This window comes from Salvelinus alpinus, chromosome 27 (assembly GCF_045679555.1).
Source record: "Salvelinus alpinus chromosome 27, SLU_Salpinus.1, whole genome shotgun sequence".
Classification (NCBI taxonomy): Eukaryota; Metazoa; Chordata; class Actinopteri; order Salmoniformes; family Salmonidae; genus Salvelinus; species Salvelinus alpinus.
Window position 1 is genome coordinate 2,142,262 of NC_092112.1, and position 72,089 is coordinate 2,214,350.

Below are 72,089 nucleotides of genomic sequence, written 5' to 3' on the forward strand. Positions count from 1 at the left end.
CTATCAGTTTAGAGCCATAAGGGAGACTGGACATCTACGACCCCACTACCACTATCAGATTAGAGCCATAAAGGAGACTAGACATCTACCACCCCACTACCACTATCAGATTAGAGCCATAAGGGAGACTAGACAACTACCACCCCACTACCACTATCAGATTAGAGTCATAAAGGAGACTAGACATCTACCACCCCACTATCAGATTAGAGCCATAACGGAGACTAGACATCTACCACCACACTATCAGATTAGAGTCATAAGGGAGACTAGACATCTACCACCCACTACCACTACCAGATTAGAGCCATAAGGGAGACTAGACATCTACCACCCCACTATCAGATTAGAGCCATAAGGGAGACTAGACATCTACCACCCCACTACCACTACCAGATTAGAGCATAAGGGAGACTAGACATCTACCACCCCACTATCAGATTAGATCCATAAGGGAGACTAGACATCTACCACCCCACTACCACTACCAGATTAGAGCCATAAGGGAGACTAGACATCTACCACCCCGATATCAGATTAGAGCCATAAAGGAGACTAGACATCTACCACCCCACTACCACTATCAGATTAGAGCCATAAGGGAGACTAGACATCTACCACCCCACTACCACTATCAGATTAGAGCCATAAGGGAGACTAGACATCTACCACCCCACTACCACTACCAGATTAGAGCCATAAGGGAGACTAGACATCTACCACCCCACTACCACTACCAGATTAGAGCCATACGGTTGACAAAACATCTACCACCCCACCCCACTACCACTATCAGATTAGAGCAATAAGGGAGACTAGACATCTACCACCCCACTACCACTATCAGTTTAGAGCCATAAGGGAGACTAGACATCTACCACCCCACTACCACTACCAGATTAGAGCATAAGGGAGACTAGACATCTACCACCCCACTATCAGATTAGATCCATAAGGGAGACTAGACATCTACCACCCCACCCCACTACCACTATCAGATTAGAGCCATAAGGGAGACTAGACATCTACCACCCCACTACCACTATCAGTTTAGAGCCATAAGGGAGACTAGACATCTACCACCCCACTACCACTATCAGATTAGAGCCATAAGGGAGACTAGACACCTACCACCCCACTACCACTATCAGATTAGAGCCATAAGGGAGACTAGACATCTACCACCCCAACACCACTATCAGATTAGAGCCATAAGGGAGACTAGACATCTACCACCCCACTACAACTATCAGATTAGAGCCATAAGGGAGTCTAGACATCTACCACCCCAATATCAGATTAGAGCCATAAAGGAGACTAGACATCTTCCACCCCACTACCACTATCAGATTAGAGCCATAAGGGAGACTAGACATATACCACTACCGCTGTCAGATTAGAGTCATAAGGTAGACTAAACATCTCCCACCCCACTACCACTATCAGATTAGAGTCATAAAGGAGACTAGACATCTACCACCCCACTATCAGATTAGAGCCATAAGGGAGACTAGACATCTACCACCCCACTATCACTATCAGATTAGAGCCATAAGGGAGACTAGACATCTACCACCCCACTACCACTATCAGATTAGAGCCATAAGGGAGACTAGACATCTACCACCCCAATACCACTATCAGATTAGAGCCATAAGGGAGACTAGACATCTACCACCCCACTACCACTATCAAATTAGAGCCATAAAGGAGACTAGACATCTACCACCCCACTACCACTATCAGATTAGAGCCATACGGTTGACAAAACATCTACCACCCCACCCCACTACCACTATCAGATTAGAGCAATAAGGGAGATTAGACATCTACCACCCCACTACCACTATCAGTTTAGAGCCATAAGGGAGACTAGACATCTACCACCCCACTACCACTACCAGATTAGAGCATAAGGGAGACTAGACATCTACCACCCCACTATCAGATTAGAGCCATAAGGGAGACTAGACATCTACCACCCCACTACCACTATCAGATTAGAGCCATACGGTTGACAAAACATCTACCACCCCACCCCACTACCACTATCAGATTAGAGCAATAAGGGAGACTAGACATCTACCACCCCACTACCACTATCAGTTTAGAGCCATAAGGGAGACTAGACATCTACGACCCCACTACCACTATCAGATTAGAGCCATAAAGGAGACTAGACATCTACCACCCCACTACCACTATCAGATTAGAGCCATAAGGGAGACTAGACAACTACCACCCCACTACCACTATCAGATTAGAGCCATAAAGGAGACTAGACATCTACCACCCCACTATCAGATTAGAGCCATAACGGAGACTAGACATCTACCACCCCACTATCAGATTAGAGTCATAAAGGAGACTAGACATCTACCACCCCACTATAAGATTAGAGCCATAAGGGAGACTAGACATCTACCACCCACTACCACTACCAGATTAGAGCCATAAGGGAGACTAGACATCTACCACCCCACTATCAGATTAGAGCCATAAGGGAGACTAGACATCTACCACCCCACTACCACTACCAGATTAGAGCATAAGGGAGACTAGACATCTACCACCCCACTATCAGATTAGATCCATAAGGGAGACTAGACATCTACCACCCCACTACCACTACCAGATTAGAGCCATAAGGGAGACTAGACATCTACCACCCCAATATCAGATTAGAGCCATAAAGGAGACTAGACATCTACCACCCCACTACCACTATCAGATTAGAGCCATAAGGGAGACTAGACATCTACCACCCCACTATCAGATTAGAGCCATAAAGGAGACTAGACATCTACCACCCCACTACCACTATCAGTTTAGAGCCATAAGGGAGACTAGACATCTACCACCCCACTACCACTATCAGATTAGAGCCATAAGGGAGTCTAGACATCTACCACCCCAATATCAGATTAGAGCCATAAAGGAGACTAGACACCTACCACCCCACTACCACTACCAGATTAGAGCCATAAGGGAGACTAGACATCTACCACCCCAACACCACTATCAGATTAGAGCCATAAGGGAGACTAGACATCTACCACCCCACTACAACTATCAGATTAGAGCCATAAGGGAGTCTAGACATCTACCACCCCAATATCAGATTAGAGCCATAAGAAGAGGCAGCAGCGCCTCTTCAACCTCAGGAGGCTGAAGAAATTCGGCTTGTCACCAAAAGCACTCACAAACTTCTACAGATGCACAATCGAGAGCATCCTGTCGGGCTGTATCACCGCCTGGTACGGCAACTGCTCCGCCCACAACCGTAAGGCTCTCCAGAGGGTAGTGAGGTCTGCAGAACGCATCACCGGGGGCAAACTACCTGCCCTCCAGGACACCTACACCACCCGATGTCACAGGAAGGCCATAAAGATCATCAAGGACAACAACCACCCAAGCCACTGCCTGTTCACCCCGCTATCATCCAGAAGGCGAGGTCAGTACAGGTGCATCAAAGCAGGGACCGAGAGACTGAAAAACAGCTTCTATCTCAAGGCCATCAGACTGTTAAACAGCCACCACTAACATTTAGTGGCCGCTGCCAACATACTGACTCAACTCCAGCCACTTTAAAAATGGGAATTGATGGAAATTATGTAAAAATGTACCACTAGCCACTTTAAACAATGCCACTTAATATAATGTTTACATACCCTACATTACCCATCTCATATGTATATACTGTACTCTATATCATCTACTGCATCTTGCCATCTTTATGTAATACATGTACCACTAGCCACTTTAAACTATGCCACTTTATGTTTACATACCCTACAGTACTCATCTCATATGTATATACCGTACTCTATACCATCTACTGCATCTTGCCATGCCATTCTGTACCACCACTCATTCATATATCTTTATGTACATATTCTTTATCCCTTTACACTTGTGTGTGTGTATAAGGTAGTAGTTGTGGAATTGTTAGGTTAGATTACTTGTTGGTTATTACTGCATTGTCGGAACTAGAAGCACAAGCATTTCGCTACACTCGCATTAACATCTGCTAACCATGTGTATGTGACTAATACAATTTGATTTGATTTTGATTTGAGATTAGAGCCATAAGGGAGACTAGACATCTACCACCCCACTACAACTATCAGAATAGAGCCATAAGGGAGACTAGACATCTACCACCCCACTATCAGATTAGAGTCATAAGGGAGACTAGACATATAGCACCCTACTACCACTATCAGATTAGAGCCATAAGGGAGACAAGACATCTACCACCCCACTACCGCTGTCAGATTAGAGCCATAAGGGAGACTAGATATCTACCACCCCACTACCACTATCAGATTAGAGCCATAAGGGAGACTAGACATCTACCACCCCACTACCACTACCAGATTAGAGCCATAAGGGAGACTAGACATCTACCACCCCAATACCACTATCAGATTAGAGCCATAAGGGAGACTAGACATCTACCACCCCACTACAACTATCAGATTAGAGCCATAAGGGAGTCTAGACATCTACCACCCCAATATCAGATTAGAGCCATAAAGGAGACTAGACATCTACCACCCCACTACCACTATCAGATTAGAGCCACAAGGGAGACTAGACATATACCACTATCAGATTAGAGTCATAAGGTAGACTAAACATCTCCCACCCCACTACCACTATCAGATTAGAGTCATAAAGGAGACTAGACATCTACCACCCCACTATCACTATCAGATTAGAGCCATAAGGGAGACTAGACATCTACCACCCCACTACCACTATCAGATTAGAGCCATAAGGGAGACTAGACATCTACCACCCCAATACCACTATCAGATTAGAGCCATAAGGGAGACTAGACATCTACCACCCCACTACCACTATCAGATTAGAGCCATAAAGGAGACTAGACATCTACCACCCCACTACCACTACCAGATTAGAGGCATAAGGGAGACTAGACATCTACCACCCCACTATCAGATTAGAGCCATAAGGGAGAATAGACATCTATCACCCCACTACCACTACCAGATTAGAGCATAAGGATGACTAGACATCTACCACCCCACTATCAGATTAGAGCCATAAGGGAGACTAGACATATACCACCCCACTACCACTATCAGATTAGAGCCATACGGTTGACAAAACATCCACCACCCCACCCCACTACCACTATCAGATTAGAGCAATAAGGGAGACTAGACATCTACCACCCCACTACCACTATCAGATTAGAGCCATAAGGGAGACTAGACATCTACGACCCCACTACCACTATCAGATTAGAGCCATAAGGGAGACTAGACATCTACCACCCCACTACCACTATCAGATTAGAGTCATAAGGTAGACTAGACATCTACCACCACACTATCAGATTAGATCCATAAGGGAGACTAGACATCTACCACCCCACTACCACTACCAGATTAGAGCCATAAGGGAGACTAGACATCTACCACCCCAATACCACTATCAGATTAGAGCCATTAGGGAGACTAGACATCTACCAACCCACTACCACTATCAGATTAGAGCCATAAGGGAGTCTAGACATCTACCACCCCAATATCAGATTAGAGCCATAAAGGAGACTAGACATCTACCACCCCACTACCACTATCAGATTAGAGCCATAAGGGAGACTAGACATCTACCACCCCACTACCACAAACAGATTAGAGTCATAAAGGAGACTAGACATCTACCACCCCACTATCAGATTAGAGCCATAAGGGAGACTAGACATCTACCACCCCACTATCAGATTAGAGTCATAAAGGAGACTAGACATCTACCACCCCACTATCAGATTAGAGTCATAAAGTAGACTAGACATCTACCACCCCACTATCAGATTAGAGTCATAAAGGACACTAGACATCTACCACCCCACTATCAGATTAGAGTCATAAGGTAGACTAAACATCTCCCACCCCACTACCACTACCAGATTAGAGCATAAGGGAGACTAGACATCTACCACCCCACTACCACTATCAGATTAGAGCCATACGGTTGACAAAACATCTACCACCCCACCCCACTACCACTATCAGATTAGAGCAATAAGGGAGACTAGACATCTACCACCCCACTACCACTATCAGATTAGAGCCATAAGGGAGACTAGACATCTACGACCCCACTACCACTATCAGATTAGAGCCATAAAGGAGACTAGACATCTACCACCCCACTACCACTATCAGATTAGAGCCATAAGGGAGACTAGACATCTACCACCCCACTACCACTATCAGATTAGAGTCATAAGGTAGACTAGACATCTACCACCACACTATCAGATTAGATCCATAAGGGAGACTAGACATCTACCACCCCACTACCACTACCAGATTAGAGCCATAAGGGAGACTAGACATCTACCACCCCAATACCACTATCAAATTAGAGCCGTTAGGGAGACTAGACATCTACCAACCCACTACCACTATCAGATTAGAGCCATAAGGGAGTCTAGACATCTACCACCCCAATATCAGATTAGAGCCATAAAGGAGACTAGACATCTACCACCCCACTACCACTATCAGATTAGAGCCATAAGGGAGACTAGACATCTACCACCCCACTACCACAAACAGATTAGAGTCATAAAGGAGACTAGACATCTACCACCCCACTATCAGATTAGAGCCATAAGGGAGACTAGACATCTACCACTCCACTATCAGATTAGAGTCATAAAGGAGACTAGACATCTACCACCCCACTATCAGATTAGAGTCATAAAGTAGACTAGACATCTACCACCCCACTATCAGATTAGAGTCATAAAGGAGACTAGACATCTACCACCCCACTATCAGATTAGAGTCATAAGGTAGACTAAACATCTCCCACCCCACTACCACTATCAGATTAGAGTCATAAAGGAGACTAGACATCTACCACCCCACTATCAGATTAGAGCCATAAGGGAGACTAGACATCTACCACCCCACTATCACTATCAGATTAGAGCCATAAGGGAGACTAGACATCTACCACCCCACTACCACTATCAGATTAGAGCCATAAGGGAGACTAGACATCTACCACCCCACTACCACTACCAGATTAGAGCCATAAGGGAGACTAGACATCTACCACCCCAATACCACTATCAGATTAGAGCCATAAGGGAGACTAGACATCTACCACCCCACTACCACTATCAGATTAGAGCCATAAGGGAGACTAGACATCTACCACTATCAGATTAGAGTCATAAGGTAGACTAAACATCTCCCACCCCACTACCACTATCAGATTAGAGCCATAAGGGAGACTAGACATCTACCACCCCACTATCACTATCAGATTAGAGCCATAAGGGAGACTAGACATCTACCACCCCACTATCACTATCAGATTAGAGCCATAAGGGAGACTAGACATCTACCACCCCACTACCACTATCAGATTAGAGCCATAAGGGAGACTAGACATCTACCACCCCAATACCACTATCAGATTAGAGCCATAAGGGAGACTAGACATCTACCACCCCACTACCACTATCAGATTAGAGCCATAAGGGAGACTAGACATCTACCACCCCACTATCAGATTAGAGCCATAAGGGAGACTAGACATCTACCACCCCACTTCCACTACCAGATTAGAGCATAAGGGAGACTAGACATCTACCACCCCACTATCAGATTAGAGCCATAAGGGAGACTAGACATCTACCACCCCACTACCACTACCAGATTAGAGCATAAGGGAGACTAGACATCTACCACCCCACTATCAGATTAGATCCATAAGGGAGACTAGACATCTACCACCCCACTACCACTATCAGATTAGAGCCATACGGTTGACAAAACATCTACCACCCCACCCCACTACCACTATCAGATTAGAGCAATAAGGGAGACTAGACATCTACCACCCCAATACCACTATCAGATTAGAGCCATAAGGGAGACTAGACATCTACGACCCCACTACCACTATCAGATTAGAGCCATAAAGGAGACTAGACATCTACCACCCCACTACCACTATCATATTAGAGCCATAAGGGAGACTAGACATCTACCACCCCACTACCACTATCAGATTAGAGCCATAAGGGAGACTAGACATCTACCACCACACTATCAGATTAGAGCCATAAGGGAGACTAGACATCTACCACCCCACTACCACTACCAGATTAGAGCCATAAGGGAGCCTAGACATCTACCACCCCAATACCACTATCAGATTAGAGCCATAAGGGAGACTAGACATCTACCAACCCACTACCACTATCAGATTAGAGCCATAAGGGAGTCTAGACATCTACCACCCCAATATCAGATTAGAGCCATAAAGGAGACTAGACATCTACCACCCCACTACCACTATCAGATTAGAGCCATAAGGGAGACTAGACATCTACCACCCCACTACAACAAACAGATTAGAGTCATAAAGAAGACTAGACATCTACCACCCCACTATCAGATTAGAGCCATAAGGGAGACTAGACATCTACCACCCCACATATCAGATTAGAGTCATAAAGGAGACTAGACATCTACCACCCCACTATCAGATTAGAGCCATAAGGGAGACTAGACATCTCCCACCCCACTACCACTATCAGATTAGAGCCATAAGGGAGTCTAGACATCTACCACCCCAATATCAGATTAGACCCATAAAGGAGACTAGACATCTACCACCCCACTACCACTATCAGATTAGAGCCATAAGGGAGACTAGACATCTACCACTATCAGATTAGAGTCATAAGGTAGACTAAACATCTCCCACCCCACTACCACTATCAGATTAGAGTCATAAAGGAGACTAGACATCTACCACCCCACTATCAGATTAGAGCCATAAGGGAGACTAGACATCTACCACCCCACTATCACTATCAGATTAGAGCCATAAGGGAGACTAGACATCTACCACCCCACTATCACTATCAGATTAGAGCCATAAGGGAGACTAGACATCTACCACCCCACTACCACTATCAGATTAGAGCCATAAGGGAGACTAGACATCTACCACCCCAATACCACTATCAGATTAGAGCCATAAGGGAGACTAGACATCTACCACCCCACTACCACTATCAGATTAGAGCCATAAGGGAGACTAGACATCTACCACCCCACTATCAGATTAGAGCCATAAGGGAGACTAGACATCTACCACCCCACTTCCACTACCAGATTAGAGCATAAGGGAGACTAGACATCTACCACCCCACTATCAGATTAGAGCCATAAGGGAGACTAGACATCTACCACCCCACTACCACTACCAGATTAGAGCATAAGGGAGACTAGACATCTACCACCCCACTATCAGATTAGATCCATAAGGGAGACTAGACATCTACCACCCCACTACCACTATCAGATTAGAGCCATACGGTTGACAAAACATCTACCACCCCACCCCACTACCACTATCAGATTAGAGCAATAAGGGAGACTAGACATCTACCACCCCAATACCACTATCAGATTAGAGCCATAAGGGAGACTAGACATCTACGACCCCACTACCACTATCAGATTAGAGCCATAAAGGAGACTAGACATCTACCACCCCACTACCACTATCAGATTAGAGCCATAAGGGAGACTAGACATCTACCACCCCACTACCACTATCAGATTAGAGTCATAAGGTAGACTAGACATCTACCACCACACTATCAGATTAGATCCATAAGGGAGACTAGACATCTACCACCCCACTACCACTACCAGATTAGAGCCATAAGGGAGCCTAGACATCTACCACCCCAATACCACTATCAGATTAGAGCCATAAGGGAGACTAGACATCTACCAACCCACTACCACTATCAGATTAGTGCCATAAGGGAGTCTAGACATCTACCACCCCAATATCAGATTAGAGCCATAAAGGAGACTAGACATCTACCACCCCACTACCACTATCAGATTAGAGCCATAAGGGAGACTAGACATCTACCACCCCACTACAACAAACAGATTAGAGTCATAAAGAAGACTAGACATCTACCACCCCACTATCAGATTAGAGCCATAAGGGAGACTAGACATCTACCACCCCACATATCAGATTAGAGTCATAAAGGAGACTAGACATCTACCACCCCACTATCAGATTAGAGTCATAAGGTAGACTAAACATCTCCCACCCCACTACCACTATCAGATTAGAGTCATAAAGGAGACTAGACATCTACCACCCCACTATCAGATTAGAGCCATAAGGGAGACTAGACATCTACCACCCCACTATCACTATCAGATTAGAGCCATAAGGGAGACTAGACATCTACCACCCAACTACCACTATCAGATTAGAGCCATAAGGGAGACTAGACATCTACCACCCCACTACCACTACCAGATTAGAGCCATAAGGGAGACTAGACATCTACCACCCCAATACCACTATCAGATTAGAGCCATAAGGGAGACTAGACATCTACCACCCCACTACCACTATCAGATTAGAGCCATAAGGGAGACTAGACATCTCCCACCCCACTACCACTATCAGATTAGAGTCATAAAGGAGACTAGACATCTACCACCCCACTATCAGATTAGAGCCATAAGGGAGACTAGACATCTACCACCCCACTATCACTATCAGATTAGAGCCATAAGGGAGACTAGACATCTACCACCCCACTTTCAGATTAGAGCCATAAAGGAGACTAGACATCTACCACCCCACTATCAGATTAGAGCCATAAGGGAGCCTAGACATCTACCACCCACTACCACTACCAGATTAGAGCCATAAGGGAGACTAGACATCTACCACCCCACTATCAGATTAGATCCATAAGGGAGACTAGACATCTACCACCCCACTACCACTATCAGATTAGAGCCATACGGTTGACAAAACATCTACCACCCCACCCTACTACCACTATCAGATTAGAGCAATAAGGGAGACTAGACATCTACCACCCCACCCCACTATCAGATTAGAGTCATAAGGGAGACTAAACATCTCCCACCCCACTACCACTATCAGATTAGAGTCATAAAGGAGACTAGACATCTACCACCCCACTATCAGATTAGAGCCATAAGGGAGACTAGACATCTACCACCCCATTACCACTATCAGATTAGAGCAATAAGGGAGACTAGACATCTACCACCCCACTACCACTATCAGATTAGAGCCATAAGGGAGACTAGACATCTACGACCCCACTACCACTATCAGATTAGAGCCATAAAGGAGACTAGACATCTACCACCCCACTACCACTAACAGATTAGAGCCATAAGGGAGACTAGACATCTACCACCCCACTACCACTATCAGATTAGAGTCAAAAGGTAGACTAGACATCTACCACCACACTATCAGATTAGATCCATAAGGGAGACTAGACATCTACCACCCCACTACCACTACCAGATTAGAGCCATAAGGGAGACTAGACATCTACCACCCCAATACCACTATCAGATTAGAGCCATAAGGGAGTCTAGACATCTACCACCCCAATATCAGATTAGAGCCATAAAGGAGACTAGACATCTACCACCCCACTACCACTATCAGATTAGAGCCATAAGGGAGACTAGACATCTACCACCCCACTACCACTATCAGATTAGAGCCATAAGGGAGTCTAGACATCTACCACCCCACTATCAGATTAGAGCCATAAGGGAGACTAGACATCTACCACCCCACTATCAGATTAGAGTCATAAAGGAGACTAGACATCTACCACCCCACTATCAGATTAGAGCCATAAGGGAGACTAGACATCTACCACCCACTACCACTACCAGATTAGAGCCATAAGGGAGACTAGACATCTACCACCCCACTATCAGATTAGAGCCATAAGGGAGACTAGACATCTACCACCCCACTACCACTACCAGATTAGAGCATAAGGGAGACTAGACATCTACCACCCCACTATCAGATTAGATCCATAAGGGAGACTAGACATCTACCACCCCACTACCACTACCAGATTAGAGCCATAAGGGAGACTAGACATCTACCACCCCAATACCACTATCAGATTAGAGCCATAAGGGAGACTAGACATCTACCACCCCACTACCACTATCAGATTAGAGCCATAAGGGAGTCTAGACATCTACCACCCCAATATCAGATTAGAGCCATAAAGGAGACTAGACATCTTCCACCCCACTACCACTATCAGATTAGAGCCATAAGGGAGACTAGACATCTACCACTATCAGATTAGAGTCATAAGGTAGACTAAACATCTCCCACCCCACTACCACTATCAGATTAGAGTCATAAAGGAGACTAGACATCTACCACCCCACTATCAGATTAGAGCCATAAGGGAGACTAGACATCTACCACTATCAGATTAGAGTCATAAGGTAGACTAAACATCTCCCACCCCACTACCACTATCAGATTAGAGTCATAAAGGAGACTAGACATCTACCACCCCACTATCAGATTAGAGCCATAAGGGAGACTAGACATCTACCACCCCACTATCACTATCAGATTAGAGCCATAAGGGAGACTAGACATCTACCACCCCACTACCACTATCAGATTAGAGCCATAAGGGAGACTAGACATCTACCACCACACTACCACTACCAGATTAGAGCCATAAGGGAGACTAGACATCTACCACCCCAATACCACTATCAGATTAGAGCCATAAGGGAGACTAGACATCTACCACCCCACTACCATTATCAGATTAGAGCCATAAGGGAGTCTAGACATCTACCACCCCAATATATGATTAGAGCCATAAAGGAGACTAGACATCTACCACCCCACTACCACTATCAGATTAGAGCCATAAGGGAGACTAGACATCTACCACCCCACTACCACAAACAGATTAGAGTCATAAAGGAGACTAGACATCTACCACCCCACTATCAGATTAGAGTCATAAAGGAGACTAGACATCTACCACCCCACTATCAGATTAGAGCCATAAGGGAGACTAGACATCTACCACCCACTACCACTACCAGATTAGAGCCATAAGGGAGACTAGACATCTACCACCCCACTACCACTATCAGATTAGAGTCATAAGGTAGACTAGACATCTACCACCACACTATCAGATTAGATCCATAAGGGAGACTAGACATCTACCACCCCACTACCACTACCAGATTAGAGCCATAAGGGAGACTAGACATCTACCACCCCAATACCACTATCAGATTAGAGCCATAAGGGAGTCTAGACATCTACCACCCCAATATCAGATTAGAGCCATAAAGGAGACTAGACATCTACCACCCCACTACCACTATCAGATTAGAGCCATAAGGGAGACTAGACATCTACCACCCCACTACCACAAACAGATTAGAGTCATAAAGGAGACTAGACATCTACCACCCCACTATCAGATTAGAGCCATAAGGGAGACTAGACATCTACCACCCCACTATCAGATTAGAGTCATAAAGGAGACTAGACATCTACCACCCCACTACCAGATTAGAGCCATAAGGGAGACAAGACATCTACCACCCACTACCACTACCAGATTAGAGCCATAAGGGAGACTAGACATCTACCACCCCACTATCAGATTAGAGCCATAAGGGAGACTAGACATCTACAACCCCACTACCACTACCAGATTAGAGCCATAAGGGAGACTAGACATCTACCACCCACTATCAGATTAGATCCATAAGGGAGACTAGACATCTACCACCCCACTACCACTACCAGATTAGAGCCATAAGGGAGACTAGACATCTACCACCCCAATACCACTATCAGATTAGAGCCATAAGGGAGACTAGACATCTACCACCCCACTACCACTATCAGATTAGAGCCATAAGGGAGTCTAGACATCTACCACCCCAATATCAGATTAGAGCCATAAAGGAGACTAGACATCTTCCACCCCACTACCACTATCAGATTAGAGCCATAAGGGGGACTAGACATCTACCACTATCAGATTAGAGTCATAAGGTAGACTAAACATCTCCCACCCCACTACCACTATCAGATTAGAGTCATAAAGGAGACTAGACATCTACCACCCCACTATCAGATTAGAGCCATAAGGGAGACTAGACATCTACCACCCCACTACCACTATCAGATTAGAGCCATAAGGGAGACTAGACATCTACCACCCAACTACCACTACCAGATTAGAGCCATAAGGGAGACTAGACATCTACCACCCCAATACCACTATCAGATTAGAGCCATAAGGGAGACTAGACATCTACCACCCCACTACCACTATCGGATTAGAGCCATAAGGGAGTCTAGACATCTACCACCCCAATATCAGATTAGAGCCATAAAGGAGACTAGACATCTACCACCCCACTACCACTATCAGATTAGAGCCATAAGGGAGACTAGACATCTACCACCCCACTACCACAAACAGATTAGAGTCATAAAGGAGACTAGACATCTACCACCCCACTATCAGATTAGAGCCATAAGGGAGACTAGACATCTACCACCCCACTATCAGATTAGAGTCATAAAGGAGACTAGACATCTACCACCCCACTATCAGATTAGAGCCATAAGGGAGACTAGACATCTACCACCCACTACCACTACCAGATTAGAGCCATAAGGGAGACTAGACATCTACCACCCCACTATCAGATTAGAGCCATAAGGGAGACTAGACATCTACCACCCCACTACCACTACCAGATTAGAGCATAAGGGAGACTAGACATCTACCACCCCACTATCAGATTAGATCCATAAGGGAGACTAGACATCTACCACCCCACTACCACTACCAGATTAGAGCCATAAGGGAGACTAAACATCTACCACTATCAGATTAGAGTCATAAAGTAGACTAAACATCTCCCACCCCACTACCACTATCAGATTAGAGCAATAAGGGAGACTAGACATCTACCACCCCACTACCACTATCAGATTAGAGCCATAAGGGAGACTAGACATCTACGACCCCACTACCACTATCAGATTAGAGCCATAAAGGAGACTAGACATCTACCACCCCACTACCACTATCAGATTAGAGCCATAAGGGAGACTAGACATCTACCACCCCACTACCACTATCAGATTAGAGTCATAAGGTAGACTAGACATCTACCACCACACTATCAGATTAGATCCATAAGGGAGACTAGACATCTACCACCCCACTACCACTACCAGATTAGAGCCATAAGGGAGACTAGACATCTACCACCCCAATACCACTATCAGATTAGAGCCATAAGGGAGTCTAGACATCTACCACCCCAATATCAGATTAGAGCCATAAAGGAGACTAGACATCTACCACCCCACTACCACTATCAGATTAGAGCCATAAGGGAGACTAGACATCTACCACCCCACTACCACAAACAGATTAGAGTCATAAAGGAGACTAGACATCTACCACCCCACTATCAGATTAGAGCCATAAGGGAGACTAGACATCTACCACCCCACTATCAGATTAGAGTCATAAAGGAGACTAGACATCTACCACCCCACTATCAGATTAGAGCCATAAGGGAGACTAGACATCTACCACCCACTACCACTACCAGATTAGAGCCATAAGGGAGACTAGACATCTACCACCCCACTATCAGATTAGAGCCATAAGGGAGACTAGACATCTACCACCCCACTACCACTACCAGATTAGAGCATAAGGGAGACTAGACATCTACCACCCCACTATCAGATTAGATCCATAAGGGAGACTAGACATCTACCACCCCACTACCACTACCAGATTAGAGCCATAAGGGAGACTAGACATCTACCACCCCAATACCACTATCAGATTAGAGCCATAAGGGAGACTAGACATCTCCCACCCCACTACCACTATCAGATTAGAGTCATAAAGGAGACTAGACATCTACCACCCCACTATCAGATTAGAGCCATAAGGGAGACTAGACATCTACCACCCCATTATCACTATCAGATTAGAGCCATAAGGGAGACTAGACATCTACCACCCCACTACCACTATCAGATTAGAGCCATAAGGGAGACTAGACATCTACCACCCAACTACCACTACCAGATTAGAGCCATAAGGGAGACTAGACATCTACCACCCCAATACCACTATCAGATTAGAGCCATAAGGGAGACTAGACATCTACCACCCCACTACCACTATCAGATTAGAGCCATAAGGGAGTCTAGACATCTACCACCCCAATATCAGATTAGAGCCATAAAGGAGACTAGACATCTACCACCCCACTACCACTATCAGATTAGAGCCATAAGGGAGACTAGACATCTACCACCCCACTACCACAAACAGATTAGAGTCATAAAGGAGACTAGACATCTACCACCCCACTATCAGATTAGAGCCATAAGGGAGATTAGACATCTACCACCCCACTATCAGATTAGAGTCATAAAGGAGACTAGACATCTACCACCCCACTATCAGATTAGAGCCATAAGGGAGACTAGACATCTACCACCCACTACCACTACCAGATTAGAGCCATAAGGGAGACTAGACATCTACCACCCCACTATCAGATTAGAGCCATAAGGGAGACTAGACATCTACCACCCCACTACCACTACCAGATTAGAGCATAAGGGAGACTAGACATCTACCACCCCACTATCAGATTAGATCCATAAGGGAGACTAGACATCTACCACCCCACTACCACTACCAGATTAGAGCCATAAGGGAGACTAGACATCTACCACCCCAATACCACTATCAGATTAGAGCCATAAGGGAGAAGAGACATCTACCACCCCACTACCACTATCAGATTAGAGCCATAAGGGAGTCTAGACATCTACCACCCCAATATCAGATTAGAGCCATAAAGGAGACTAGACATCTTCCACCCCACTACCACTATCAGATTAGAGCCATAAGGGAGACTAGACATCTACCACCCCACTATCAGATTAGATCCATAAGGGAGACTAGACATCTACCACCCCACTACCACTACCAGATTAGAGCCATAAGGGAGACCAGACATCTACCACCCCACTACCACTATCAGATTAGAGCCATAAGGGAGACTAGACATCTACCACCCCACTACCACTACCAGATTAGAGCCATAAGGGAGACTAGACATCTACCACCCCAATACCACTATCAGATTAGAGCCATAAGGGAGACTAGACATCTACCACCCCACTACCACTATCAGATTAGAGCCATAAGGGAGTCTAGACATCTACCACCCCAATATCAGATTAGAGCCATAAAGGAGACTAGACATCTACCACCCCACTACCACTATCAGATTAGAGCCATAAGGGAGACTAGACATCTACCACCCCACTACCACAAACAGATTAGAGTCATAAAGGAGACTAGACATCTACCACCCCACTATCAGATTAGAGCCATAAGGGAGACTAGACATCTACCACCCCACTATCAGATTAGAGTCATAAAGGAGACTAGACATCTACCACCCCACTATCAGATTAGAGCCATAAGGGAGACTAGACATCTACCACTCACTACCACTACCAGATTAGAGCCATAAGGGAGACTAGACATCTACCACCCCACTATCAGATTAGAGCCATAAGGGAGACTAGACATCTACCACCCCACTACCACTACCAGATTAGAGCATAAGGGAGACTAGACATCTACCACCCCACTATCAGATTAGATCCATAAGGGAGACTAGACATCTACCACCCCACTACCACTACCAGATTAGAGCCATAAGGGAGACTAGACATCTACCACCCCAATACCACTATCAGATTAGAGCCATAAGGGAGACTAGACATCTACCACCCCACTACCACTATCAGATTAGAGCCATAAGGGAGTCTAGACATCTACCACCCCAATATCAGATTAGAGCCATAAAGGAGACTAGACATCTTCCACCCCACTACCACTATCAGATTAGAGCCATAAGGGAGACTAGACATCTACCACTATCAGATTAGAGTCATAAAGTAGACTAAACATCTCCCACCCCACTACCACTATCAGATTAGAGTCATAAAGGAGACTAGACATCTACCACCCCACTATCAGATTAGAGCCATAAGGGAGACTAGACATCTACCACCCCACTATCACTATCAGATTAGAGCCATAAGGGAGACTAGACATCTACCACCCCACTACCACTATCAGATTAGAGCCATAAGGGAGACTAGACATCTACCACCCCACTACCACTACCAGATTAGAGCCATAAGGGAGATTAGACATCTACAACCCCACTATCAGATTAGAGCCATAAGGGAGACTAGACATCTACCACCCCACTACCACTACCAGATTAGAGCATAAGGGAGACTAGACATCTACCACCCCACTATCAGATTAGATCCATAAGGGAGACTAGACATCTACCACCCCACTACCACTATCAGATTAGAGCCATACGGTTGACAAAACATCTACCACCCCACCCTACTACCACTATCAGATTAGAGCAATAAGGGAGACTAGACATCTACCACCCCACCCCACTATCAGATTAGAGTCATAAGGGAGACTAGACAACTACCACCCCTCTACCACTATCAGATTAGAGTCATAAGGTAGACTAAACATCTCCCACCCCACTATCACTATCAGATTAGAGCCATAAGGGAGACTAGACATCTACCACCCCACTACCACTATCAGATTAGAGCCATAAGGGAGACTAGACATCTACCACCCCAATACCACTATCAGATTAGAGCCATAAGGGAGACTAGACATCTACCACCCCACTACTACTATCAGATTAGAGCCATAAAGGAGACTAGACATCTACCACCCCACTACCACTACCAGATTAGAGCCATAAGGGAGACTAGACATCTACCACCCCACTATCAGATTAGAGCCATAAGGGAGACTAGACATCTACCACCCCACTACCACTACCAGATTAGAGCATAAGGGAGACTAGACATCTACCACCCCACTATCAGATTAGAGCCATAAGGGAGACTAGACATCTACCACCCCACTACCACTAGCAGATTAGAGCATAAGGGAGACTAGACATCTACCACCCCACTATCAGATTAGATCCATAAGGGACACTAGACATCTACCACCCCACTACCACTATCAGATTAGAGCCATACGGTTGACAAAACATCTACCACCCCACCCCACTACCACTATCAGATTAGAGCCATAAGGGAGACTAGACATCTACCACCCCACTACCACTATCAGATTAGAGCCATAAGGGAGACTAGACATCTACGACCCCACTACCACTATCAGATTAGAGCCATAAAGGAGACTAGACATCTACCACCCCACTACCACTATCAGATTAGAGCCATAAGGGAGACTAGACATCTACCACCCCACTACCACTATCAGATTAGAGTCATAAGGTAGACTAGACATCTACCACCACACTATCAGATTAGATCCATAATGGAGACTAAACATCTACCACCCCACTACCACTACCAGATTAGAGCCATAAGGGAGACTAGACATCTACCACCCCAATACCACTATCAGATTAGAGCCATAAGGGAGACTAGACATCTACCAACCCACTACCACTATCAGATTAGAGCCATAAGGGAGTCTAGACATCTACCACCCCAATATCAGATTAGAGCCATAAAGGAGACTAGACATCTACCACCCCACTACCACAAACAGATTAGAGTCATAAAGGAGACTAGACATCTACCACCCCACTATCAGATTAGAGTCATAAAGGAGACTAGACATCTACCACCCCACTATCAGATTAGAGCCATAAGGGAGACTAGACATCTACCACCCACTACCACTACCAGATTAGAGCCATAAGGGAGACTAGACATCTACCACCCCACTATCAGATTAGAGCCATAAGGGAGACTAGACATCTACCACCCCACTACCACTACCAGATTAGAGCATAAGGGAGACTAGACATCTACCACCCCACTATCAGATTAGATCCATAAGGGAGACTAGACATCTACCACCCCACTACCACTATCAGATTAGAGCCATAAGGGAGACTAGACATCTACCACCCCACTATCACTATCAGATTAGAGCCATAAGGGAGACTAGACATCTACCACCCCACTACCACTATCAGATTAGAGCCATAAGGGAGACTAGACATCTACCACCCCACTACCACTACCAGATTAGAGCCATAAGGGAGACTAGACATCTACCACCCCAATACCACTATCAGATTAGAGCCATAAGGGAGACTAGACATCTACCACCCCACTACCACTATCAGATTAGAGCCATAAGGGAGTCTAGACATCTACCACCCCAATATCAGATTATACCCATAAAGGAGACTAGACATCTACCACCCCACTACCACTATCAGATTAGAGCCATAAGGGAGACTAGACATCTACCACTATCAGATTAGAGTCATAAGGTAGACTAAACATCTCCCACCCCACTATCACTATCAGATTAGAGCCATAAGGGAGACTAGACATCTACCACCCCACTACCACTATCAGATTAGAGCCATAAGGGAGACTAGACATCTACCACCCCAATACCACTATCAGATTAGAGCCATAAGGGAGACTAGACATCTACCACCCCACTACTACTATCAGATTAGAGCCATAAAGGAGACTAGACATCTACCACCCCACTACCACTACCAGATTAGAGCCATAAGGGAGACTAGACATCTACCACCCCACTATCAGATTAGAGCCATAAGGGAGACTAGACATCTACCACCCCACTACCACTACCAGATTAGAGCATAAGGGAGACTAGACATCTACCACCCCACTATCAGATTAGAGCCATAAGGGAGACTAGACATCTACCACCCCACTACCACTAGCAGATTAGAGCATAAGGGAGACTAGACATCTACCACCCCACTATCAGATTAGATCCATAAGGGACACTAGACATCTACCACCCCACTACCACTATCAGATTAGAGCCATAAGGGAGACTAGACATCTACCACCCCACTATCAGATTAGATCCATAAGGGACACTAGACATCTACCACCCCACTACCACTATCAGATTAGAGCCATACGGTTGACAAAACATCTACCACCCCACCCCACTACCACTATCAGATTAGAGCCATAAGGGAGACTAGACATCTACCACCCCACTACCACTATCAGATTAGAGCCATAAGGGAGACTAGACATCTACGACCGCACTACCACTATCAGATTAGAGCCATAAAGGAGACTAGACATCTACCACCCCACTACCACTATCAGATTAGAGCCATAAGGGAGACTAGACATCTACCACCCCACTACCACTATCAGATTAGAGTCATAAGGTAGACTAGACATCTACCACCACACTATCAGATTAGATCCATAATGGAGACTAAACATCTACCACCCCACTACCACTACCAGATTAGAGCCATAAGGGAGACTAGACATCTACCACCCCAATACCACTATCAGATTAGAGCCATAAGGGAGACTAGACATCTACCAACCCACTACCACTATCAGATTAGAGCCATAAGGGAGTCTAGACATCTACCACCCCAATATCAGATTAGAGCCATAAAGGAGACTAGACATCTACCACCCCACTACCACAAACAGATTAGAGTCATAAAGGAGACTAGACATCTACCACCCCACTATCAGATTAGAGTCATAAAGGAGACTAGACATCTACCACCCCACTATCAGATTAGAGCCATAAGGGAGACTAGACATCTACCACCCACTACCACTACCAGATTAGAGCCATAAGGGAGACTAGACATCTCACCCCACTACCACTATCAGATTAGAGCCATAAGGGAGACTAGACATCTACCACCCCACTACCACTACCAGATTAGAGCATAAGGGAGACTAGACATCTACCACCCCACTATCAGATTAGAGCCATAAGGGAGACTAGACATCTACCACCCCACTATCACTATCAGATTAGAGCCATAAGGGAGACTAGACATCTACCACCCCACTACCACTATCAGATTAGAGCCATAAGGGAGACTAGACATCTACCACCCCACTACCACTACCAGATTAGAGCCATAAGGGAGACTAGACATCTACCACCCCAATACCACTATCAGATTAGAGCCATAAGGGAGACTAGACATCTACCACCCCACTACCACTATCAGATTAGAGCCATAAGGGAGTCTAGACATCTACCACCCCAATATCAGATTATACCCATAAGGGAGACTAGACATCTACCACCCCACTACCACTATCAGATTAGAGCCATAAGGGAGACTAGACATCTACCACTATCAGATTAGAGTCATAAGGTAGACTAAACATCTCCCACCCCACTATCACTATCAGATTAGAGCCATAAGGGAGACTAGACATCTACCACCCCAATACCACTATCAGATTAGAGCCATAAGGGAGACTAGACATCTACCACCCCACTACTACTATCAGATTAGAGCCATAAAGGAGACTAGACATCTACCACCCCACTACCACTACCAGATTAGAGCCATAAGGGAGACTAGACATCTACCACCCCACTATCAGATTAGAGCCATAAGGGAGACTAGACATCTACCACCCCACTACCACTACCAGATTAGAGCATAAGGGAGACTAGACATCTACCACCCCACTATCAGATTAGAGCCATAAGGGAGACTAGACATCTACCACCCCACTACCACTAGCAGATTAGAGCATAAGGGAGACTAGACATCTACCACCCCACTACCACTATCAGATTAGAGCCATAAGGGAGACTAGACATCTACCACCCCACTACCACTATCAGATTAGAGCCATACGGTTGACAAAACATCTACCACCCCACCCCACTACCACTATCAGATTAGAGCCATAAGGGAGACTAGACATCTACCACCCCACTACCACTATCAGATTAGAGCCATAAGGGAGACTAGACATCTACGACCCCACTACCACTATCAGATTAGAGCCATAAAGGAGACTAGACATCTTCCACCCCACTACCACTATCAGATTAGAGCCATAAGGGAGACTAGACATCTACCACCCCACTACCACTACCAGATTAGAGCCATAAGGGAGACTAGACATCTACCACCCCAATACCACTATCAGATTAGAGCCATAAGGGAGACTAGACATCTACCACCCCACTACCACTATCAGATTAGAGCCATAAGGGAGTCTAGACATCTACCACCCCAATATCAGATTAGAGCCATAAAGGAGACTAGACATCTACCACCCCACTACCACTATCAGATTAGAGCCATAAGGGAGACTAGACATCTACCACCCCACTACCACAAACAGATTAGAGTCATAAAGGAGACTAGACATCCACCACCCCACTATCAGATTAGAGCCATAAGGGAGACTAGACATCCACCACCCCACTATCAGATTAGAGTCATAAAGGAGACTAGACATCTACCACCCCACTATCAGATTAGAGCCATAAGGGAGACTAGACATCTACCACCCACTACCACTACCAGATTAGAGCCATAAGGGAGACTAGACATCTACCACCCCACTATCAGATTAGAGCCATAAGGGAGACTAGACATCTACCACCCCACTACCACTACCAGATTAGAGCATAAGGGAGACTAGACATCTACCACCCCACTATCAGATTAGATCCATAAGGGAGACTAGACATCTACCACCCCACTACCACTACCAGATAAGAGCCATAAGGGAGACTAGACATCTACCACCCCAATACCACTATCAGATTAGAGCCATAAGGGAGACTAGACATCTACCACCCCACTACCACTATCAGATTAGAGCCATAAGGGAGTCTAGACATCTACCACCCCCTAATATCAGATTAGAGCCATAAAGGAGACTAGACATCTTCCACCCCACTACCACTATCAGATTAGAGCCATAAGGGAGACTAGACATCTACCACTATCAGATTAGAGTCATAAAGTAGACTAAACATCTCCCACCCCACTACCACTATCAGATTAGAGTCATAAAGGAGACTAGACATCTACCACCCCACTATCAGATTAGAGCCATAAGGGAGACTAGACATCTACCACCCCACTATCACTATCAGATTAGAGCCATAAGGGAGACTAGACATCTACCACCCCACTACCACTATCAGATTAGAGCCATAAGGGAGACTAGACATCTACCACCCCACTACCACTACCAGATTAGAGCCATAAGGGAGACTAGACATCTACCACCCCAATACCACTATCAGATTAGAGCCATAAGGGAGACTAGACATCTACCACCCCACTACCACTATCAGATTAGAGCCATAAGGGAGTCTAGACATCTACAACCCCAATATCAGATTAGACCCATAAAGGAGACTAGACATCTACCACCCCACTACCACTATCAGATTAGAGCCATAAGGGAGACTAGACATCTACCACTATCAGATTAGAGTCATAAAGTAGACTAAACATCTCCCACCCCACTACCACTATCAGATTAAAGTCATAAAGGAGACTAGACATCTACCACCCCACTATCAGATTAGAGCCATAAGGGAGACTAGACATCTACCACCCACTACCACTACCAGATTAGAGCCATAAGGGAGATTAGACATCTACAACCCCACTATCAGATTAGAGCCATAAGGGAGACTAGACATCTACCACCCCACTACCACTACCAGATTAGAGCATAAGGGAGACTAGACATCTACCACCCCACTATCAGATTAGATCCATAAGGGAGACTAGACATCTACCACCCCACTACCACTATCAGATTAGAGCCATACGGTTGACAAAACATCTACCACCCCACCCTACTACCACTATCAGATTAGAGCAATAAGGGAGACTAGACATCTACCACCCCACCCCACTATCAGATTAGAGTCATAAGGGAGACTAGACAACTACCACCCCTCTACCACTATCAGATTAGAGTCATAAGGTAGACTAAACATCTCCCACCCCACTATCACTATCAGATTAGAGCCATAAGGGAGACTAGACATCTACCACCCCACTACCACTATCAGATTAGAGCCATAAGGGAGACTAGACATCTACCACCCCAATACCACTATCAGATTAGAGCCATAAGGGAGACTAGACATCTACCACCCCACTACTACTATCAGATTAGAGCCATAAAGGAGACTAGACATCTACCACCCCACTACCACTACCAGATTAGAGCCATAAGGGAGACTAGACATCTACCACCCCACTATCAGATTAGAGCCATAAGGGAGACTAGACATCTACCACCCCACTACCACTACCAGATTAGAGCATAAGGGAGACTAGACATCTACCACCCCACTATCAGATTAGAGCCATAAGGGAGACTAGACATCTACCACCCCACTACCACTAGCAGATTAGAGCATAAGGGAGACTAGACATCTACCACCCCAATATCAGATTAGAGCCATAAAGGAGACTAGACATCTTCCACCCCACTACCACTATCAGATTAGAGCCATAAGGGAGACTAGACATCTACCACCCCACTATCAGATTAGATCCATAAGGGAGACTAGACATCTACCACCCCACTACCACTACCAGATTAGAGCCATAAGGGAGACCAGACATCTACCACCCCACTACCACTATCAGATTAGAGCCATAAGGGAGACTAGACATCTACCACCCCACTACCACTACCAGATTAGAGCCATAAGGGAGACTAGACATCTACCACCCCAATACCACTATCAGATTAGAGCCATAAGGGAGACTAGACATCTACCACCCCACTACCACTATCAGATTAGAGCCATAAGGGAGTCTAGACATCTACCACCCCAATATCAGATTAGAGCCATAAGGGAGACTAGACATCTACCACCCCAATACCACTATCAGATTAGAGCCATAAGGGAGACTAGACATCTACCACCCCACTACCACTATCAGATTAGAGCCATAAGGGAGACTAGACATCTACCACCCCACTACCACAAACAGATTAGAGTCATAAAGGAGACTAGACATCTACCACCCCACTATCAGATTAGAGCCATAAGGGAGACTAGACATCTACCACCCCACTATCAGATTAGAGTCATAAAGGAGACTAGACATCTACCACCCCACTATCAGATTAGAGCCATAAGGGAGACTAGACATCTACCACCCACTACCACTACCAGATTAGAGCCATAAGGGAGACTAGACATCTACCACCCCACTATCAGATTAGAGCCATAAGGGAGACTAGACATCTACCACCCCACTACCACTACCAGATTAGAGCATAAGGGAGACTAGACATCTACCACCCCACTATCAGATTAGATCCATAAGGGAGACTAGACATCTACCACCCCACTACCACTACCAGATTAGAGCCATAAGGGAGACTAGACATCTACCACCCCAATACCACTATCAGATTAGAGCCATAAGGGAGACTAGACATCTACCACCCCACTACCACTATCAGATTAGAGCCATAAGGGAGTCTAGACATCTACCACCCCAATATCAGATTAGAGCCATAAAGGAGACTAGACATCTTCCACCCCACTACCACTATCAGATTAGAGCCATAAGGGAGACTAGACATCTACCACTATCAGATTAGAGTCATAAAGTAGACTAAACATCTCCCACCCCACTACCACTATCAGATTAGAGTCATAAAGGAGACTAGACATCTACCACCCCACTACCACTATCAGATTAGAGCCATAAGGGAGACTAGACATCTACCACCCCACTATCACTATCAGATTAGAGCCATAAGGGAGACTAGACATCTACCACCCCACTACCACTATCAGATTAGAGCCATAAGGGAGACTAGACATCTACCACCCCACTACCACTACCAGATTAGAGCCATAAGGGAGATTAGACATCTACAACCCCACTATCAGATTAGAGCCATAAGGGAGACTAGACATCTACCACCCCACTACCACTACCAGATTAGAGCATAAGGGAGACTAGACATCTACCACCCCACTATCAGATTAGATCCATAAGGGAGACTAGACATCTACCACCCCACTACCACTATCAGATTAGAGCCATACGGTTGACAAAACATCTACCACCCCACCCTACTACCACTATCAGATTAGAGCAATAAGGGAGACTAGACATCTACCACCCCACCCCACTATCAGATTAGAGTCATAAGGGAGACTAGACAACTACCACCCCTCTACCACTATCAGATTAGAGTCATAAGGTAGACTAAACATCTCCCACCCCACTATCACTATCAGATTAGAGCCATAAGGGAGACTAGACATCTACCACCCCACTACCACTATCAGATTAGAGCCATAAGGGAGACTAGACATCTACCACCCCAATACCACTATCAGATTAGAGCCATAAGGGAGACTAGACATCTACCACCCCACTACTACTATCAGATTAGAGCCATAAAGGAGACTAGACATCTACCACCCCACTACCACTACCAGATTAGAGCCATAAGGGAGACTAGACATCTACCACCCCACTATCAGATTAGAGCCATAAGGGAGACTAGACATCTACCACCCCACTACCACTACCAGATTAGAGCATAAGGGAGACTAGACATCTACCACCCCACTACCACTAGCAGATTAGAGCATAAGGGAGACTAGACATCTACCACCCCACTATCAGATTAGATCCATAAGGGACACTAGACATCTACCACCCCACTACCACTATCAGATTAGAGCCATACGGTTGACAAAACATCTACCACCCCACCCCACTACCACTATCAGATTAGAGCCATAAGGGAGACTAGACATCTACCACCCCACTACCACTATCAGATTAGAGCCATAAGGGAGACTAGACATCTACGACCCCACTACCACTATCAGATTAGAGCCATAAAGGAGACTAGACATCTACCACCCCACTACCACTATCAGATTAGAGCCATAAGGGAGACTAGACATCTACCACCCCACTACCACTATCAGATTAGAGTCATAAGGTAGACTAGACATCTACCACCACACTATCAGATTAGATCCATAATGGAGACTAAACATCTACCACCCCACTACCACTACCAGATTAGAGCCATAAGGGAGACTAGACATCTACCACCCCAATACCACTATCAGATTAGAGCCATAAGGGAGACTAGACATCTACCAACCCACTACCACTATCAGATTAGAGCCATAAGGGAGTCTAGACATCTACCACCCCAATATCAGATTAGAGCCATAAAGGAGACTAGACATCTACCACCCCACTACCACAAACAGATTAGAGTCATAAAGGAGACTAGACATCTACCACCCCACTATCAGATTAGAGTCATAAAGGAGACTAGACATCTACCACCCCACTATCAGATTAGAGCCATAAGGGAGACTAGACATCTACCACCCACTACCACTACCAGATTAGAGCCATAAGGGAGACTAGACATCTACCACCCCACTATCAGATTAGAGCCATAAGGGAGACTAGACATCTACCACCCCACTACCACTACCAGATTAGAGCATAAGGGAGACTAGACATCTACCACCCCACTATCAGATTAGATCCATAAGGGAGACTAGACATCTACCACCCCACTACCACTATCAGATTAGAGCCATAAGGGAGACTAGACATCTACCACCCCACTATCACTATCAGATTAGAGCCATAAGGGAGACTAGACATCTACCACCCCACTACCACTATCAGATTAGAGCCATAAGGGAGACTAGACATCTACCACCCCACTACCACTACCAGATTAGAGCCATAAGGGAGACTAGACATCTACCACCCCAATACCACTATCAGATTAGAGCCATAAGGGAGACTAGACATCTACCACCCCACTACCACTATCAGATTAGAGCCATAAGGGAGTCTAGACATCTAGCACCCCAATATCAGATTATACCCATAAAGGAGACTAGACATCTACCACCCCACTACCACTATCAGATTAGAGCCATAAGGGAGACTAGACATCTACCACTATCAGATTAGAGTCATAAGGTAGACTAAACATCTCCCACCCCACTATCACTATCAGATTAGAGCCATAAGGGAGACTAGACATCTACCACCCCACTACCACTATCAGATTAGAGCCATAAGGGAGACTAGACATCTACCACCCCAATACCACTATCAGATTAGAGCCATAAGGGAGACTAGACATCTACCACCCCACTACTACTATCAGATTAGAGCCATAAAGGAGACTAGACATCTACCACCCCACTACCACTACCAGATTAGAGCCATAAGGGAGACTAGACATCTACCACCCCACTATCAGATTAGAGCCATAAGGGAGACTAGACATCTACCACCCCACTACCACTACCAGATTAGAGCATAAGGGAGACTAGACATCTACCACCCCACTATCAGATTAGAGCCATAAGGGAGACTAGACATCTACCACCCCACTACCACTAGCAGATTAGAGCATAAGGGAGACTAGACATCTACCACCCCACTATCAGATTAGATCCATAAGGGACACTAGACATCTACCACCCCACTACCACTATCAGATTAGAGCCATACGGTTGACAAAACATCTACCACCCCACCCCACTACCACTATCAGATTAGAGCCATAAGGGAGACTAGACATCTACCACCCCACTACCACTATCAGATTAGAGCCATAAGGGAGACTAGACATCTACGACCCCACTACCACTATCAGATTAGAGCCATAAAGGAGACTAGACATCTTCCACCCCACTACCACTATCAGATTAGAGCCATAAGGGAGACTAGACATCTACCACCCCACTACCACTACCAGATTAGAGCCATAAGGGAGACTAGACATCTACCACCCCAATACCACTATCAGATTAGAGCCATAAGGGAGACTAGACATCTACCACCCCACTACCACTATCAGATTAGAGCCATAAGGGAGTCTAGACATCTACCACCCCAATATCAGATTAGAGCCATAAAGGAGACTAGACATCTACCACCCCACTACCACTATCAGATTAGAGCCATAAGGGAGACTAGACATCTACCACCCCACTACCACAAACAGATTAGAGTCATAAAGGAGACTAGACATCTACCACCCCACTATCAGATTAGAGCCATAAGGGAGACTAGACATCCACCACCCCACTATCAGATTAGAGTCATAAAGGAGACTAGACATCTACCACCCCACTATCAGATTAGAGCCATAAGGGAGACTAGACATCTACCACCCACTACCACTACCAGATTAGAGCCATAAGGGAGACTAGACATCTACCACCCCACTATCAGATTAGAGCCATAAGGGAGACTAGACATCTACCACCCCACTACCACTACCAGATTAGAGCATAAGGGAGACTAGACATCTACCACCCCACTATCAGATTAGATCCATAAGGGAGACTAGACATCTACCACCCCACTACCACTACCAGATAAGAGCCATAAGGGAGACTAGACATCTACCACCCCAATACCACTATCAGATTAGAGCCATAAGGGAGACTAGACATCTACCACCCCACTACCACTATCAGATTAGAGCCATAAGGGAGTCTAGACATCTACCACCCCAATATCAGATTAGAGCCATAAAGGAGACTAGACATCTTCCACCCCACTACCACTATCAGATTAGAGCCATAAGGGAGACTAGACATCTACCACTATCAGATTAGAGTCATAAAGTAGACTAAACATATCCCACCCCACTACCACTATCAGATTAGAGTCATAAAGGAGACTAGACATCTACCACCCCACTATCAGATTAGAGCCATAAGGGAGACTAGACATCTACCACCCCACTATCACTATCAGATTAGAGCCATAAGGGAGACTAGACATCTACCACCCCACTACCACTATCAGATTAGAGCCATAAGGGAGACTAGACATCTACCACCCCACTACCACTACCAGATTAGAGCCATAAGGGAGACTAGACATCTACCACCCCAATACCACTATCAGATTAGAGCCATAAGGGAGACTAGACATCTACCACCCCACTACCACTATCAGATTAGAGCCATAAGGGAGTCTAGACATCTACAACCCCAATATCAGATTAGACCCATAAAGGAGACTAGACATCTACCACCCCACTACCACTATCAGATTAGAGCCATAAGGGAGACTAGACATCTACCACTATCAGATTAGAGTCATAAAGTAGACTAAACATCTCCCACCCCACTACCACTATCAGATTAAAGTCATAAAGGAGACTAGACATCTACCACCCCACTATCAGATTAGAGCCATAAGGGAGACTAGACATCTACCACCCACTACCACTACCAGATTAGAGCCATAAGGGAGATTAGACATCTACAACCCCACTACCACTACCAGATTAGAGCATAAGGGAGACTAGACATCTACCACCCCACTATCAGATTAGATCCATAAGGGAGACTAGACATCTACCACCCCACTACCACTATCAGATTAGAGCCATACGGTTGACAAAACATCTACCACCCCACCCTACTACCACTATCAGATTAGAGCAATAAGGGAGACTAGACATCTACCACCCCACTATCAGATTAGAGTCATAAGGGAGACTAGACAACTACCACCCCTCTACCACTATCAGATTAGAGTCATAAGGTAGACTAAACATCTCCCACCCCACTATCACTATCAGATTAGAGCCATAAGGGAGACTAGACATCTACCACCCCACTACCACTATCAGATTAGAGCCATAAGGGAGACTAGACATCTACCACCCCAATACCACTATCAGATTAGAGCCATAAGGGAGACTAGACATCTACCACCCCACTACTACTATCAGATTAGAGCCATAAAGGAGACTAGACATCTACCACCCCACTACCACTACCAGATTAGAGCCATAAGGGAGACTAGACATCTACCACCCCACTATCAGATTAGAGCCATAAGGGAGACTAGACATCTACCACCCCACTACCAATACCAGATTAGAGCATAAGGGAGACTAGACATCTACCACCCCACTATCAGATTAGAGCCATAAGGGAGACTAGACATCTACCACCCCACTACCACTAGCAGATTAGAGCATAAGGGAGACTAGACATCTACCACCCCAATATCAGATTAGATCCATAAGGGACACTAGACATCTACCACCCCACTACCACTATCAGATTAGAGCCATACGGTTGACAAAACATCTACCACCCCACCCCACTACCACTATCAGATTAGAGCCATAAGGGAGACTAGACATCTACCACCCCACTACCACTATCAGATTAGAGCCATAAGGGAGACTAGACATCTACGACCCCACTACCACTATCAGATTAGAGCCATAAAGGAGACTAGACATCTACCACCCCACTACCACTATCAGATTAGAGCCATAAGGGAGACTAGACATCTACCACCCCACTACCACTATCAGATTAGAGTCATAAGGTAGACTAGACATCTACCACCACACTATCAGATTAGATCCATAAGGGAGACTAAACATCTACCACCCCACTACCACTACCAGATTAGAGCCATAAGGGAGACTAGACATCTACCACCCCAATACCACTATCAGATTAGAGCCATAAGGGAGACTAGACATCTACCACCCCACTACCACTATCAGATTAGAGCCATAAGGGAGTCTAGACATCTACCACCCCAATATCAGATTAGAGCCATAAAGGAGACTAGACATCTACCACCCCACTACCACAAACAGATTAGAGTCATAAAGGAGACTAGACATCTACCACCCCACTATCAGATTAGAGTCATAAAGGAGACTAGACATCTACCACCCCACTATCAGATTAGAGCCATAAGGGAGACTAGACATGTACCACCCACTACCACTACCAGATTAGAGCCATAAGGGAGACTAGACATCTACCACCCCACTATCAGATTAGAGCCATAAGGGAGACTAGACATCTACCACCCCACTACCACTACCAGATTAGAGCATAAGGGAGACTAGACATCTACCACCCCACTATCAGATTAGATCCATAAGGGAGACTAGACATCTACCACCCCACTACCACTATTAGATTAGAGCCATAAGGGAGACTAGACATCTACCACCCCACTATCACTATCAGATTAGAGCCATAAGGGAGACTAGACATCTACCACCCCACTACCACTACCAGATTAGAGCCATAAGGGAGACTAGACATCTACCACCCCACTATCAGATTAGAGCCATAAGGGAGACTAGACATCTACCTCCCCACTACCACTACCAGATTAGAGCATAAGGGAGACTAGACATCTACCACCCCACTACCACTATCAGATTAGAGCCATAAGGGAGACTAGACATCTACCACCCCACTACCACTATCAGATTAGAGCCATAAGGGAGACTAGACATCTACCACCCCACTATCACTATCAGATTAGAGCCATAAGGGAGACTAGACATCTACCACCCCACTACCACTATCAGATTAGAGCCATAAGGGAGACTAGACATCTACCACCCCACTACCACTACCAGATTAGAGCCATAAGGGAGACTAGACATCTACCACCCCAATACCACTATCAGATTAGAGCCATAAGGGAGACTAGACATCTACCACCCCACTACCACTATCAGATTAGAGCCATAAGGGAGTCTAGACATCTACCACCCCAATATCAGATTATACCCATAAAGGAGACTAGACATCTACCACCCCACTACCACTATCAGATTAGAGCCATAAGGGAGACTAGACATCTACCAGTATCAGATTAGAGTCATAAGGTAGACTAAACATCTCCCACCCCACTACCACTATCAGATTAGAGTCATAAAGGAGACTAGACATCTACCACCCCACTATCAGATTAGAGCCATAAGGGAGACTAGACATCTACCACCCCACTATCACTATCAGATTAGAGCCATAAGGGAGACTAGACATCTACCACCCCACTATCAGATTAGATCCATAAGGGAGACTAGACATCTACCACCCCACTACCACTATCAGATTAGAGCCATAAGGGAGACTAGACATCTACCACCCCACTATCACTATCAGATTAGAGCCATAAGGGAGACTAGACATCTACCACCCCACTACCACTATCAGATTAGAGCCATAAGGGAGACTAGACATCTACCACCCCACTATCAGATTAGAGCCATAAGGGAGACTAGACATCTACCACCCCACTACCACTACCAGATTAGAGCATAAGGGAGACTAGACATCTACCACCCCACTATCAGATTAGATCCATAAGGGAGACTAGACATCTACCACCCCACTACCACTATCAGATTAGAGCCATAAGGGAGACTAGACATCTACCACCCCACTATCACTATCAGATTAGAGCCATAAGGGAGACTAGACATCTACCACCCCACTACCACTATCAGATTAGAGCCATAAGGGAGACTAGACATCTACCACCCCACTACCACTACCAGATTAGAGCCATAAGGGAGACTAGACATCTACCACCCCAATACCACTATCAGATTAGAGCCATAAGGGAGACTAGACATCTACCACCCCACTACCACTATCAGATTAGAGCCATAAGGGAGACTAGACATCTACCACCCCAATATCAGATTATACCCATAAGGGAGACTAGACATCTACCACCCCACTACCACTATCAGATTAGAGCCATAAGGGAGACTAGACATCTACCAGTATCAGATTAGAGTCATAAGGTAGACTAAACATCTCCCACCCCACTACCACTATCAGATTAGAGTCATAAAGGAGACTAGACATCTACCACCCCACTATCAGATTAGAGCCATAAGGGAGACTAGACATCTACCACCCCACTATCACTATCAGATTAGAGCCATAAGGGAGACTAGACATCTACCACCCCACTATCAGATTAGAGCCATAAAGGAGACTAGACATCTACCACCCCACTATCAGATTAGAGCCATAAGGGAGACTAGACATCTACCACCCACTACCACTACCAGATTAGAGCCATAAGGGAGACTAGACATCTACAACCCCACTATCAGATTAGAGTCATAAGGGAGACTAGACAACTACCACCCCTCTACCACTATCAGATTAGAGCAATAAGGGAGACTAGACATCTACCACCCCACCCCACTATCAGATTAGAGTCATACGGGAGATAAACAACTACCACCCCTCTACCACTATCAGATTAGAGCCATAAGGGAGACAAGACATCTACCACCCCACTACCGCTGTCAGATTAGAGCCATAAGGGAGACTAGACATCTACCACCCCACTACCACTATCAGATTAGAGCCATAAGGGAGACTAGACATCTACCACCCCACTATCAGATTAGAGTCATAAGGGAGACTAGACATCTACCACCCCACTACCACTATCAGATTAGAGCCATAAGGGAGACTAGACATCTACCAATCCAATACCACTATCAGATTACAGCCATAAGGGAGACTAGACATCTACCACCCCACTACTACTACCAGATTAGAGCCATAAGGGAGACTAGACATCTACCACCCCACTATCAGATTAGAGCCATAAGGGAGACTAGACATCTACCACCCCACTACCACTACCAGATTAGAGCCATAATGGAGACTAGGTATCTACCACCCCACTACCACTATCAGATTAGAGCCATAATGGAGACTAGGTATCTACCACCCCACTACCACTAGCAGATTAGAGCCATAAGGGAGACTAGACATCTACCACCCCACTACCACTATCAGATTAGAGCCATAAGGGAGACTAGACATCTACCAACCCACTACCACTATCAGATTAGAGCCATAAGGGAGTCTAGACATCTACCACCCCAATATCAGATTAGAGCCATAAAGGAGACTAGACATCTACCACCCCACTACCACAAACAGATTAGAGTCATAAAGGAGACTAGACATCTACCACCCCACTATCAGATTAGAGTCATAAAGGAGACTAGACATCTACCACCCCACTATCAGATTAGAGCCATAAGGGAGACTAGACATCTACCACCCACTACCACTACCAGATTAGAGCCATAAGGGAGACTAGACATCTACCACCCCACTATCAGATTAGAGCCATAAGGGAGACTAGACATCTACCACCCCACTACCACTACCAGATTAGAGCCATAAGGGAGACTAGACATCTACCACCCCACTATCACTATCAGATTAGAGCCATAAGGGAGACTAGACATCTACCACCCCACTACCACTATCAGATTAGAGCCATAAGGGAGACTAGACATCTACCACCCCACTACCACTACCAGATTAGAGCCATAAGGGAGACTAGACATCTACCACCCCAATACCACTATCAGATTAGAGCCATAAGGGAGACTAGACATCTCCCACCCCACTACCACTATCAGATTAGAGTCATAAAGGAGACTAGACATCTACCACCCCACTATCAGATTAGAGCCATAAGGGAGACTAGACATCTACCACCCCACTATCACTATCAGATTAGAGCCATAAGGGAGACTAGACATCTACCACCCCACTATCAGATTAGAGCCATAAAGGAGACTAGACATCTACCACCCCACTATCAGATTAGAGCCATAAGGGAGATTAGACATCTACCACCCACTACCACTACCAGATTAGAGCCATAAGGGAGACTAGACATCTACAACCCCACTATCAGATTAGAGTCATAAGGGAGACTAGACAACTACCACCCCTCTACCACTATCAGATTAGAGCAATAAGGGAGACTAGACATCTACCACCCCACCCCACTATCAGATTAGAGTCATAAGGGAGATAAACAACTACCACCCCTCTACCACTATCAGATTAGAGCCATAAGGGAGACAAGACATCTACCACCCCACTACCGCTGTCAGATTAGAGCCATAAGGGAGACTAGACATCTACCACCCCACTACCACTATCAGATTAGAGCCATAAGGTAGACTAGACATCTACCACCCCACTATCAGATTAGAGTCATAAGGGAGACTAGACATCTACCACCCCACTACCACTATCAGATTAGAGCCATAAGGGAGACTAGACATCTACCACCCCAATACCACTATCAGATTAGAGCCATAAGGGAGACTAGACATCTACCACCCCACTACTACTATCAGATTAGAGCCATAAAGGAGACTAGACATCTACCACCCCACTACCACTACCAGATTAGAGCCATAAGGGAGACTAGACATCTACCACCCCACTATCAGATTAGAGCCATAAGGGAGACTAGACATCTACCACCCCACTACCACTACCAGATTAGAGCATAAGGGAGACTAGACATCTACCACCCCACTATCAGATTAGAGCCATAAGGGAGACTAGACATCTACCACCCCACTACCACTAGCAGATTAGAGCATAAGGGAGACTAGACATCTACCACCCCACTATCAGATTAGATCCATAAGGGACACTAGACATCTACCACCCCACTACCACTATCAGATTAGAGCCATACGGTTGACAAAATATCTACCACCCCACCCCACTACCACTATCAGATTAGAGCCATAAGGGAGACTAGACATCTACCACCCCACTACCACTATCAGATTAGAGCCATAAGGGAGACTAGACATCTACGACCCCACTACCACTATCAGATTAGAGCCATAAAGGAGACTAGACATCTACCACCCCACTACCACTATCAGATTAGAGCCATAAGGGAGACTAGACATCTACCACCCCACTACCACTATCAGATTAGAGTCATAAGGTAGACTAGACATCTACCACCACACTATCAGATTAGATCCATAAGGGAGACTAAACATCTACCACCCCACTACCACTACCAGATTAGAGCCATAAGGGAGACTAGACATCTACCACCCCAATACCAATATCAGATTAGAGCCATAAGGGAGACTAGACATCTACCAACCCACTACCACTATCAGATTAGAGCCATAAGGGAGTCTAGACATCTACCACCCCAATATCAGATTAGAGCCATAAAGGAGACTAGACATCTACCACCCCACTACCACAAACAGATTAGAGTCATAAAGGAGACTAGACATCTACCACCCCACTATCAGATTAGAGTCATAAAGGAGACTAGACATCTACCACCCCACTATCAGATTAGAGCCATAAGGGAGACTAGACATCTACCACCCACTACCACTACCAGATTAGAGCCATAGGGGAGACTAGACATCTACCACCCCACTACCACTATCAGATTAGAGCCATAAGGGAGACTAGACATCTACCACCCCACTACCACTACCAGATTAGAGCCATAAGGGAGACTAGACATCTACCACCCCACTATCACTATCAGATTAGAGCCATAAGGGAGACTAGACATCTACCACCCCACTACCACTATCAGATTAGAGCCATAAGGGAGACTAGACATCTACCACCCCACTACCACTACCAGATTAGAGCCATAAGGGAGACTAGACATCTACCACCCCAATACCACTATCAGATTAGAGCCATAAGGGAGACTAGACATCTACCACCCCTCTACCACTATCAGATTAGAGCCATAAGGGAGTCTAGACATCTACCACCCCAATATCAGATTATACCCATAAAGGAGACTAGACATCTACCACCCCACTACCACTATCAGATTAGAGCCATAAGGGAGACTAGACATCTACCAGTATCAGATTAGAGTCATAAGGTAGACTAAACATCTCCCACCCCACTACCACTATCAGATTAGAGTCATAAAGGAGACTAGACATCTACCACCCCACTATCAGATTAGAGCCATAAGGGAGACTAGACATCTACCACCCCACTATCACTATCAGATTAGAGCCATAAGGGAGACTAGACATCTACCACCCCACTATCAGATTAGAGCCATAAAGGAGACTAGACATCTACCACCCCACTATCAGATTAGAGCCATAAGGGAGACTAGACATCTACCACCCACTACCACTACCAGATTAGAGCCATAAGGGAGACTAGACATCTACAACCCCACTATCAGATTAGAGTCATAAGGGAGACTAGACAACTACCACCCCTCTACCACTATCAGATTAGAGCAATAAGGGAGACTAGACATCTACCACCCCACCCCACTATCAGATTAGAGTCATACGGGAGATAAACAACTACCACCCCTCTACCACTATCAGATTAGAGCCATAAGGGAGACAAGACATCTACCACCCCACTACCGCTGTCAGATTAGAGCCATAAGGGAGACTAGACATCTACCACCCCACTACCACTATCAGATTAGAGCCATAAGGGAGACTAGACATCTACCACCCCACTATCAGATTAGAGTCATAAGGGAGACTAGACATCTACCACCCCACTACCACTATCAGATTAGAGCCATAAGGGAGACTAGACATCTACCAATCCAATACCACTATCAGATTACAGCCATAAGGGAGACTAGACATCTACCACCCCACTACTACTACCAGATTAGAGCCATAAGGGAGACTAGACATCTACCACCCCACTATCAGATTAGAGCCATAAGGGAGACTAGACATCTACCACCCCACTACCACTACCAGATTAGAGCATAAGGGAGACTAGACATCTACCACCCCACTATCAGATTAGAGCCATAAGGGAGACTAGACATCTACCACCCCACTACCACTAGCAGATTAGAGCCATAAGGGAGACTAGACATCTACCACCCCACTACCACTATCAGATTAGAGCCATAAGGGAGACTAGACATCTACCACCCCACTACCACTATCAGATTAGAGCCATAAGGGAGACTAGACATCTACCACCCCAATATCAGATTAGAGCCATAAAGGAGACTAGACATCTACCACCCCACTACCACAAACAGATTAGAGTCATAAAGGAGACTAGACATCTACCACCCCACTATCAGATTAGAGTCATAAAGGAGACTAGACATCTACCACCCCACTATCAGATTAGAGCCATAAGGGAGACTAGACATCTACCACCCACTACCACTACCAGATTAGAGCCATAAGGGAGACTAGACATCTACCACCCCACTATCAGATTAGAGCCATAAGGGAGACTAGACATCTACCACCCCAATACCACTATCAGATTAGAGCCATAAGGGAGACTAGACATCTCCCACCCCACTACCACTATCAGATTAGAGCCATAAGGGAGACTAGACATCTACCACCCCACTACCACTATCAGATTAGAGCCATAAGGGAGACTAGACATCTACCACCCCAATACCACTATCAGATTAGAGCCATAAGGGAGACTAGACATCTACCACCCCACTACCACTACCAGATTAGAGCCATAAGGGAGACTAGACATCTACCACCCCACTATCACTATCAGATTAGAGCCATAAGGGAGACTAGACATCTACCACCCCACTACCACTATCAGATTAGAGCCATAAGGGAGACTAGACATCTACCACCCCACTACCACTACCAGATTAGAGCCATAAGGGAGACTAGACATCTACCACCCCAATACCACTATCAGATTAGAGCCATAAGGGAGACTAGACATCTCCCACCCCACTACCACTATCAGATTAGAGTCATAAAGGAGACTAGACATCTACCACCCCACTATCAGATTAGAGCCATAAGGGAGACTAGACATCTACCACCCCACTATCACTATCAGATTAGAGCCATAAGGGAGACTAGACATCTACCACCCCACTATCAGATTAGAGCCATAAAGGAGACTAGACATCTACCACCCCACTATCAGATTAGAGCCATAAGGGAGATTAGACATCTACCACCCACTACCACTACCAGATTAGAGCCATAAGGGAGACTAGACATCTACAACCCCACTATCAGATTAGAGTCATAAGGGAGACTAGACAACTACCACCCCTCTACCACTATCAGATTAGAGCAATAAGGGAGACTAGACATCTACCACCCCACCCCACTATCAGATTAGAGTCATAAGGGAGATAAACAACTACCACCCCTCTACCACTATCAGATTAGAGCCATAAGGGAGACAAGACATCTACCACCCCACTACCGCTGTCAGATTAGAGCCATAAGGGAGACTAGACATCTACCACCCCACTACCACTATCAGATTAGAGCCATAAGGTAGACTAGACATCTACCACCCCACTATCAGATTAGAGTCATAAGGGAGACTAGACATCTACCACCCCACTACCACTATCAGATTAGAGCCATAAGGGAGACTAGACATCTACCACCCCAATACCACTATCAGATTAGAGCCATAAGGGAGACTAGACATCTACCACCCCACTACTACTATCAGATTAGAGCCATAAAGGAGACTAGACATCTACCACCCCACTACCACTACCAGATTAGAGCCATAAGGGAGACTAGACATCTACCACCCCACTATCAGATTAGAGCCATAAGGGAGACTAGACATCTACCACCCCACTACCACTACCAGATTAGAGCATAAGGGAGACTAGACATCTACCACCCCACTATCAGATTAGAGCCATAAGGGAGACTAGACATCTACCACCCCACTACCACTAGCAGATTAGAGCATAAGGGAGACTAGACATCTACCACCCCACTATCAGATTAGATCCATAAGGGACACTAGACATCTACCACCCCACTACCACTATCAGATTAGAGCCATACGGTTGACAAAATATCTACCACCCCACCCCACTACCACTATCAGATTAGAGCCATAAGGGAGACTAGACATCTACCACCCCACTACCACTATCAGATTAGAGCCATAAGGGAGACTAGACATCTACGACCCCACTACCACTATCAGATTAGAGCCATAAAGGAGACTAGACATCTACCACCCCACTACCACTATCAGATTAGAGCCATAAGGGAGACTAGACATCTACCACCCCACTACCACTATCAGATTAGAGTCATAAGGTAGACTAGACATCTACCACCACACTATCAGATTAGATCCATAAGGGAGACTAAACATCTACCACCCCACTACCACTACCAGATTAGAGCCATAAGGGAGACTAGACATCTACCACCCCAATACCAATATCAGATTAGAGCCATAAGGGAGACTAGACATCTACCAACCCACTACCACTATCAGATTAGAGCCATAAGGGAGTCTAGACATCTACCACCCCAATATCAGATTAGAGCCATAAAGGAGACTAGACATCTACCACCCCACTACCACAAACAGATTAGAGTCATAAAGGAGACTAGACATCTACCACCCCACTATCAGATTAGAGTCATAAAGGAGACTAGACATCTACCACCCCACTATCAGATTAGAGCCATAAGGGAGACTAGACATCTACCACCCACTACCACTACCAGATTAGAGCCATAGGGGAGACTAGACATCTACCACCCCACTATCAGATTAGAGCCATAAGGGAGACTAGACATCTACCACCCCACTACCACTACCAGATTAGAGCCATAAGGGAGACTAGACATCTACCACCCCACTATCACTATCAGATTAGAGCCATAAGGGAGACTAGACATCTACCACCCCACTACCACTATCAGATTAGAGCCATAAGGGAGACTAGACATCTACCACCCCACTACCACTACCAGATTAGAGCCATAAGGGAGACTAGACATCTACCACCCCAATACCACTATCAGATTAGAGCCATAAGGGAGACTAGACATCTACCACCCCACTACCACTATCAGATTAGAGCCATAAGGGAGTCTAGACATCTACCACCCCAATATCAGATTATACCCATAAAGGAGACTAGACATCTACCACCCCACTACCACAAACAGATTAGAGTCATAAAGGAGACTAGACATCTACCACCCCACTATCAGATTAGAGTCATAAAGGAGACTAGACATCTACCACCCCACTATCAGATTAGAGCCATAAGGGAGACTAGACATCTACCACCCACTACCACTACCAGATTAGAGCCATAAGGGAGACTAGACATCTACCACCCCACTATCAGATTAGAGCCATAAGGGAGACTAGACATCTACCACCCCACTACCACTACCAGATTAGAGCCATAAGGGAGACTAGACATCTACCACCCCACTATCACTATCAGATTAGAGCCATAAGGGAGACTAGACATCTACCACCCCACTACCACTATCAGATTAGAGCCATAAGGGAGACTAGACATCTACCACCCCACTACCACTACCAGATTAGAGCCATAAGGGAGACTAGACATCTACCACCCCAATACCACTATCAGATTAGAGCCATAAGGGAGACTAGACATCTACCACCCCACTACCACTATCAGATTAGAGCCATAAGGGAGTCTAGACATCTACCACCCCAATATCAGATTAGAGCCATAAGGGAGACTAGACATCTACCACTATCAGATTAGAGTCATAAGGTAGACTAAACATCTCCCACCCCACTACCACTATCAGATTAGAGTCATAAAGGAGACTAGACATCTACCACCCCACTATCACTATCAGATTAGAGCCATAAGGGAGACTAGACATCTACCACCCCACTATCAGATTAGAGCCATAAAGGAGACTAGACATCTACCACCCTCCCATAAGGGAGACTAGACATTACCACCCCACTATCAGATTAGAGTCATAAGGGAGACTAGACATATACCACCCCACTACCACTATCAGATTAGAGCCATAAGGGACACTAGACAACTACCACTCCACTACCGCTGTCAGATTAGAGCCATAAGGGAGACTAGACATCTACCACCCCACTACCACTAACAGATTAGAGTCATAAAGGAGACTAGACATCTACCACCCCACTATCAGATTAGAGCCATAAGGGAGACATCTACCACCCACTACCACTACCAGATTAGAGCCAAAGGGAGACTAGACATCTACCACCCCACTATCATATTAGAGCCATAAGGGAGACTAGACATCTACCACCCCACCACCACTACCAGATTAGAGCCATAAGGGAGACTAGACATCTACCACCCCACTATCAGATTAGAGCCATAAGGGAGACTAGACATCTACGACCCCACTACCACTATCAGATTAGAGCCATAAAGGAGACTAGACATCTACCACCCCACTACCACTATCAGATTAGAGCCATAAGGGAGACTAGACATCTACCACCCCACTACCACTATCAGATTAGAGTCATAAAGTAGACTAGACATCTACCACCACACTATCAGATTAGATCCATAAGGGAGACTAGACATCTACCACCCCACTACCACTACCAGATTAGAGCCATAAGGGAGACTAGACATCTACCACCCCAATACCACTATCAGATTAGAGCCATAAGGGAGACTAGACATCAACCAACCCACTACCACTATCAGATTAGAGCCATAAGGGAGTCTAGACATCTACCACCCCAATATCAGATTAGAGCCATAAAGGAGACTAGACATCTACCACCCCACTACCACTATCAGATTAGAGCCATAAGGGAGACTAGACATCTACCACCCCACTACCACAAACAGATTAGAGTCATAAAGGAGACTAGACATCTACCACCCCACTATCAGATTAGAGCCATAAGGGAGACTAGACATCTACCACCCCACTATCAGATTAGAGTCATAAAGGAGACTAGACATCTACCACCCCACTATCAGATTAGAGCCATAAGGGAGACTAGACATCTACCACCCACTACCACTACCAGATTAGAGCCATAAGGGAGACTAGACATCTACCACCCCACTACCACTATCAGATTAGAGCCATAAGGGAGACTAGACATTACCACCCCACTATCAGATTAGAGTCATAAGGGAGACTAGACATATACCACCCCACTACCACTATCAGATTAGAGCCATAAGGGACACTAGACAACTACCACTCCACTACCGCTGTCAGATTAGAACCATAAGGGAGACTAGACATCTACCACCCCACTATCAGATTAGAGCCATAAGGGAGACTAGACATCTACCACCCACTACCACTACCAGATTAGAGCCATAAGGGAGACTAGACATCTACCACCCCACTATCATATTAGAGCCATAAGGGAGACTAGACATCTACCACCCCACCACCACTACCAGATTAGAGCCATAAGGGAGACTAGACATCTACCACCCCACTATCAGATTAGAGCCATAAAGGAGACTAGACATCTACCACCCCACTACCACTATCAGATTAGAGCCATAAGGGAGACTAGACATCTACCACCCCACTACCACAAACAGATTAGAGTCATAAAGGAGACTAGACATCTACCACCCCACTATCAGATTAGAGCCATAAGGGAGACTAGACATCTACCACCCCACTATCAGATTAGAGTCATAAAGGAGACTAGACATCTACCACCCACTATCAGATTAGAGCCATAAGGGAGACTAGACATCTACCACCCACTACCACTACCAGATTAGAGCCATAAGGGAGACTAGACATCTACCACCCCACTATCAGATTAGAGCCATAAGGGAGACTAGACATCTACCACCCCACTACCACTACCAGTTTAGAGCATAAGGGAGACTAGACATCTACCACCCCACTACCAGATTAGAGCCATAAGGGAGACTAGACATCTACCACCCCAATACCACTATCAGATTAGAGCCATAAGGGAGACTAGACATCTACCACCCCACTACCACTATCAGATTAGAGCCATAAGGGAGTCTAGACATCTACCACCCCAATATCAGATTAGAGCCATAAAGGAGACTAGACATCTACCACCCCACTACCACTATCAGATTAGAGCCATAAGGGAGACTAGACATCTACCACCCCACTATCAGATTAGAGCCATAAAGGAGACTAGACATCTACCACCCCACTATCAGATTAGAGCCATAAGGGAGACTAGACATCTACCACCCACTACCACTACCATATTAGAGCCATAAGGGAGACTATACATCTACCACCCCACTATCAGATTAGAGCCATAAGGGAGACTAGACATCTACCACCCCACTACCACTACCAGATTAGAGCATAAGGGAGACTAGACATCTATCACCCCACTACCACTACCAGATTAGAGCCATAAGGGAGACTAGACATCTACCACCCCAATACCACTATCAGATTAGAGCCATAAGGGAGACTAGACATCTACCACCCCACTACCACTATCAGATTAGAGCCATAAGGGAGTCTAGACATCTACCACCCCAATATCAGATTAGAGCCATAAAGGAGACTAGACATCTACCACCCCACTACCACTATCAGATTAGAGCCATAAGGGAGACTAGACATCTACCACCCCACTACCACTACCAGATTAGAGCCATACGGGAGACTAGACATCTACCACCCCAATACCACTATCAGATTAGAGCCATAAGGGAGACTAGACATCTACCACCCCACTACCACTATCAGATTAGAGCCATAAGGGAGTCTAGACATCTACCACCCCAATATCAGATTATACCCATAAAGGGGACTAGACATCTACCACCCCACTACCACAAACAGATTAGAGTCATAAAGGAGACTAGACATCTACCACCCCACTATCAGATTAGAGTCATAAAGGAGACTAGACATCTACCACCCCACTATCAGATTAGAGCCATAAGGGAGACTAGACATCTACCACCCACTACCACTACCAGATTAGAGCCATAAGGGAGACTAGACATCTACCACCCCACTATCAGATTAGAGCCATAAGGGAGACTAGACATCTACCACCCCACTACCACTACCAGATTAGAGCCATAAGGGAGACTAGACATCTACCACCCCACTATCACTATCAGATTAGAGCCATAAGGGAGACTAGACATCTACCACCCCACTACCACTACCAGATTAGAGCCATAAGGGAGACTAGACATCTACCACCCCAATACCACTATCAGATTAGAGCCATAAGGGAGACTAGACATCTACCACCCCACTACCACTATCAGATTAGAGCCATAAGGGAGACTAGACATTTACCACCCCACCACCACTACCAGATTAGAGCCATAAGGGAGACTAGACATCTACCACCCCACTATCAGATTAGAGCCATAAAGGAGACTAGACATCTACCACCCCACTACCACTATCAGATTAGAGCCATAAGGGAGACTAGACATCTACCACCCCACTACCACAAACAGATTAGAGTCATAAAGGAGACTAGACATCTACCACCCCACTATCAGATTAGAGCCATAAGGGAGACTAGACATCTACCACCCCACTATCAGATTAGAGTCATAAAGGAGACTAGACATCTACCACCCCACTATCAGATTAGAGCCATAAGGGAGACTAGACATCTACCACCCACTACCACTACCAGATTAGAGCCATAAGGGAGACTAGACATCTACCACCCCACTATCAGATTAGAGCCATAAGGGAGTTAGACATCTACCACCCCACTACCACTACCAGTTTAGAGCATAAGGGAGACTAGACATCTACCACCCCACTACCAGATTAGAGCCATAAGGGAGACTAGACATCTACCACCCCAATACCACTATCAGATTAGAGCCATAAGGGAGACTAGACATCTACCACCCCACTACCACTATCAGATTAGAGCCATAAGGGAGACTAGACATCTACCACCCCACTACCACTATCAGATTAGAGCCATAAGGGAGTCTAGACATCTACCACCCCAATATCAGATTAGAGCCATAAAGGAGACTAGACATCTACCACCCCACTACCACTATCAGATTAGAGCCATAAGGGAGACTAGACATCTACCACCCCACTATCAGATTAGAGCCATAAAGGAGACTAGACATCTACCACCCCACTATCAGATTAGAGCCATAAGGGAGACTAGACATCTACCACCCACTACCACTACCATATTAGAGCCATAAGGGAGACTATACATCTACCACCCCACTATCAGATTAGAGCCATAAGGGAGACTAGACATCTACCACCCCACTACCACTACCAGATTAGAGCATAAGGGAGACTAGACATCTACCACCCCACTATCAGATTAGATCCATAAGGGAGTCTAGACATCTATCACCCCACTACCACTACCAGATTAGAGCCATAAGGGAGGCTAGACATATACCACCCCAATACCACTATCAGATTAGAGCCATAAGGGAGACTAGACATCTACCACCCCACTACCACTATCAGATTAGAGCCACAAGGGAGTCTAGACATCTACCACCCCAATATCAGATTAGAGCCATAAAGGAGACTAGACATCTACCACCCCACTACCACTATCAGATTAGAGCCATAAGGGAGACTAGACATCTACCACCCCACTACCACTACCAGATTAGAGCCATAAGGGAGACTAGACATCTACCACCCCAATACCACTATCAGATTAGAGCCATAAGGGAGACTAGACATCTACCACCCCACTACCACTATCAGATTAGAGCCATAAGGGAGTCTAGACATCTACCACCCCAATATCAGATTATACCCATAAAGGAGACTAGACATCTACCACCCCACTACCACAAACAGATTAGAGTCATAAAGGAGACTAGACATCTACCACCCCACTATCAGATTAGAGTCATAAAGGAGACTAGACATCTACCACCCCACTATCAGATTAGAGCCATAAGGGAGACTAGACATCTACCACCCCACTACCACTACCAGATTAGAGCCATAAGGGAGACTAGACATCTACCACCCCACTATCAGATTAGAGCCATAAGGGAGACTAGACATCTACCACCCCACTACCACTACCAGATTAGAGCCATAAGGGAGACTAGACATCTACCACCCCACTATCACTATCAGATTAGAGCCATAAGGGAGACTAGACATCTACCACCCCACTACCACTATCAGATTAGAGCCATAAGGGAGACTAGACATCTACCACCCCACTACCACTACCAGATTAGAGCCATAAGGGAGACTAGACATCTACCACCCCAATACCACTATCAGATTAGAGCCATAAGGGAGACTAGACATCTACCACCCCACTACCACTATCAGATTAGAGCCATAAGGGAGTCTAGACATCTACCACCCCACTATCAGATTAGAGCCATAAAGGAGACTAGACATCTACCACCCCACTATCAGATTAGAGCCATAAGGGAGACTAGACATCTACCACCCACTACCACTACCAGATTAGAGCCATAAGGGAGACTAGACATCTACAACCCCACTATCAGATTAGAGTCATAAGGGAGACTAGACAACTACCACCCCTCTACCACTATCAGATTAGAGCAATAAGGGAGACTAGACATCTACCACCCCACCCCACTATCAGATTAGAGTCATAAGGGAGACTAAACAACTACCACCCCTCTACCACTATCAGATTAGAGCCATAAGGGAGACAAGACATCTTCCACCCCACTACCGCTGTCAGATTAGAGCCATAAGGGAGACTAGACATCTACCACCCCACTATCAGATTAGAGCCATAAGGGAGACTAGACATTACCACCCCACTATCAGATTAGAGTCATAAGGGAGACTAGACATCTACCACCCACTACCACTACCAGATTAGAGCCATAAGGGAGACTAGACATCTACAACCCCACTATCAGATTAGAGTCATAAGGGAGACTAGACAACTACCACCCCTCTACCACTATCAGATTAGAGCAATAAGGGAGACTAGACATCTACCACCCCACCCCACTATCAGATTAGAGTCATAAGGGAGACTAAACATCTACCACCCACTACCACTACCAGATTAGAGCCATAAGGGAGACTAGACATCTACCACCCCACTATCAGATTAGAGCCATAAAGGAGACTAGACATCTACCACCCCACTATCAGATTAGAGCCATAAGGGAGACTAGACATCTACCACCCACTACCACTACCAGATTAGAGCCATAAGGGAGACTAGACATCTACAACCCCACTATCAGATTAGAGTCATAAGGGAGACTAGACAACTACCACCCCTCTACCACTATCAGATTAGAGCAATAAGGGAGACTAGACATCTACCACCCCACCCCACTATCAGATTAGAGTCATAAGGGAGACTAAACAACTACCACCCCTCTACCACTATCAGATTAGAGCCATAAGGGAGACAAGACATCTTCCACCCCACTACCGCTGTCAGATTAGAGCCATAAGGGAGACTAGACATCTACCACCCCACTATCAGATTAGAGCCATAAGGGAGACTAGACATTACCACCCCACTATCAGATTAGAGTCATAAGGGAGACTAGACATCTACCACCCACTACCACTACCAGATTAGAGCCATAAGGGAGACTAGACATCTACAACCCCACTATCAGATTAGAGTCATAAGGGAGACTAGACAACTACCACCCCTCTACCACTATCAGATTAGAGCAATAAGGGAGACTAGACATCTACCACCCCACCCCACTATCAGATTAGAGTCATAAGGGAGACTAAACATCTACCACCCACTACCACTACCAGATTAGAGCCATAAGGGAGACTAGACATCTACCACCCCACTATCAGATTAGAGCCATAAGGGAGACTAGACATCTACCACCCCACTACCACTACCAGTTTAGAGCATAAGGGAGACTAGACATCTACCACCCCACTACCAGATTAGAGCCATAAGGGAGACTAGACATCTACCACCCCAATACCACTATCAGATTAGAGCCATAAGGGAGACTAGACATCTACCACCCCACTACCACTATCAGATTAGAGCCATAAGGGAGACTAGACATCTACCACCCCACTACCACTATCAGATTAGAGCCATAAGGGAGTCTAGACATCTACCACCCCAATATCAGATTAGAGCCATAAAGGAGACTAGACATCTACCACCCCACTACCACTATCAGATTAGAGCCATAAGGGAGACTAGACATCTACCACCCCACTATCAGATTAGAGCCATAAAGGAGACTAGACATCTACCACCCCACTATCAGATTAGAGCCATAAGGGAGACTAGACATCTACCACCCACTACCACTACCATATTAGAGCCATAAGGGAGACTATACATCTACCACCCCACTATCAGATTAGAGCCATAAGGGAGACTAGACATCTACCACCCCACTACCACTACCAGATTAGAGCATAAGGGAGACTAGACATCTACCACCCCACTATCAGATTAGATCCATAAGGGAGTCTAGACATCTATCACCCCACTACCACTACCAGATTAGAGCCATAAGGGAGGCTAGACATATACCACCCCAATACCACTATCAGATTAGAGCCATAAGGGAGACTAGACATCTACCACCCCACTACCACTATCAGATTAGAGCCATAAGGGAGTCTAGACATCTACCACCCCAATATCAGATTAGAGCCATAAAGGAGACTAGACATCTACCACCCCACTACCACTATCAGATTAGAGCCATAAGGGAGACTAGACATCTACCACCCCACTACCACTACCAGATTAGAGCCATAAGGGAGACTAGACATCTACCACCCCAATACCACTATCAGATTAGAGCCATAAGGGAGACTAGACATCTACCACCCCACTACCACTATCAGATTAGAGCCATAAGGGAGTCTAGACATCTACCACCCCAATATCAGATTATACCCATAAAGGAGACTAGACATCTACCACCCCACTACCACAAACAGATTAGAGTCATAAAGGAGACTAGACATCTACCACCCCACTATCAGATTAGAGCCATAAGGGAGACTAGACATCTACCACCCCACTACCACTACCAGATTAGAGCCATAAGGGAGACTAGACATCTACCACCCCACTATCACTATCAGATTAGAGCCATAAGGGAGACTAGACATCTACCACCCCACTACCACTATCAGATTAGAGCCATAAGGGAGACTAGACATCTACCACCCCACTACCACTACCAGATTAGAGCCATAAGGGAGACTAGACATCTACCACCCCACTACCACTATCAGATTAGAGCCATAAGGGAGTCTAGACATCTACCACCCCAATATCAGATTAGAGCCATAAGGGAGACTAGACATCTACCACTATCAGATTAGAGTCATAAGGTAGACTAAACATCTCCCACCCCACTACCACTATCAGATTAGAGTCATAAAGGAGACTAGACATCTACCACCCCACTATCAGATTAGAGCCATAAGGGAGACTAGACATCTACCACCCCACTATCACTATCAGATTAGAGCCATAAGGGAGACTAGACATCTACCACCCCACTATCAGATTAGAGCCATAAAGGAGACTAGACATCTACCACCCCACTATCAGATTAGAGCCATAAGGGAGACTAGACATCTACCACCCACTACCACTACCAGATTAGAGCCATAAGGGAGACTAGACATCTACCACCCCACTATCAGATTAGAGCCATAAGGGAGACTAGACATCTACCACCCCACTACCACTACCAGATTAGAGCCATAAGGGAGACTAGACATCTACCACCCCACTATCACTATCAGATTAGAGCCATAAGGGAGACTAGACATCTACCACCCCACTACCACTATCAGATTAGAGCCATAAGGGAGACTAGACATCTACCACCCCACTACCACTACCAGATTAGAGCCATAAGGGAGACTAGACATCTACCACCCCAATACCACTATCAGATTAGAGCCATAAGGGAGACTAGACATCTACCACCCCACTACCACTATCAGATTAGAGCCATAAGGGAGTCTAGACATCTACCACCCCAATATCAGATTAGAGCCATAAGGGAGACTAGACATCTACCACTATCAGATTAGAGTCATAAGGTAGACTAAACATCTCCCACCCCACTACCACTATCAGATTAGAGTCATAAAGGAGACTAGACATCTACCACCCCACTATCAGATTAGAGCCATAAGGGAGACTAGACATCTACCACCCCACTACCACTATCAGATTAGAGCCATAAGGGAGTCTAGACATCTACCACCCCAATATCAGATTAGAGCCATAAGGGAGACTAGACATCTACCACTATCAGATTAGAGTCATAAGGTAGACTAAACATCTCCCACCCCACTACCACTATCAGATTAGAGTCATAAAGGAGACTAGACATCTACCACCCCACTATCAGATTAGAGCCATAAGGGAGACTAGACATCTACCACCCCACTATCACTATCAGATTAGAGCCATAAGGGAGACTAGACATCTACCACCCCACTATCAGATTAGAGCCATAAAGGAGACTAGACATCTACCACCCCACTATCAGATTAGAGCCATAAGGGAGACTAGACATCTACCACCCCACTACCACTACCAGATTAGAGCCATAAGGGAGACTAGACATCTACCACCCCAATACCACTATCAGATTAGAGCCATAAGGGAGACTAGACATCTACCACCCCACTACCACTATCAGATTAGAGCCATAAGGGAGTCTAGACATCTACCACCCCAATATCAGATTAGAGCCATAAGGGAGACTAGACATCTACCACTATCAGATTAGAGTCATAAGGTAGACTAAACATCTCCCACCCCACTACCACTATCAGATTAGAGTCATAAAGGAGACTAGACATCTACCACCCCACTATCAGATTAGAGCCATAAGGGAGACTAGACATCTACCACCCCACTATCACTATCAGATTAGAGCCATAAGGGAGACTAGACATCTACCACCCCACTATCAGATTAGAGCCATAAAGGAGACTAGACATCTACCACCCCACTATCAGATTAGAGCCATAAGGGAGACTAGACATCTACCACCCACTACCACTACCAGATTAGAGCCATAAGGGAGACTAGACATCTACCACCCCACTATCAGATTAGAGCCATAAGGGAGACTAGACATCTACCACCCCACTACCACTACCAGATTAGAGCCATAAGGGAGACTAGACATCTACCACCCCACTATCACTATCAGATTAGAGCCATAAGGGAGACTAGACATCTACCACCCCACTACCACTATCAGATTAGAGCCATAAGGGAGACTAGACATCTACCACCCCACTACCACTACCAGATTAGAGCCATAAGGGAGACTAGACATCTACCACCCCAATACCACTATCAGATTAGAGCCATAAGGGAGACTAGACATCTACCACCCCACTACCACTATCAGATTAGAGCCATAAGGGAGTCTAGACATCTACCACCCCAATATCAGATTAGAGCCATAAGGGAGACTAGACATCTACCACTATCAGATTAGAGTCATAAGGTAGACTAAACATCTCCCACCCCACTACCACTATCAGATTAGAGTCATAAAGGAGACTAGACATCTACCACCCCACTATCAGATTAGAGCCATAAAGGAGACTAGACATCTACCACCCCACTATCACTATCAGATTAGAGCCATAAGGGAGACTAGACATCTACCACCCCACTATCAGATTAGAGCCATAAAGGAGACTAGACATCTACCACCCCACTATCAGATTAGAGCCATAAGGGAGACTAGACATCTACCACCCACTACCACTACCAGATTAGAGCCATAAGGGAGACTAGACATCTACAACCCCACTATCAGATTAGAGTCATAAGGGAGACTAGACAACTACCACCCCTCTACCACTATCAGATTAGAGCAATAAGGGAGACTAGACATCTACCACCCCACCCCACTATCAGATTAGAGTCATAAGGGAGACTAAACAACTACCACCCCTCTACCACTATCAGATTAGAGCCATAAGGGAGACAAGACATCTTCCACCCCACTACCGCTGTCAGATTAGAGCCATAAGGGAGACTAGACATCTACCACCCCACTACCACTATCAGATTAGAGCCATAAGGGAGTCTAGACATCTACCACCCCAATATCAGATTAGAGCCATAAAGGAGACTAGACATCTACCACCCCACTACCACTATCAGATTAGAGCCATAAGGGACACTAGACAACTACCACTCCACTACCGCTGTCAGATTAGAACCATAAGGGAGACTAGACATCTACCACCCCACTATCAGATTAGAGCCATAAGGGAGACTAGACATCTACCACCCCACTACCACTAACAGATTAGAGTCATAAAGGAGACTAGACATCTACCACCCCACTATCAGATTAGAGCCATAAGGGAGACTAGACATCTACCACCCACTACCACTACCAGATTAGAGCCATAAGGGAGACTAGACATCTACCACCCCACTATCATATTAGAGCCATAAGGGAGACTAGACATCTACCACCCCACCACCACTACCAGATTAGAGCCATAAGGGAGACTAGACATCTACCACCCCACTATCAGATTAGAGCCATAAGGGAGACTAGACATCTACGACCCCACTACCACTATCAGATTAGAGCCATAAAGGAGACTAGACATCTACCACCCCACTACCACTATCAGATTAGAGCCATAAGGGAGACTAGACATCTACCACCCCACTACCACTATCAGATTAGAGTCATAAAGAAGACTAGACATCTACCACCACACTATCAGATTAGATCCATAAGGGAGACTAGACATCTACCACCCCACTACCACTACCAGATTAGAGCCATAAGGGAGACTAGACATCTACCACCCCAATACCACTATCAGATTAGAGCCATAAGGGAGACTAGACATCTACCAACCCACTACCACTATCAGATTAGAGCCATAAGGGAGTCTAGACATCTACCACCCCAATATCAGATTAGAGCCATAAAGGAGACTAGACATCTACCACCCCACTACCACTATCAGATTAGAGCCATAAGGGAGACTAGACATCTACCACCCCACTACCACAAACAGATTAGAGTCATAAAGGAGACTAGACATCTACCACCCCACTATCAGATTAGAGCCATAAGGGAGACTAATAAGGGAGACTAGACATCTACCACCCCACTATTAGATTAGAGTCATAAAGGAGACTAGACATCTACCACCCCACTATCAGATTAGAGCCATAAGGGAGACTAGACATCTACCACCCACTACCACTACCAGATTAGAGCCATAAGGGAGACTAGACATCTACCACCCCACTACCACTATCAGATTAGAGCCATAAGGGAGACTAGACATTACCACCCCACTATCAGATTAGAGTCATAAGGGAGACTAGACATATACCACCCCACTACCACTATCAGATTAGAGCCATAAGGGACACTAGACAACTACCACTCCACTACCGCTGTCAGATTAGAACCATAAGGGAGACTAGACATCTACCACCCCACTATCAGATTAGAGCCATAAGGGAGACTAGACATCTACCACCCCACTACCACTAACAGATTAGAGTCATAAAGGAGACTAGACATCTACCACCCCACTATCAGATTAGAGCCATACGGGAGACTAGACATCTACCACCCACTACCACTACCAGATTAGAGCCATAAGGGAGACTAGACATCTACCACCCCACTATCATATTAGAGCCATACGGGAGACTAGACATCTACCACCCCACCACCACTACCAGATTAGAGCCATAAGGGAGACTAGACATCTACCACCCCACTATCTGATTAGAGCCATAAGGGAGACTAGACATCTACGACCCCACTACCACTATCAGATTAGAGCCATAAAGGAGACTAGACATCTACCACCCCACTACCACTATCAGATTAGAGCCATAAGGGAGACTAGACATCTACCACCCCACTACCACTATCAGATTAGAGTCATAAAGTAGACTAGACATCTACCACCACACTATCAGATTAGATCCATAAGGGAGACTAGACATCTACCACCCCACTACCACTACCAGATTAGAGCCATAAGGGAGACTAGACATCTACCACCCCAATACCACTATCAGATTAGAGCCATAAGGGAGACTAGACATCTACCAACCCACTACCACTATCAGATTAGAGCCATAAGGGAGTCTAGACATCTACCACCCCAATATCAGATTAGAGCCATAAAGGAGACTAGACATCTACCACCCCACTACCACTATCAGATTAGAGCCATAAGGGAGACTAGACATCTACCACCCCACTACCACAAACAGATTAGAGTCATAAAGGAGACTAGACATCTACCACCCCACTATCAGATTAGAGCCATAAGGGAGACTAGACATCTACCACCCCACTACCACTAACAGATTAGTCATAAAGGAGACTAGACATCTACCACCCCACTATCAGATTAGAGCCATAAGGGAGACTAGACATCTACCACCCACTACCACTACCAGATTAGAGCCATAAGGGAGACTAGACATCTACCACCCCACTATCATATTAGAGCCATAAGGGAGACTAGACATCTACCACCCCACCACCACTACCAGATTAGAGCCATAAGGGAGACTAGACATCTACCACCCCACTATCAGATTAGAGCCATAAGGGAGACTAGACATCTACGACCCCACTACCACTATCAGATTAGAGCCATAAAGGAGACTAGACATCTACCACCCCACTACCACTATCAGATTAGAGCCATAAGGGAGACTAGACATCTACCACCCCACTACCACTATCAGATTAGAGTCATAAAGTAGACTAGACATCTACCACCACACTATCAGATTAGATCCATAAGGGAGACTAGACATCTACCACCCCACTACCACTACCAGATTAGAGCCATAAGGGAGACTAGACATCTACCACCCCAATACCACTATCAGATTAGAGCCATAAGGGAGACTAGACATCTACCAACCCACTACCACTATCAGATTAGAGCCATAAGGGAGTCTAGACATCTACCACCCCAATATCAGATTAGAGCCATAAAGGAGACTAGACATCTACCACCCCACTACCACTATCAGATTAGAGCCATAAGGGAGACTAGACATCTACCACCCCACTACCACAAACAGATTAGAGTCATAAAGGAGACTAGACATCTACCACCCCACTATCAGATTAGAGCCATAAGGGAGACTAGACATCTACCACCCCACTACCAAAATCAGATTAGAGTCATAAAGGAGACTAGACATCTACCACCCCACTATCAGATTAGAGCCATAAGGGAGACTAGACATCTACCACCCACTACCACTACCAGATTAGAGCCATAAGGGAGACTAGACATCTACCACCCCACTACCACTATCAGATTAGAGCCATAAGGGAGACTAGACATTACCACCCCACTATCAGATTAGAGTCATAAGGGAGACTAGACATATACCACCCCACTACCACTATCAGATTAGAGCCATAAGGGACACTAGACAACTACCACTCCACTACCGCTGTCAGATTAGAACCATAAGGGAGACTAGACATCTACCACCCCACTATCAGATTAGAGCTATAAGGGAGACTAGACATCTACCACCCCACTACCACTAACAGATTAGAGTCATAAAGGAGACTAGACATCTACCACCCCACTATCAGATTAGAGCCATAAGGGAGACTAGACATCTACCACCCACTACCACTACCAGATTAGAGCCATAAGGGAGACTAGACATCTACCACCCCACTATCATATTAGAGCCATACGGGAGACTAGACATCTACCACCCCACCACCACTACCAGATTAGAGCCATAAGGGAGACTAGACATCTACCACCCCACTATCAGATTAGAGCCATAAGGGAGACTAGACATCTACGACCCCACTACCACTATCAGATTAGAGCCATAAAGGAGACTAGACATCTACCACCCCACTACCACTATCAGATTAGAGCCATAAGGGAGACTAGACATCTACCACCCCACTACCACTATCAGATTAGAGTCATAAAGTAGACTAGACATCTACCACCACACTATCAGATTAGATCCATAAGGGAGACTAGACATCTACCACCCCACTACCACTACCAGATTAGAGCCATAAGGGAGACTAGACATCTACCACCCCAATACCACTATCAGATTAGAGCCATAAGGGAGACTAGACATCTACCAACCCACTACCACTATCAGATTAGAGCCATAAGGGAGTCTAGACATCTACCACCCCAATATCAGATTAGAGCCATAAAGGAGACTAGACATCTACCACCCCACTACCACTATCAGATTAGAGCCATAAGGGAGACTAGACATCTACCACCCCACTACCACAAACAGATTAGAGTCATAAAGGAGACTAGACATCTACCACCCCACTATCAGATTAGAGCCATAAGGGAGACTAGACATCTACCACCCCAATATCAGATTAGAGTCATAAAGGAGACTAGACATCTACCACCCCACTATCAGATTAGAGCCATAAGGGAGACTAGACATCTACCACCCCACTAGCACTACCAGTTTAGAGCATAAGGGAGACTAGACATCTACCACCCCACTACCAGATTAGAGCCATAAGGGAGACTAGACATCTACCACCCCAATACCACTATCAGATTAGAGCCATAAGGGAGACTAGACATCTACCACCCCACTACCACTATCAGATTAGAGCCATAAGGGAGTCTAGACATCTACCACCCCAATATCAGATTAGAGCCATAAAGGAGACTAGACATCTACCACCCCACTACCACTATCAGATTAGAGCCATAAGGGAGACTAGACATCTACCACCCCACTATCAGATTAGAGCCATAAAGGAGACTAGACATCTACCACCCCACTATCAGATTAGAGCCATAAGGGAGACTAGACATCTACCACCCACTACCACTACCATATTAGAGCCATAAGGGAGACTATACATCTACCACCCCACTATCAGATTAGAGCCATAAGGGAGACTAGACATCTACCACCCCACTACCACTACCAGATTAGAGCATAAGGGAGACTAGACATCTACCACCCCACTATCAGATTAGATCCATAAGGGAGTCTAGACATCTATCACCCCACTACCACTACCAGATTAGAGCCATAAGGGAGACTAGACATCTACCACCCCAATACCACTATCAGATTAGAGCCATAAGGGAGACTAGACATCTACCACCCCACTACCACTATCAGATTAGAGCCATAAGGGAGTCTAGACATCTACCACCCCAATATCAGATTAGAGCCATAAAGGAGACTAGACATCTACCACCCCACTACCACTATCAGATTAGAGCAATAAGGGAACCTAGACATCTACCACTATCAGATTAGAGTCATACGGTAGACTAAACATCTCCCACCCCACTACCACTACCAGATTAGAGCATAAGGGAGACTAGACATCTACCACCCCACTACCACTATCAGATTAGAGCCATAAGGGAGACTAGATATCTACCACCCCACTATCAGATTAGAGCCATAAAGGAGACTAGACATCTACCACCCCACTATCAGATTAGAGCAATAAGGGAGACTAAACATCTACCACCCCACCCCACTATCAGATTAGAGTCATACGGGAGACTAGACATCTACCACCCACTACCAGATTAGAGCCATAAGGGAGACTAGACATCTACCACCCCACTACCACTATCAGATTAGAGCCATAAGGGAGACAAGACATCTACCACCCCACCCCACTACCACTATCAGATTAGAGCAATAAGGGAGACTAGACATCTACCACCCCACCCCACTATCAGATTAGAGTCATAAGGGAGACTAGACATCTACCACCCCTCTACCACTATCAGATTAGAGCCATAAGGGAGTCTAGACATCTACCACCCCAATATCAGATTAGAGCCATAAAGGAGACTAGACATCTACCACCCCACTACCACTATCAGATTAGAGCCATAAGGGAACCTAGACATCTACCACTATCAGATTAGAGTCATACGGTAGACTAAACATCTCCCACCCCACTACCACTACCAGATTAGAGCATAAGGGAGACTAGACATCTACCACCCCACTATCAGATTAGATCCATAAGGGAGACTAGACATCTACCACCCCACCCCACTATCAGATTAGAGTCATACGGGAGACTAGACATCTACCACCCACTACCAGATTAGAGCCATAAGGGAGACTAGACATCTACCACCCCACTACCACTATCAGATTAGAGCCATAAGGGAGACAAGACATCTACCACCCCACCCCACTACCACTATCAGATTAGAGCAATAAGGGAGACTAGACATCTACCACCCCACCCCACTATCAGATTAGAGTCATAAGGGAGACTAGACATCTACCACCCCTCTACCACTATCAGATTAGAGCCATAAGGGAGACTAGACATCTACCACCCCACTATCAGATTAGAGCCATAAGGGAGACTAGACATCTACCACCCCTCTACCACTATCAGATTAGAGCCATAAGGGAGACAAGACATCTACCACCCCACTACCGCTGTCAGATTAGAGCCATAAGGGAGACTAGACATCTACCACCCCACTATCAGATTAGAGCCATAAGGGAGACTAGACATCTACCACCCCACTATCAGATTAGAGCCATAAGGGAGACTAGACATCTACCACCCCACTACCACTATCAGATTAGAGCCATAAGGGAGACTAGACATCTACCACCCCACTACCACTAACAGATTAGAGTCATAAAGGAGACTAGACATCTACCACCACACTATCAGATTAGAGCCATAAAGGAGACTAGACATCTACCACCCGACTAAAACTATCAGATTAGAGCCATTAGGGAGACTAGACATCTACCACCCAACTACCACTATCAGATTAGAGCCATAAGGGAGACTAGACATCTACCACCCTGCTACCACTATCAGATTAGAGTCATAAAGGAGACTAGACATCTACCACCCCACTATCAGATTAGAGCCATAAAGGAGACTAGACATCTACCACCCGACTACCACTATCAGATTAGAGCCATTAGGGAGACTAGACATCTACCACCCCACCACCACTACCAGATTAGAGCCATAAGGGAGACTAGACATCTACCACCCCACTATCAGATTAGAGTCATAAGGGAGACTAGACATATACCACCCCACTACCACTATCAGATTAGAGCCATAAGGGACACTAGACAACTACCACCCCACTACCGCTGTCAGATTAGAGCCATAAGGGAGACTAGACATCTACCACCCCACTATCAGATTAGAGCCATAAGGGAGACTAGACATCTACCACCCCACTACCACTAACAGATTAGAGCCATAAGGGAGACTAGACATCTACCACCCCTCTATCATATTAGAGCCATAAGGGAGACTATACATCTACCACCCCACTACCACTATCAGATTAGAGCCATAAGGGAGACAAGACATCTACCACCCCACCCCACTACCACTACCAGATCAGAGCAATAAGGGAGACTAGACATCTACCACCCCACCCCACTATCAGATTAGAGTCATAAGGGAGACTAGACATCTACCACCCCTCTACCACTATCAGATTAGAGCCATAAGGGAGACAAGACATCTACCACCCCACTACCGCTGTCAGATTAGAGCCATAAGGGAGACTAGACATCTACCACCCCACCCCACTATCAGATTAGAGTCATAAGGGAGACAAGACATCTACCACCCCACTACCACTATCAGATTAGAACCATAAGGGAGACTAGATATACCACCCCACTATCAGATTAGAGTCATAAGGGAGACTAGACATATACCACCCCACTACCACTATCAGATTAGAGCCATAAGGGACACTAGACAACTACAACCCCACTACCGCTGTCAGATTAGAGCCATAAGGGAGACTAGACATCTACCACCCCACTATCAGATTAGAGCCATAAGGGAGACTAGACATCTACCACCCCACTACCACTATCAGATTAGAGCCATAAAGGAGACTAGACATCTACCACCCCACTATCAGATTAGAGCCATAAGGGAGACTAGACATCTACCACCCACTACCACTACCAGATTAGAGCCATAAGGGAGACTAGACATCTACCACCCCACTGTCATATTAGAGCCATAAGGGAGACTAGACATCTACCACCCCACCACCACTACCAGATTAGAGCCATAAGGGAGACTAGACATCTACCACCCCACTATCAGATTAGAGCTGTTACGCACGCCTCTGAGAAGAGGGAACGCAACACCCTGCTGCAACTCAACTCCCCGTGAAGCAAAAGAGGTATGAAGTGTAGGTGCAAGAAAGTACGACAAAGGCAGAATTTACCGTTACTAGGATTTATTTCCTACACGGTAATATGGGGAAAAGGGGCTGGACGGAACCAAAGCAAAGAAAGTAAATATCAAAGCTCCCCCTCTCCTATCTAACCTGCCTACCCACTTAACTTACCTAACTTGCACCACCTGGTGCCCTAACCAAAATACAGGGGGTGGTCCACCCAGGTTTTACCTAGTGTGCCTAGACAGTGAGAATACTACGGGTATATGTATGCCCGCGGGCCTCTTGCCTAAGCACTCCCTAGGTGCCTTCCCCTTCCCCCCTGGGAACAAATGAAACAGAATAATTATTAACAATTTCACAAACACTCAGAAACACAGGACATCAATGAGGCTCTGTCTGACTGAGCAACAAACTCACAGAATATACTAACTGCTCCCAGCAACAACTAACACAGTAAATTACCCCAAAGCCATCAGCCTCCTCTCTCAGCAAATATCTCTCTTTCAATCAAACTCTCTGCATTCCTCAGCCTTCAATGATCTCTCCCTGCCTATTCTCTCTCTCTAATAATTTCTCCAAAACATTCAATCTCCCTCTAATCTCTCTCCTCATCTCTCTTCTGAACAGAGAACAGAACACTGGCTTTTATATCTTCAGGTGGCAATGGTGATTAGAAACAGCTGTATCTTGACGAGGTGGCGGGGTCAGCTCCAATCATCAATTAGCCTGGGGTCGACCAATCAGCTGGTTGGGGAGTACTTCAGGAAGCAATGTCCTGAAACACACTCAAATACAAAAGCTACAACACAGAAACTGGGGAACGTAACAAGAGCCATAAGGGAGACTAGACATCTACGACCCCACTACCACTATCAGATTAGAGCCATAAAGGAGACTAGACATCTACCACCCCACTACCACTATCAGATTAGAGTCATAAGGTAGACTAGACATCTACCACCACACTACCACTATCAGATTAGAGTCACAAATGAGACTAGACATCTACCACCCCACTATCAGATTAGAGCCATAAGGGAGACTAGACATCTACCACCCCACTACCACTATCAGATTAGAGCCATAAGGGAGACTAGACATCTACCACCCCACTACCACTATCAGATTAGAGCCATAAGGGAGCCTAGACATCTACCACCCCACTACCACTATCAGATTACAGTCATGAGGTAGACTAGACATCTACCACCACACTACCACTATCAGATTAGAGCCATAAGGGAGACTAGACATCTACCACCCCACTATCAGATTAGAGTCATAAGGGAGACTAGACATCTACCACTATCAGATTAGAGCCATAAGGGAGTCTAGACATCTACCACCCCACTATCAGATTAGAGCCATAAGGGAGACTAGACATCTACCACCCCACTACCACTATGAGATTAGAGCCATAAGGGAGACTAGACATCTACCACCCCACTACCACTATCATATTAGAGCCATAAGGGAGTCTAGACATCCAACACCCCACTATCAGATTAGAGCCATAAGGGAGACTAGACATCTACCACCCCACTACCACTATCAGATTAGAGCCATAAGGGAGACTAGACATCTACCACCCCACTACCACTATCAGATTAGAGTCATAAAGGAGACATCTACCACCCCACTATCAGATTAGAGCCATAAAGGAGACTACACATCTACCACCCCACTATCAGATTAGAGTCATAAGGGAGACTAGACATCTACCACTATCAGATTAGAGCCATAAGGGAGTCTAGACATCTACCACCCCACTACCACTATCAGATTAGAGCCATAAGGGAGACAAGACATCTACCACCCCACCCCACTACCACTATCAGATTAGAGCAATAAGGGAGACTAGACATCTACCACTCCACCCCACTATCAGATTAGAGTCATAAGGGAGACTAGACATCTACCACCCACTACCACTACCAGATTAGAGCCATAAGGGAGACTAGACATCTACCACCCCACTATCATATTAGAGCCATAAGGGAGACTAGACATCTACCACCCTACCACCACTACCAGATTAGAGCCATAAGGGAGACTAGACATCTACCACCCCACTATCAGATTAGAGCCATAAGGGAGACTAGACATCTACCACCCCACTATCATATTAGAGCCATAAGGGAGACTAGACATCTACCACCCTACCACCACTACCAGATTAGAGCCATAAGGGAGACTAGACATCTACCACCCACTACCACTACCAGATTAGAGCCATAAGGGAGACTAGACATCTACCACCCCACTATCATATTAGAGCCATAAGGGAGACTAGACATCTACCACCCTACCACCACTACCAGATTAGAGCCATAAGGGAGACTAGACATCTACCACCCCACTATCAGATTAGAGCCATAAGGGAGACTAAACATCTACGACCCCACTACCACTATCAGATTAGTGCCATAAGGGAGACTAGACATCTACCACCCCACTACCACTATCAGATTAGAGTCATAAGGTAGACTAGACATCTACCACCACACTACCACTATCAGATTAGTCACACATGAGACTAGACATCTACCACCCCACTATCAGATTAGAGTCATAAGGGAGACTAGACATCTACCACTATCAGATTAGAGCCATAAGGGAGTCTAGACATCTACCACCCCACTACCACTATCAGATTAGAGCCATAAGGGAGACTAGACATCTACCACCCCACTACCACTATCAGATTAGAGCCTTAAGGGAGACTAGATATCTACCACCCCACTATCAGATTAGAGCCATAAAGGAGACTAGACATCTACCACCCCACTATCAGATTAGAGCAATAAGGGAGACTAGACATATACCACCCCTCTACCACTATCAGATTAGAGCCATAAGGGAGACTAGACATCTACCACCCCACCCCAATATCAGATTAGAGTCATACGGGAGACTAGACATCTACCACCCACTACCAGATTAGAGCCATAAGGGAGTCTAGACATCTACCACCCCACTACCACTATCAGATTAGAGCCATAAGGGAGACAAGACATCTACCACCCCATCCCACTACCACTATCAGATTAGAGCAATAAGGGAGACTAGACATCTACCACCCCACCCCACTATCAGATTAGAGTCATAAGGGAGACTAGACATCTACCACCCACTACCACTACCAGATTAGAGCCATAAGGGAGACTAGACATCTACCACCCCACTATCATATTAGAGCCATAAGGGAGACTAGACATCTACCACCCTACCACCACTACCAGATTAGAGCCATAAGGGAGACTAGACATCTACCACCCACTACCACTACCAGATTAGAGCCATAAGGGAGACTAGACATCTACCACCCCACTATCAGATTAGAGCCATAAGGGAGACTAGACATCTACCACCCACTACCACTACCAGATTAGAGCCATAAGGGAGACTAGACATCTACCACCCCACTATCATATTAGAGCCATAAGGGAGACTAGACATCTACCACCCTACCACCACTACCAGATTAGAGCCATAAGGGAGACTAGACATCTACCACCCCACTACCACTATCAGATTAGAGCCATAAGGGAGACTAGATATCTACCACCCCACTATCAGATTAGAGCCATAAAGGAGACTAGACATCTACCACCCCACTATCAGATTAGAGCAATAAGGGAGACTAGACATATACCACCCCTCTACCACTATCAGATTAGAGCCATAAGGGAGACTAGACATCTACCACCCCACTATCATATTAGAGCCATAAGGGAGACTAGACATCTACCACCCTACCACCACTACCAGATTAGAGCCATAAGGGAGACTAGACATCTACCACCCCACTACCACTATCAGATTAGAGCCATAAGGGAGTCTAGACATCCAACACCCCACTATCAGATTAGAGCCATAAAGGAGACTAGACATCTACCACCCGACTACCACTATCAGATTAGAGCCATTAGGGAGACTAGACATCTACCACCCCACCACCACTACCAGATTAGAGCCATAAGGGAGACTAGACATCTACCACCCACTACCACTACCAGATTAGAGCCATAAGGGAGACTAGACATCTACCACCCCACTATCAGATTAGAGCCATAAGGGAGACTAGACATCTACCACCCCACTATCAGATTAGAGCCATAAGGGAGACTAGACATCTACCACCCCACTACCACTACCAGATTAGAGCATAAGGGAGACTAGACATCTACCACCCCACTATCAGATTAGATCCATAAGGGAGACTAGACATCTACCACCCCACTACCACTATCAGATTAGAGCCATAAGGGATACTAGACATCTACCACCCCACTACCACTAACAGATTAGAGTCATAAAGGAGACTAGACATCTACCACCCCACTATCAGATTAGAGCCATAAGGGAGACGAGACATCTACCACCCACTACCACTACCAGATTAGAGCCATAAGGGAGACTAGATATCTACCACCCCACCCCACTATCAGATTATAGTCATACGGGAGACTAGACATCTACCACCCACTACCAGATTAGAGCCATAAGGGAGACTAGACATCTACCACCCCACTACCACTATCAGATTAGAGCCATAAGGGAGACTAGACATCTACCACACCACTATCAGATTAGAGTCATAAGGGAGACTAGACATATACCACCCCACTACCACTATCAGATTAGAGCCATAAGGGTCACTAGACAACTACCACCCCACTACCGCTGTCAGATTAGAGCCATAAGGGAGACTAGACATCAACCACCCCACTATCAGATTAGAGCCATAAGGGAGACTAGACATCTACCACCCCACCCCACTACCACTATCAGATTAGAGCCATAAGGGAGACAAAACATCTACCACCCCACCCCACTACCACTATCAGATTAGAGCCATAAGGGAGACTAGACATCTACCACCCCACTACCACTAACAGATTAGAGTCATAAAGGAGACTAGACATCTACCACCCCACTATCAGATTAGAGCCATAAGGGAGACGAGACATCTACCACCCACTACCACTACCAGATTAGAGCCATAAGGGAGACTAGACATCTACCACCCCACTATCATATTAGAGCCATAAGGGAGACTAGACATCTACCACCCCACTACCACTATCAGATTAGAGCCACAAGGGAGACAAGACATCTACCACCCCACCCCACTACCACTATCAGATTAGAGCAAAAAGGGAGACTAGACATCTACCACCCCACCCTACTATCAGATTAGAGTCATAAGGGAGACTAGACATCTACCACCCCTCTACCACTATCAGATTAGAGCCATAAGGGAGACAAGACATCTACCACCCCACTACTGCTGTCAGATTAGAGCCATAAGGGAGACTAGACATCTACCACCCCACTACCACTATCAGATTAGAGCCATAAGGGAGACTAGACATCTACCACCCCACTACCACTATCAGATTAGAGTCATAAAGGTGTCTAGACATCTACCACCCCACTATCAGATTAGAGCCATAAGGGAGACTAGACATCTACCACCCCACTACCACTATCAGATTAGAGCCATAAGGGAGACTAGACATCTACCACCCCACTACCACTAACAGATTAGAGTCATAAAGGAGACTAGACATCTACCACCCCACTATCAGATTAGAGCCATAAGGGAGACTAGACATCTACCACCCACTACCACTACCAGATTAGAGCCATAAGGGAGACTAGACATCTACCACCCCACTATCATATTAGAGCCATAAGGGAGACTAGACATCTACCACCCTACACCCACTACCAGATTAGAGCCATAAGGGAGACTAGACATCTACCACCCCACTATCAGATTAGAGCCATAAGGGAGACTAGACATCTACGACCCCACTACCACTATCAGATTAGAGCCATAAAGGAGACTAGACATCTACCACCCCACTACCACTATCAGATTAGTGCCATAAGGGAGACTAGACATCTACCACCCCACTACCACTATCAGATTAGAGCCATAAGGGAGACTAGACATCTACCACCCCACTACCACTATCAGATTAGTCACAAATGAGACTAGACATCTACCACCCCACTATCAGATTAGAGTCATAAGGGAGACTAGACATCTACCACTATCAGATTAGAGCCATAAGGGAGACTAGACATCTACCACCCCACTACCGCTGTCAGATTAGAGCCATAAGGGAGACTAGACATCTACCACCCCACTACCACTATCAGATTAGAACCATAAGGGAGACTAGATATACCACCCCACTATCAGATTAGAGTCATAAGGGAGACTAGACATCTACCACCCCACTACCACTATCAGATTAGAGCCATAAGGGAGACTAGACATCTACCACCCCACTACCACTATCAGATTAGAGCCATAAGGGAGACTAGACATCTACCACCCCACTACCACTATCAGATTAGAGCCATAAGGGAGTCTAGACATCCAACACCCCACTATCAGATTAGAGCCATAAAGGAGACTAGACATCTACCACCCGACTACCACTATCAGATTAGAGCCATAAGGGAGACTAGACATCTACCACCCCACTACCACTATCAGATTAGAGTCATAAAGGAGACTAGACATCTACCACCCCACTATCAGATTAGAGCCATAAAGGAGACTAGACATCTACCACCCGACTACCACTATCAGATTAGAGCCATTAGGGAGACTAGACATCTACCACCCCACCACCACTACCAGATTAGAGCCATAAGGGAGACTAGACATCTACCACCCCACTATCAGATTAGAGTCATAAGGGAGACTAGACATATACCACCCCACTACCACTATCAGATTAGAGCCATAAGGGACACTAGACAACTACCACCCCACTACCGCTGTCAGATTAGAGCCATAAGGGAGACTAGACATCTACCACCCCACTATCAGATTAGAGCCATAAGGGAGACTAGACATCTACCACCCCACTACCACTAACAGATTAGAGTCATAAAGGAGACTAGACATCTACCACCCCACTATCAGATTAGAGCCATAAGGGAGACTAGACATCTACCACCCACTACCACTACCAGATTAGAGCCATGAGGGAGACTAGACATCTACCACCCCTCTATCATATTAGAGCCATAAGGGAGACTATACATCTACCACCCCACTACCACTATCAGATTAGAGCCATAAGGGAGACAAGACATCTACCACCCCACCCCACTACCACTATCAGATCAGAGCAATAAGGGAGACTAGACATCTACCACCCCACTACCACTATCAGATTAGAGCCATAAGGGAGACTAGACATCTACCACCCCACTACCACTATCAGATTAGAGCCACAAGGGAGACAAGACATCTACCACCCCACCCCACTACCACTATCAGATTAGAGCAAAAAGGGAGACTAGACATCTACCACCCCACCCTACTATCAGATTAGAGTCATAAGGGAAACTAGACATCTACCACCCCTCTACCACTATCAGATTAGAGCCATAAGGGAGACAAGACATCTACCACCCCACTACTGCTGTCAGATTAGAGCCATAAGGGAGACTAGACATCTACCACCCCACTACCACTATCAGATTAGAGCCATAAGGGAGACTAGACATCTACCACCCCACTACCACTATCAGATTAGAGTCATAAAGGTGTCTAGACATCTACCACCCCACTATCAGATTAGAGCCATAAGGGAGACTAGACATCTACCACCCCACTACCACTATCAGATTAGAGCCATAAGGGAGACTAGACATCTACCACCCCACTACCACTAACAGATTAGAGTCATAAAGGAGACTAGACATCTACCACCCCACTATCAGATTAGAGCCATAAGGGAGACTAGACATCTACCACCCACTACCACTACCAGATTAGAGCCATAAGGGAGACTAGACATCTACCACCCCACTATCATATTAGAGCCATAAGGGAGACTAGACATCTACCACCCTACACCCACTACCAGATTAGAGCCATAAGGGAGACTAGACATCTACCACCCCACTATCAGATTAGAGCCATAAGGGAGACTAGACATCTACGACCCCACTACCACTATCAGATTAGAGCCATAAAGGAGACTAGACATCTACCACCCCACTACCACTATCAGATTAGTGCCATAAGGGAGACTAGACATCTACCACCCCACTACCACTATCAGATTAGAGTCATAAGGTAGACTAGACATCTACCACCACACTACCACTATCAGATTAGTCACAAATGAGACTAGACATCTACCACCCCACTATCAGATTAGAGTCATAAGGGAGACTAGACATCTACCACTATCAGATTAGAGCCATAAGGGAGACTAGACATCTACCACCCCACTACCGCTGTCAGATTAGAGCCATAAGGGAGACTAGACATCTACCACCCCACTACCACTATCAGATTAGAACCATAAGGGAGACTAGATATACCACCCCACTATCAGATTAGAGTCATAAGGGAGACTAGACATCTACCACCCCACTACCACTATCAGATTAGAGCCATAAGGGAGACTAGACATCTACCACCCCACTACCACTATCAGATTAGAGCCATAAGGGAGACTAGACATCTACCACCCCACTACCACTATCAGATTAGAGCCATAAAGGAGACTAGACATCTACCACCCGACTACCACTATCAGATTAGAGCCATAAGGGAGACTAGACATCTACCACCCCACTACCACTATCAGATTAGAGTCATAAAGGAGACTAGACATCTACCACCCCACTATCAGATTAGAGCCATAAAGGAGACTAGACATCTACCACCCGACTACCACTATCAGATTAGAGCCATTAGGGAGACTAGACATCTACCACCCCACCACCACTACCAGATTAGAGCCATAAGGGAGACTAGACATCTACCACCCCACTATCAGATTAGAGTCATAAGGGAGACTAGACATATACCACCCCACTACCACTAACAGATTAGAGTCATAAAGGAGACTAGACATCTACCACCCCACTATCAGATTAGAGCCATAAGGGAGACTAGACATCTACCACCCACTACCACTACCAGATTAGAGCCATGAGGGAGACTAGACATCTACCACCCCTCTATCATATTAGAGCCATAAGGGAGACTATACATCTACCACCCCACTACCACTATCAGATTAGAGCCATAAGGGAGACAAGACATCTACCACCCCACCCCACTACCACTATCAGATCAGAGCAATAAGGGAGACTAGACATCTACCACCCCACTACCACTATCAGATTAGAGCCATAAGGGAGACTAGACATCTACCACCCCACTACCACTAACAGATTAGAGTCATAAAGGAGACTAGACATCTACCACCCCACTATCAGATTAGAGCCATAAGGGAGACTAGACATCTACCACCCACTACCACTACCAGATTAGAGCCATAAGGGAGACTAGACATCTACCACCCCACTATCATATTAGAGCCATAAGGGAGACTAGACATCTACCACCCTACACCCACTACCAGATTAGAGCCATAAGGGAGACTAGACATCTACCACCCCACTATCAGATTAGAGCCATAAGGGAGACTAGACATCTACGACCCCACTACCACTATCAGATTAGAGCCTTAAAGGAGACTAGACATCTACCACCCCACTACCACTATCAGATTAGTGCCATAAGGGAGACTAGA